Below are 60,109 nucleotides of genomic sequence, written 5' to 3' on the forward strand. Positions count from 1 at the left end.
ATAAAAGATGCCGTCGGTAAATGACTCGTGGAAAAAAGCTGAATAAAAGCAATTGCTTCGTTCATGACTTCGGACTCGTGGAAATAGCTGGATAAAAGATGCTCGTATGACTAGTGGAAAAAAGCTGTAAAAGATGCTCGTAGACTCGGGGAAATAGCTGATAAAAAAGATCTCGTATGGAATGAAATAGCTGATAAAAGATGCTCATATGACTCTCAGGCAATGTTCCTAAAAGATGCTCGTGTGACTCGTAGAAATAGCTGATAAAAGATGCTCATATGACTCTCAGGCAATGTTCCTAAAAGATGCTCGTATGACTCGTAGAAATAGCTGATAAAAGATGCTCATATGACTCGTGGAAATAGCTGATAAAAGATGCTCGTATGACTCGTGGAAATAGCTGATAAAAGATGCTCATATGACTCGTGGAAATAGCTGATAAAAGATGCTCATATGACTCGTGGAAATAGCTGATAAAAGATGCTCATATGACTCGTGGAAATAGCTGATAAAAGATGCTCGTATGACTCGTGGAAAAGCTGATAAAAGATGGTCGTATAACTCGAGGAAATAGCTGATAGAAGATGCTCGTATGACTCGTGGAAAAAGCTGATAAAAGATGCTCATATGACTCTTGGAAAAGCTGATAAAGGATGCTCATATGAATCTTGGAAAAAGCTGATAAAAGATGCTCGTACGACTGGGAAAAAGCTGATAAAAGATGCTAGTATGACGCCTGGAAAATGCTGAAAAAGATGCTCGTATGACTTATGGATAAAGCTGATAAACGATGCTCGTATGACTCGTGAAAATAGTTGATAAAAGATGCTTGTATGACGCGTGGAAAAAGCTGATAAAAAGATGCTCGTATGACTCAGAAAATGCTGCTATAAGATACTCGTACGACTCGGAGGGAAATGCTACTAAAAATGCTGCTAAAAGATGCTGGTTTGACACAGGGAAAAAATGTCATCTAACATTTATGATTTAGCTGTCTAACTAAGCACAAAGACCATAACAGAATAATAGTGGAAGCTATAGTAGATTCACATCAATCGTGCATTTGATGTCTAGTCTAATCCCGTCCCTTACGACGCTCCTGATTGGCTGTTGATAAGCCAGTCACAGGGCTGGACACTCTCAGTCTCTCTCGAGAGTTCACATAGGCAGGATATATGTTCCACTTCTCCTGGGGGATACCTCTTTTAAACATATCCCTCAGTAGAGGTGGAACATACATCCTGCCCGTGGGAATTCTCGAGAGAGACTGAGAGTTTCCAGCCCTGTGACTACCTTATCAACAGCCAATCAGGAGCGTCGTAAGGGACGGGATTAGACTAGACATCAAATGCACGGTTGATGTGAATCTACTATAGCAAGCGTCGTATGACTATGGAGAGCAAATAATTATTTCCCTCAAAAGAAAAAAAAAACAAAAAAATCTTACGAGTTGGGATGATAAGGAATATCTTCATAAAACATAACCTATCATTTTCTTAAGTCAAGATGAGCTAACTTCTCTCTCTCTCTCTCATCTCTCCTCATTCTCTCTCTCTCTCTCTCTCTCTCTCTCATGTAAAATTTCCTGAAAATAGTTTCTCTCTGCTTTGCCAGGAGCTTTGTGAAGGTATATAATACCTGCAACATGACACCACCAAGACGTCTCGCAAAAGATGAGACAAGAAAAATAACGTCACGAACTTAAAAAGAAAAAAAAATGAAAAAAAACCCTTGGACCCTTAGGTTCTAACTTTGTAAAAAGAGGCTGAAATAGCTCAGTTCAGCTTTTTAAAGCCCTTTCAATAATTGCTTTTTACCTGAGAGGTGTTTACACTCCAAGGTACTGTCTTGTTTGCATGCATTTGATACGAGTGGTGAGGTGGCAAGCCTCACCCCTCCTCCCCGACCTTCCTTTGTGCAAGGATACTCTTTAGCAATCTCTCTCTCTCTCTCAAGTCCACTGGCTATCTACGTTATGGCTATCCCTTGTTGTTTCAAGAGTGATTTGTAAAATGTCAACATTATCGAGTATTCAACTTTGTCCTCTTTCACATCCACATATTTGTTTATAATGATTATGCCCATTTTGCCTCAAGGTTTGAAGGTAATGATACACACACACACACACACACACACACACACACACACACATATATATATATATATATATATATATATATATATATATATAATCCACACATCAAAGGGTACTATAGTAGGCAGGAGAAGGGCGCAGGAACATATCACATCCATTTGATACATTTATTGTCAACGCGTTTTTCTTGACGCCCATGGTCACATCATCAGGACATCTATATAAAAAGGAATCCGAGCACACATAATTAAAACAAAGAAACATATACAAAGCATAAGAAACTTAAAATGGAAACTAAGTTAAACTAAAATACTGAATCACACTTAACTACATTTATACATTAAAACCAAGAAGTTTAAAATGATCCTTAAAAAACTAAACTCAATAAAAGAAAAAATAAAGGTAAAAACGAACTTAAAATGAAGAGCAAGGCGCACCTCTCAAAATGACAGAGACAAACGCACTAAAAGAATACACAAGAACAGAAAAAGAAGGCGGACAAATATAAACAAACAAGCCAGTTATGCTATGAACAGGGGAACAGCCGATGATTGGCAATTTAACGTAGGTACAATTCTCTTTATTAGCAGACTTTCCAAGAGAAGCAGTTCTCCAGGTTCCTTGACTTGGCCATTATTTTAAAGTTGTCATATTTGATCGATGTCTTGCAACTTCTAGCGTGCGATCTTATATTGGTAAAGTTCGGGATTAGACAGTCTGCAGCCCGTACGATAACTCACGCCCATGAGAATCGGCCCTGACCTTGAGGAGACGCCGAGTCGAACCAACGTAATTTTACCCCACCAATCAAAACTTTGCCAAGCAGTGTGCTAAAATTATTGAAAATCATATTGGTGCTCTTATATAAAATTAATTTCCAAAAAATCCTAAAACTATTGGCTCTTTGTTTCCCTTCAAGGATCGGCTCTGTCCTTTGATGACGTCGGGCGTCGTATATGAGTACAAGTGCCCCGGATGTAGTTCCGGGAATTACGTTGGTTCGACTCGGCGTCTCCTCAAGGTCAGGGCCGATTCTAACATGGGCGTGAGTTATCGTACGGGCTGCAGACTGTTCTAATCCCGAACTTTTCCAATATAAGATCGCACGCTAGAAGTTGCAAGACATCGATCAAATATGACAACTTTAAAATAATTGGCCAAGTCAAGAACCTGGAGAACTGCTTTCTCTTGGAAAGTCTGCTAATAAAGAGAATTGTACCTACGTTAAATTGCCAATCATCGGCTGTCCCCCTGTTCATAGCATAACTAGCTTGTTTGTTTATATTTGTCCGCTTCTTTTTCTGTTCTTGTGTATTCTTTTAGTGCGTTTGTCTCTGTCATTTTGAGTGCGCCTTGCTCTTCATTTTAAGTTCGTTTTGTTACCTTATTTTTTATTTTATTGAGTTTAGTTTTTTAAGGATCATTTTAAACTTTCTTGGTTTTTAATTGTGTAAATGTATTTAAGTGTGACAGTATTTAAGTTTAACTTAGTTTCCATTTTAAGTTTTCTTATGCTTTGTATATGTTTCTTTTAATTATGTGCTCGGATTCCTTTTTATATAGATGTCCTGATGATGTGACCATGGGTCAAGAAACGCGTTGACAATAAATGTATCAAATGGATGTGTATATGTTCCTGCGCCCTTCTCCTGCCTATATAATTATATATATATATATATATTATATATATATATATATATATATATATATAACTGTGTTTGCGTCTGCCAGCAAGAGTGCATATGTACATAGGTAAAAACTAATCCATGTAAACCTTACTTAGGATGAGCAACCAGAAATCATTTGCCACCCGCAAGATTATGGACAGTGGAAGGTGTTTGGGTAATCTGTCTCCATTACTTCAGCAGGTGTCATTCTATGGCCTTAGGCAGCAAAGATGCTCACCACATTGTAAGGAACTATCTATAGCCTTTAAATAAATCCTTCAAGGATTCTGCTACCAATGAATAGGCAAGATTTAGTAAATGGGCCCCCAAAGGGACCACATGCCAAATTAAGAACTTGGAATCATAAGAATCCGGAGTGTAAACTGGCAAAGGTGGTTGCAACAGGTTTGAAAACAGAATTCAGTATACATGGTTGACTGGGGTTTCCTCTTTGACAGTTTGTGGATCACGGTACAAAGGAATGGGAGAAGAGACTGGATGAGTGGAATGTATATATATTTAATAGCAAGGAGCTGGTGGAAGAGTAAGCTTGACCTAACATCAAATGCAGAAAAGGCACTGACTGACTAACCTGACAGCAGTGAGTAGTAGAGTTAAACCAGAACAGTGCAATGAGTAGGCAGTCCCCACCTTACGATGGGTTCAGCTTACAACGTTCAATAAATATTCCTCAGAAATTATTTCCAGGTTTACAACGCACGTTCCAGGGTTATGGCGCTTACAACAACAATCTTATGGAAGAAATATAAATCCAGAAACGTGACATAATCAATAATTGAAGGTTTTTTATGAAAAATGCAATAAAAATGCAGTTTACATGGTTTTTAATACACCCAAAGCATTAAAAGTAAGGTTTTCTTAGGACTTTTTACGATTTTTCGGCTTACGACGATTCTAGGTTGACGACGCGTCTCAAGGAACGGAACATCGTAACCCCATCGTTAAGCCGGGAACTGCTTGTATTAATGTCCACAAATACTAGAGGATGACTTGCAACTGGAACTTCAAAAGTGCAAGCAAAGATGCAAGGCATTACTGCTCCTTGTACCTTAATAATTAATTAAGTACATTTGTATCTAAGTATTGATTTGTTAATAGGTGAGATCTCTTCTTTCTGCATTTCCCTTTGCCTCCCCTTACTTCTTTCTAATGAACACCATATTCTTTGGAAGCTTGAATTTCAAGTCAGTGGTCCCTCTGGCTTGCTCAGTATGAATAGGGTTCATCTTCTGAATAATAATAATAATAATAATAATAATAATAATAATAATAATAATAATGTGGCGCCGTGGCAGAGTGGGTTAGGTCGTCAATGGACTGGTTAAGCAACATTGGGGCTGGTCAGTCGTTGGATGGGTGACCGCTGTCCTCGGCGTTGATTCCTTGGGAAAGGATCTTTACCATAATTTCCTCAGTCTACTTAGCTGTAAATGAGTACCTATCCCTGATGGGGTAGGGTCCAGCTATGGGTTAAATAGCAAAACTTATCAATGATGTTAAGAAATGAAGGAATAAACGACAACGACGTCAATGGAACCTCTGGCAACAGAGGAGCTTCGTCCGGCAACCAGGTATTCAACCCAATTGAAGGGGAAGACGGTCAGGTACTTGGAGGTCGTCATCCAGCAACTGACACCACCAACAACGACCAGTAAACCAACAGCCTGAGATTATTGGAGCTACAGAAGCAAACCAAAGGAAGAAAAAAATGGACAAGAGAAGAAAACAAGGAAATATGGAGATGCTACATCAGAAGCAACCCGACGGAGAGAGGATATAGAAGAAGGTTGGTCAACATCTGGAATGAGAGGAATAACACCCCCAAACAGAGCCAGAGGCTGGCAGACCAAGTAAGGAACATAAAGAAAAGAACTGGCTCTCCCCAACAGAAAGAGAAGAACTGGAAAGGGAAATGTCACACGACAACGAATTACACGAAGACGAACTGAGAGACGATGCCATAGAAGACGACAGGGATGATGAGGTATCAAACACGACACGAAGAAACACTGACGAAGTAAAACAGAGAGACGGAATGGGTAGAAAGATTAGACAATGGATGAGCCAGATACAGAGAGAACAAAGATCCCCTCCATGAAAGCCTACAAAACCAAGAAATTAAGGGAGAAAACAAGTGAGGTCAATGAAATAAGGGTGGCCATAAGGAAATAAGGAGGAGCAAGATTGGTCAAGAAATGATGGGATCTACACACCACCAGTATCACAGAAACAAATAACTTGGCATATGCAGGAGCAAGATTAGTAGCAGAACTGATGGGGATTCGAACACCAACACCAGCACAAACCAACCCAAACAGAAACCAAACAGCAACCTCCTTGGAAAAGGCGCCTGGAAAAGCAAATCATGGTGATGAGATCTGGACTGAGTAAACTGAAAGAGATGACAGAATAAAGACTAAGAAGCAAAGAAAACAAGGGAGGAACTCAACGAGAAATACAAAGTACAAGGGAGAGGACTAAACAACACAATAGAAGATGTAAAACAGAGGCTTAAGGCCAAAGCACATAAGATCCAACGGTACTGAACAGGAATAAGGGATACCAACAGAACAAACTATTCGGAACCAACCAGAAAAGACTATACAGCCAACTAAGAGGGAAGACAACCACCAAGAAATTCCTGAAGCCGAACCAAGTAAGAGGACTCTGGGAAAACATATGGAGCAATCCGGTACACACAACAAACATGCAACATGGCTCCAGGAAGTCAAGGAAGAAGAAACAGGGAGAATAAAACAAAGATTCACAGAGATCACGACAGACACAGTCAGACCACCAACTAAAAAAAGAAAATGCCAAAACTGGAAAGCCCAGGTCCCGATGAAGTCCATGGAATACTGGCTCAAAAACTTCAAGGCCCTACAACCCACGAATAGCAGAACAACTCCAGCATTGTATCTCAAAAAAAATCACCATGCACCCAAATGGATGACCACAGGAAGAACATCCCTAGTACAAAAAGGCAAGAGTAAGGGAAATATAGCCAGTAACTATAGGCCTATCAGCTGCCTACTAATAATGTGGAAGTTACTGACAGGTATCATCAGTGAAAGGCTATACACACTTACCTAGAGGAGACAAACACCATCCCCCACCAACAGAAATGCTGCAGAAGGAAGTGTAGGGGCACAAAAGACCAGCTCCTGATAGACAAAATGGTAATGAAGAACAGTAGGAGAAGGAAAACCAAAAAAACAAAACCAATAAGCATGGGCATGGATAGACTATAAGAAAGCCTTCGACATGATACCACACACATGGCTAATAGAATGCCTGAAAATATATGGGGCAGAGGAAAACACCATCAGCTTCCTCAAAAATACAATGTGCAACTGGAATACAATACTTACAAGCTCTGGAATAAGACTAACAGAGGATAATATCAGGAGAGGGATCTTCCAGGGCGACTCACTGTCCCCACTACTCTTCGTAGTAGTCATGATTCCCATGACAAAAGTAATACAGAAGATGGATGCCGGGTACCAACTCAAGAAAAGGGGCAACAGAATCAACCATCTGATGTTCATGGACATCAAGCTGTATGGTAAGAGCATCAAGAAAATACATACCCTAATCCAGACTGTAAGGATTGTATCTGGGGACATCAGGATGGAGTTTGGAATAGAAAAATGCGTCTTAGTCAACATACAAAAAGGCAAAGTAACGAGAACTGAAGGGATAAAGCTACCAGATGGGAGCAACATCAAACACATAGATGAGACAGGATACAAATTCCTGGGAATAATAGAAGGAGGGGATATAAAACACCAAGAGATGAAGGACACGATCAGGAAAGAATATATGCAGAGACTCAAGGCGATGCTCAAGTCAAAACTCAACGCCGGAAATATGATAAAAGCCACAAACACATGGGCAGTGCCAGTAATCAGATACAGAGCAGGAATAGTGGAAATGGACGAAGGCAGATAACCCGCAGCAATAGATCAGAAAACCAGGAAACATATGACAATACACAAAGCACTACACCCAAGAGCAAATACGGACAGACTATACATAACACGAAAGGAAGGAGGGAGAGGACTAATAAAAGCAGAGCACTGGGGCAATATCTGAAAACCAGTGAAGACGAGTGGCTAAAGAGTGCATGGGAAGAAGGACTAATAAAAGTAGACAAAGACCCAGAAATATACAGAGACAGTACAATGACAGACAGAACAGAGGACTGGCACAACAAACCAATGCACGGACAATACATGAGACAGACTAAAGAACTAGCCAGCGATGACACATGGCAATGGCTACAGAGGGGAGAGCTAAAGAAGGAAACTGAAGGAATGATAACAGTGGCACAAGATGAGGCCCTAAGAACCAGATATGTTCAAAGAACGGTAGACGGAAATAACATCTCTCCCATATGTAGGAAGTGCAATACGAAAAATGAAACCATAAACCACATAGCAAGCAAATGCCGGCACTTGCACAGAACCAGTACAAAAAGAGGCATGATTCAGTGGCAAAAGCCTCCACTGGAGCCTGTGCAAGAAACATCAGCTACCTTGCAGTAATAGTGGTACGAGCACCAACCTAAGGGAGTGAATAGAAAACGATCAGGGCAAAGATCCCTCTGGGACTATGGTATCAGAACGGATAGGGTGATACGTGCAAACAGACCAGACGTGACGTTGATTGACAAAGTCAAGAAGAAAGTATCACTCATTGATGTCGCAATACCATGGGACACGAGAGTTGAAGAGAAAGAGAGGGAAAAAATTGATAAGTATCAAGATCTGAAAATAGAAATAAGAAGGATATGGGATATGCCAGTGGAAATCGTACCCATAATCATAGGAGCACTAGGCACGATCCCAAGATCCCTGAAAAGGAATCTAGAAAAACTAAAGCTGAAGTAGCTACAACTCATGCACGAAGAGTGTGATCCATAGAAACCGGCGCAACATAGTAAGAAAAGTGGTGGTGGACTCCAAAGGGGAGGCAGGATGCAAGCCCGGAACCCCACACTATAAATACCACCCACAGCCGAATTGGAGGATTGTGATAGAGCAAAATAAATAAATAAATAAATAAATAAATAATAATAATAATAATAATAATAATAATAATAATAATAATAATAATAATAATAAAAGTATCTTTAAATACTGAAGTCACTGTTACACTCAAACGGAATTATAACTGATAAGTAGCCTACATCTGCTCCGACAAGGATTCGAACCGTGGCCTGTTCACAAACAACAACAAAAAAGCGGGGATTTTGACACCTGGCTATGAATAGAGAGAGCAGTATCGTGGGTTATGCACAAACGAACGGATTCCCAAAGAAATATTGAATGAATTCCATATATAGAATTGCGGAAGGTTAGTTAAAATACCTGAAAGAGACATGAGAATTGATTTTGCTGATATAAATGCAAAAGTTGGCGGGAACACTGAAGACATGTGGCATATATTACGTAAGGAAGGCCTCGAAAAGACTGCACACGAAAATGAGGAGCAATTTATCCAATTTCGTGTCGCAGATAATTCTGTAGTTGAGGATACTTTTCTTACATCTCCAGATGGCATTCATAGCAACCAACAGATGACCCAGAAAAAGAGGGAAAAAGAACACTGATGAATTATTATAATAAGAGGCATAGGTATAGCTGCTGGCAGGATATCACTACCGCCATGATAAAGCTGAAATTGAAGAGTCCTACACAAAATTTGACTGAGTATCTAGGTTCAATGCAAATTGCAATGAACCTTCTTGGCGAACATCAAATGGCTTTTGTGATTAAATGTGACATGACTGAATTTTGTGAGTAAAGAGGCATTTCAGCAGTGTACAAAATTTTAAAAAATCCCCTTCTGATGGCTTTTGTTGATTATGAGAAGAAACAGCGTGAGAAACGATACCGTGAGGAAAATTCCAAAGGTTCAAAATGTATAAATGAGATAGTGATGTATAAATGACATATCTTTTGCACAACTCCGGGAAGAATATTATGATAATGTCAGCGTGAAACATGAGAATATCAGATGAATTGGAAAACCCAGACCTACGCGGATAAGAAATATATGAGACGATGGCGGTGGTCGTATGAATCTAAATTGAGAAATAGTAAGCAGGTGATCAATTTTAACACTCCTCCATTAAAATGAACTTAAGACTACCAGTTTGCAATCTAGTATTTTATCGAGATTGCCGCTCCATCTGTAATGAAGACATTAGGCGCGATTCATTCTTATGTATAATCATAATATATCAGCTCTATTTTATAGAAGAACAGAATATACTTTATCATCTTGAATCTATATATTAACAAAGTAAGATTTAGTGCAGAATATATATATATATATATATCAAAATATCGTAATTTAGAGAAAGAGTAGGACCTGATGTCTGTGAAGAGTACGACCTAATATCTGTGAAACATCGGAAATAAACGACGCAAGCCGTATGATAAACAAACGTTGGTCTCACTCTCATGTCAAACTCATCTCTTCACCTTCTTTTAATTGTTACCGATTACCCGTTTCGCAACTGGGTCTCCCGCATATATCAAGTTTGAGATCAAGAGAGTTTTTCCGGCCATTTTAGAAGATTACAAAGCGGGAAAATGGTGAAGCTGACTCCAGAATTAATCCAGCAATCGGTGCAACACATCAACCCAGTTCGCGACCGAGAGCTCATATTGAGAGGTTAGACCACTTATTGAAGTCACTTTTCTTGCCGTCAAGACTTATAATTAGCACTTTATTCATATCCTTTTATTAAAATGGATTACTTAGATCTGCCTAGTGATGTTTCAAGTTGCCGTTAACGGGGTTAATTTAGGTAATGAAAAGACTTTCACGTTTAGCGAGAGGGTCGGCTCGTGCGATCAAATTGCTGAAGCTTTCGATTACCTAATTTTTTTACTTTAATTTCCATTGCTTTAATGTGAGTCTTAAATGTTCCTTATTTTATTATTATAATTTTTGTTACAATTTAGCAGACTAGGCAAGGTTTTATTAGAGGTAGGCTAGGCTAGTAGGTAGGTACATACTGGCCCCTCTTGAATCTTACACTAGGACTACTGTTAGTAGGCTATACCTAAGTAGGTAGTGTTTGGGTTATTTATTAAGAATTAACCATTATTTTCTGGGGGGGTCGACTGTAATTAACCCCCAGGGTCTAGGGTACAATACTGATTGGCCAGCCTCTATCACAGTATGGCTACCTTCCCAAAAATCTGAAATTATGGCCTTAATTTGTGACTTGGGAGAAAAAACTGACTTCGAGAGGAAAGTACTTAGATGTCTCGAGGTGTTGCTTCGACGGACACTGGCTCTTGACTAATGTCTGTCCTGGGTTCCGGAATGCGTTAAAAGTACTTTTTCGGGAAGGTGGTAGCACTACGGTAGAGGCCGGCCATTTGGTATTTTACCCTTGCACTGAACACGGTGAAATACAATTGCGGTAGTTTACAGATTCCTGGGCCAGTTTCCCGGGCCACTTGATGTGAAGGCTGACACGGCGGTCGGAGCTCCCGTAGTTCCGCCACGGCCTTACTGTAACCCCTGTGGCTAGCGCACGCAGCGCAACATTACCTCTTGCCAGAACATGCTGTGCTTGCCAAGAATCTTTAAATATGCGGATAAGGCGCGAAGCGCCGTTCCGCCACGGCCTTACTGACAGCACACAAAAATCAATCGTCCGCGGATATGTAGTCGCTCCCTACTTTGTTTGTTGTTGTTTTGGTATCGCCGCCATATTGGTTTTGGTGTTCTTCCGCCGATTTCGGTCGGCGGTCGAGTGGGCCCGCGAATCTGTAGGTGCTCCATACATTGGACGCCCTAATCGCTAGTGGCCTTTGTATTCGCAGGAACGTTCCTTTCAGCCCGCTCGGAGTTATTACCTACAATTACTCTAAGGTTTTTGGGCAAGGGAAAATAAAAAAAGAGTGAAATAATGTAAAATACTGAATAGCCGGCCTCTACCGTAGAGCGACCACCTTCCCGGAAAGGTACTTTAACACGTCCTGTAACCCAGGATAGACATTAGTCAAGAGCCAGCGACCGTCGAAGCAACACTTCGAGACCTCTACTTTCCTCTCGAAGTCAGTTTTTGGGTTGTTTTTAGTTTTGCGGGCCAGCTTCACGGGCCATATAACAACCAAATCCATCCGCACAGGCAAGTAGTCCCTTCGACCTGGAGGACCTACCATGACCCGCGACCATTCAAAACAGTCAACATGGCATCACCGTCTAGTCCTCATCTGTCGCACGTTGCTTTTGCCGCTGCTAACCCGGATACGCTCGCTCCTTTTTAAAAGTGGCCTTTTAGGCGATTTTAGTGGTCAATGTGAACACTGCAAAGAGGGAACAATGAGCCTCGTGAAAGAGGAAGACAGTTTTGTGCCCTAAGTCAGGTAAGTGTGGTTTGTTTGGTTAGGTTACAACCTTTGTTACCATACGGGGGTTCCAGGGGGCGATGCCCCCTGCCAGGTTAGGGGGCACAGTTTAAGTCAGATTAGGTTGGTTCATTTGGTTAGGTCACAATCATTGTTACCATACTGGGGGGTCCAGGGGGACAAAGCCCCCCCAGCCAGGTTAGGGCACGTGCTCTAAGTCAGGTTAGGTTGGTTCCTTTGGTTAGGTCACAACTATTGTTACCATACAGGGGGGGTCCAGGGGGGCAAAGCCCCTTGGCCAGGTCAGGGCACGGCACTCTAAGTCGGGTTAGGTGGGTTTGTTGGGTTAGGTCACTACCAGTATCAGTTTCCCCCTACCCAAAAACCCCAGTTCCCCAACAGGGTCCCCCCTTAACCGCTTCTATTAATCTTTTGGTGATGGACCTGGCCGACTACTCGTATCCGTTACCCCCCCACACCCACCCACCCACCCAAAAACCCCATTTTATACATTCAACTTACCTGTCAGATATATACATAGCTATTACTCCGTCGTCCCCGACAGAAATTCGAATTTCGCGGCACACACGGCAGGTAGGTCAGGTGATCTACCCCCCGCCGCTGGGTGGCGGGAATGGGAACCATACCCGTTTTCTAATTCATATTTTTTCTATCGCTTGGAATGTAAACAACGTTTGCAGTTCCTCCTGATGGATTTTCGTGTTTCATCGCCATCGATCGTCTGGGCTAACTTTTGCAGGGAAGTAATGGATCTTTGGTTCGGCATACGCTTTTGTTAACTTTTAGTAATTTTTTTGATAAAATTAACTTCGAAAATTTCGAAGATTAGTGACGTGTAACTACCGAAGTTTTCAGTAGACACTCATGCACTTTCACGAAAGTGAATTACTTATACTTTCATGAAAGGGAATTACTTATATTTATTCATTAATAAAATAAGTTTGTTCCGACACGGCATACAAACCTTCGGTCCTTTTACAATAGGAAGGTACTAGCGGCAGCTGGGTAGGTCGTTAAGCTTTCGACAAGGGGTTGCGGTAGTTAACTGCTTGTCCGACAGGCGCGCTGCGCGCGACTGGGAGGTAAAACAAACCACTTTTGCTTTCGGCCTCACAGCGAGTGACGTGTGTGTTCGACGCTCTCTGCCCGCTTCTCGTCGTTTGCTTTCCCTTGAGTATATGGTTGTGTTTGTGTTGAGTAATCATTGTAAGTACAATCATTTCCTCTCTTTTTCATCAATTGTGATTAATCTGATCAATTATGGAGTCTCCACGCCCCGCTACCCTCCGGAGATTGTGCCCGGGTACCGAAGGGCGTAAAAATGCGGTAAGTTCGCTCCTTTCCAGAAATTGATCCCCATATTTTGTGCGCCTCGGTGTCGGGGCGCGAATGTACCCGAGCCGAGCCCTGTGAAGTTTGTATGTCATGGTCGGAGGCGCAGTGGGGCTTGTACGAAGGTAGGAAGAAGCGAAGGCCTGCAAAGGAGTCGTCGGAAAGCTCTCCCGCGACTCCTTTGGTTACGGACACTTCGTCTTCTTTCCTGCCGCCCGCTCAGCTCCCACGTTTGGCGCCTTTCCCTTCGGGGGGTGTTTCTAGGTCCTCTCCTCACCCCGATCTGTCGAGTGTGGAGGAGGGCGCGAGATACCCCGACGTTGAGTTGTATTCTGGGTCCTCTATCCGTTCGTCTCCATCGCACGGACGGGTAGAGGATCCTGCTAATCACCCGACCCGACCTTTGCTTCCTCAGGTGCTGTTGCCGCGAAGGACGACCTCGGACAGGTGTGGGCATCGTTGGGTCTGCAGGGCGTGCCGAGTGTCCAGGGGCTGCTCTACCATCTCGCTGGCTCTGTGGCGGTCACGCATGCTACGGTGACGACCACTACCACGACCCTGTCAACTCCTGGCTATGCTTCACCTCCTCACCTGGTGTACACCCCGCACGCGGTCTCTGTTACACCAACTACATCGGTGCAGGGGCCAATCGCCGTACCACGGGGGAGTGTGATGCCGCCGCCTGGGTTTGCCGTGCTGCCTCGACCGGACTCGTGTGCCCGAAGAGCTCGCCCCTGGACCTCCCACCAGTACCTAGGATGTCTGTGCCGCTGGTCCGTCCACTGGTCTGCCTGTACAGCCTGCCGTACCTGTCGTACCTGCCCAGCCGCTGTTTACGGACGTGATGTTGCCGACCACTGCTGCCGTTCCTGTATCTGTTCCTGCCGTCTCCACTGCTGTTCCTGTGATGCCTGCACCTGCTGACGTTGTTCCTGTTCGTGGCGCCGCTGCTCCCGATGCCGATCTGTTCGGACAGGTGCGTCCGGGCCCTGTTGCTTCGGCAACAGCAGCCCCGGCTCCGCCCTGGATGAAGATCTGACATCGGTCCTGAGGAAGCTGACAAAGAAGAAGAGGAAGAGGAGGAAGGAAGGTGTCGTCTCTTCTTCGTCGTCTGTCGTCGTCTTCTTCGTCGTCGTCGTCGTCTGCCGCCTCTTCCCCTTCATCTTCTAAGGCTCCACAGCCTAAGAAGAAGAAGGTCGCCTCCTCCCCCCCTAAGAAGTCTCCTTCGGGAGCTTCTAAGGGCCCGTCTCGCTCCGGTGAGACGGGGGGTTGTTTCTTCCGCTGGTCCACCCTGCTCCTTCGGGGGCAGGACCCGTCTCTTCTTCCGCAAGGAAGAAGACTACGGGGACCAGAGGGGTGCCGGCTGACACCGGCACTTCCTCGCCTGCTGTTAGTGGTTCGACCACGGCAGCAGGATCCGTCTCGGCCTCTCGTTCGCGAGAGGTACCGAGTGTACGGGTCGCTACCAGCGACCGTGCAGCTAGGAACCAGACCTCTGAGCCAGCTCAGCGTCAGGTTCACGGCACGGAGCGGAAGACTGGTGACAGCCGCTCACGCGACTCTCACCAGACCAGCTCTCGCTCTCGCGGCGATCAGCTGGCTACCCGGGCTGACGTGACGGTCCACGACCGGCCACGGGCTGAGGCTGGGAAGAGGTCCCCCCGTTCGCCGGCACCAGCCCACGGCTGGTACCAGCGACGTGACGCGCCGTGAGGAATACGCACCGGTCTCACCGTGACAGTGGAGCTCGCCGGTCGCCTGACCGTCACTCTCACAGAGAGCGATCGGGTACGGCAACCAGCACCAGCTCTTCTGACACACGAGACCGGGGCCGCTGTCCTCAGTCCAGCCGTTCTCCACAGCGAGACGGCTCGACCAGGCCTGCAGCTCGATCGCCTGCAGTCCTCCAAGCCCACTGGTTCTGCCAGCGAGCGAGGAGGGAGCGTCAGGTCTGCCTCTCCCATACCTTCAACCTCCTCGGGTTACACTGGGAGGAGCGAGGTATTGAGGAGTGATCGTGAGGGGTGCGCCCCTCAGGATCCCACCACGACGTCCTACGTACCAGGCACGGTTTCTCGGACCGGCCAGGTCGTATGCACAAGTGGCTGGAGGAGACCGAGAGGGGTCTGTCGCTGTTCCCCCCTCGAGGGGGGAGGGTCTCGGGAGCTGCTCCTGTTCGAGGGACTGGATGGTCCTACTCCACAGGATGCAGTCACTCCTGAGATTCAGAGGAACTTTGCCGAGGTAATTGCGCTGATTCGTCAGCACAACGACCTCGGGGAAGGATCGCCGCTTCCACCATCCGAGCCCACGTCCCGGCTCGAGTCGTTCTGGGGCCCGAAGAGGGAACCCAGACCGACGGTGGGTTTGCCGCGTTCTGAGCTTGCCGACTCAGTGCTGGACCAGGTAGAATCTCTTGTCTCCGGGCAAGACGGTTCGCTCAAGTCTGGCAGGTCGAGCAAGCTGCTTCCACCTCCTCTGCTGCGACAGCGGCGTTTTTACGTGCCATCTGAGGACCCGATGCCGCCCAAACAGGTGAACCCGGAGTTAGCCAGGCTAACGCCGGGTGTGTCTCTGCAGCAGCTCCTGTCCGAGAACCTATGGTTCTCGCAGCAAGAGGCACTCGGCCTGGAATCCACTGCCATGGCAGCTTTCCAGGCCATCTCCTGGATAGATCTGTGGTCCCTCACAATATCTAAGCAGCCAACTCCGGGGGAATTTCTCCCGAAGATGACCTCGGCCTTTAGGAGACTTTGCCAGTCTGGGGGAAGAGCCATCTCCTTCCTTGCCCACCAGACGGTAAACCTGTGGGCCAACCTGGTTCTCCGACGTAGGGACGCTGTCCTTACTCGAGTTCCAGGGCGGCTGGGCGTGAAGCGGCATTGGGACTCCGCAACGGACCTTTACGGAGTTCCACGTCTCTCTTCCCAGGAGAGATGGTGGACGCTGCGGTGGACAGACAGCGCACTGACGACAGTGACCGTCTGGTTCACCAGGCAGTTTCGAAGGCTTCTGGGCAGCCTCGAACTGCGGCCAAGCCAAAGAGCTCGGCTAGCGCTTCCACGGTGGCTAAGACGGTAGTCGCGTCGAAGCCCCGTGGAAAGACTCTGTCTTCTTCGACTTCTGCAAAGGGGAGCCCGTAACCAGCCCTCCTCCCAGCCCTCCTTCTCCCGAGGAGGCTCTGGGAAGAAGTCGAAGAAAGGGGGGAAACGCTAGGGACGGCGTTCCCCCTCACCTGCTGCCGGAAGTGGGGGGGTGCCTGGCCAGCCATTGGGCAACTTGGCAGCGCTACGGCGCCGAGACCTGGATTGTAGATGTCCTTCGGGAGGGATATCTATTACCCTTCGAATCTCGGCCACCAACCCCTCACCTCCAACCCGGTCCAACAGCAGTCGTTACGTTCCAGGGTCATCGAAGGACGTAGCATTGAGACAGGAGATCAAGACCATGCTGAGCAAGAGAGCTGTAGAAATCGTCACGGATCAGTCACCGGGCTTTTACAGTCGACTCTTCCTGGTGGAAAAGTCTACGGGAGGCTGGCACCCGGTGATAGATCTCTCTCCCCTGAATCGGTTTGTTCGCCAGACCCGGTTCACGATGGAGACGGCACGTTCCGTGCTCGACTCCATCAGGGAGAACGATTTCATGCTTTCAGTGGACTTGAAGGATGCGTATTTCCAAATACCCATTCATCAGTCCTCCAGAAAGTACTACCGCTTCATCCTCGACGGGACGGTGTACCAATTCAGGGCACTTTTTTGTTTTCGGTCTCTCAACCGCCCCACAGGGTGTTCACGCGAGTGTTCACTCTGGTGTCTGCTTGGGCCCATTCGCACGGGATACGTCTGATGAGGTATCTCGACGATTGGTTAGTCCTGGCGAGTTCCCGCTCGCAGTTGCTACAGGACAGGGATCGACTACTCGAGTTCTGTCGCGATCTGGAGATCGTTGTGAACTTCGAGAAGTCCGATCTCGAGCCCAAGCAGAGGATGAAGTACCTGGGTATGCTGATCGACACGGTAGCAGGGCGAGTCTTCCCCGCAGACTCGCGGATCAGCAGATTCAGGGAGGCAGCCAACCAGTTCCTGTCTCGGCAGGAACAGGTAGCTCAGCGATGGCAAGTCGTGATCGGACACCTGTCGTCACTCGAGAAGTTAGCCCTAGCCCTCACGGGCGTCTTCACCTGCGGTCTCTTCAGTGGAGACTAAAGGAGAGTTGGTCACAGGCGACAGATCCCCCAAGCTTTCCAGTGTCACTGACACGAGGTGAGGCAGGACCTAGCCTGGTGGCTGGACGACAGGAACCTCTTAAGAGGAGTGCCTCTGCGCACTCCCCCCCGGACATGCAGCTGTTCTCAGATGCATCGACCGAGGGATGGGGCGCACACCTGGAGGAGTTGCTGACTTCAGGAGTGTGGGACGAGAACGACAAGCCCACCTTCACATCAATGTACTGGAACTCAAGGCAGCGTTTCTCGCTCTCCAAGAGTTCCAGGACCGCTTGATGGGACACTCAGTGGTGTTGATGTGCGACAACACCACGGTAGTGGCCTACTTGTCAACAAACAGGGGGGCCTAGTGTCTCTCCCGTTGTACCAGTTGACTCGGCAGGTGCACGAGTGGGCCGAGGCACACTCAATAGAGCTGTCGGCACGCTACATTCCAGGGAAGAGGAATGTCAGTAGCAGACACGCTCAGCCGTCGGGATCAGGTGATTTAGGGACCGAGTGGTCTCTACACCAGGACGTGGCGGAAAGGCTCTTCGACCTGTGGGGGCGACCAGTCGTGGATCTGTTCGCCACCCGGCACAACAGAAAGCTTCAGGTTTTCTTCTCAGCCGTGCCGGACCCATGGGCAGCTGCGAGGACGCTCTTCAACACCCGTGGGACAACCTCTTCGCCTATGCCTTTCCCCCGTTCAGCCTGATTCGCAAGGTGATCAGTCGAGCATGGTCACCCCGAATCTCAGGATGATCCTGGTGGCTCCCAAATGGCCACAGGCCATTTGGTATCCGGACCCTGCTGGCTCTTCTCGCAGGAGAACCGAGAGAGATTCCCCCTTGGCACAACCTTCTCGCCCAGCCACGTCGAGCGGTTACCACCAAGCAGTCCAGTCCCTACGATTCACGGCTGCTGTTATCCACCTCTCTTGCGAACGAGAGGCTTTTCTCGTAGCGCAGCAACAGAGATGGCTGGAAACGTCCGTCAGTCCTCTGCAGCTGTGACCAGGGGAAGTGGGCCGTCTTCTGTGGTTGGTGTCGTAGACGGGGTCTATCTCCTCTCAGAGCCACTCTTCAGCAGGTAGCGGATTTCCTCGTGTTTCTTCGCCGAGAGAAGCTCCTCTCAGTCCCCACAGTCAAAGGATACAGAGCCGCCCTGGCTCTCGTCCTGAAACTGAGGGGATTGGACATCTCGAACTCGTTCGAGATCTCCTTGCTTATGAGGAGCTTCAAAAGGTCTTGCCCACCCAGGGAACTCAGGCCCCCTGCGTGGGATGTGACTCTCGTCCTTAGGAGTTTGACTCGAACACCCTTCGAGCCACTCCGAGAGTCGTCAGACAGGGATCTGACCCTCAAGACCCTCTTCTTGCTGGCCCTGGCATCGGCGAAGAGAGTAGGGGAACTTCATGGTCTTTCCTATGATGTACGACACTCCAGGGGATGGGGATCTGTGACGCTTGATTTCGTCCCGAACTTCGTTGCGAAGACTCAGAAACCGTCGGTCCCTGACGACAGGTTCGAGTCTTTCACGATTCCCTCCCTAATGGACTTCACCGATAATGATGCGGATGAGATGCTGCTTTGTCCTGTGAGGGCGCTACGGCGCTATCTGAAGAAAACTCGACACCTCAGGCTGAGTGTCGACGCCTCTTCGTTAGCACCGGGGTAACCAAGAAAGAAGTATCCAAGAACACTCTTTCATTCTGGCTGCGTGAGGTCATCAGGAGGGCGTATGAGGCTGATGGTAGTGACGACATCCGTACGTCCCGTCCGAGAGCTCACGAAGTCAGAAGTAGTGGCCCCTCGTTGGCGTTTCGTAAGAACTTCTCCGTGGCGCAGGTCCTGAAGGCAGGTGTCTGGTCTAACCAGACTACCTTCACCTCCTTCTACCTTCGGGATATTGCTCAAGGTCCTTGGATACCTTTTTCCTTGGGACCCCGTGGTGGCTGCTCAACAGTTGTGTAGCTAACCCAGACCCTCGCAGGCTGAAACAGCATCGAGTCCCTGGTGTGACTGTGTGGATGGATGTGTGAGTGAGTGGAAGTGACTGGCTTCCCTCTTCCCATCTTTTCTCCTCCTATACCTGTGGGCAGAGGGCCACGGTCGTCACTACGCTGGATGAGGACGAGATGCAGGTGAGCTATATGATAGAGCCCCATCCTATCCCTTTCACTAGGGGGATAGGAGCAGAATTATCCACCACTTTCCTCCTACAAGGGGGGGGAAGTGGATGCCTCAAGAGTCAACCCATGACTTTATATTTGCTCCTGTACAGGAACAAGTTCTTACATTGCTGGTACGAAGAGATACGCTTGCCTCTCTCTTAGTACTCGGTCCAGAGGTCTGACCATTTGATCCTGCGGTGCACACCCCGATCAATCGGACAGAGGCTTGGATCCCTCCCTCGCTCTTACCACCAGGGAGACTTCCAAGGTTTGGCGCGAACACCAGTCTGTTCACAAAAGACTCAGATTCCTCCCACCAAGAAGTGAGTCTTCTATTGTAAAAGGACCGAAGGTTTGTATGCCGTGTCGGAACAAATGACAATTTGTCCAAAATTGCATTTTTCCTAACTATACAAACCTGAGGTCCTTTTACACATAGTCCCACCTCATTGCAACCCCTCACTGCAGTTTTTTGCTTGGGCCAAAAGCAAAAGTGATTTGTTTATCCTTACCCAGTCGCAGCTAGGCGCGCGCCTGTCGGGAAACAAAGCAGTTAACTACCGAACCCCTTGTTCGAAAAGCTTAACGGACCTATCCAGCTGCCGCTAGTACCTTCCTATTGTAAAAGGACCTCAGGTTTGTATAGTTAGGAAAAATGCAATTTTGGACAAATTGTCATGTTAGAGTTTGATTGAGGAAATGTATATCTTTCTTCCTAGTTGGGGAAGTCAGAAAAGTAACTATCCTTTAGAAGCTTTATTAGCTCTTGTGTTAACGAGCAATTATATTAGTAACAGTACTAGTAGTTGTTGCATCCTCATCACCTTCTTACTCCGCAGTAACAATATCATATTTGCAAATTGTAGACTTTGGATATAGTTCAAATGCGAACTCTTAGAACGTAAGAAGTGAATATAGTGTTCCCTCATTACAATGGAGGGTGCGTCTGATCGGCTCTGTCTCGCTCTCAGGTCTAGACCTCTTCCAAGCTCACAAGCCCAGAGGAGAAGGAATGTCAAAAACCGTAAGGAGGTTTTCAGAGAATCCCCACCCACCGGTCAGGCGTCCCCTCGGCAGGTTCTGTAGAGCGTCCAGACTGCAGGATAGCCATTGGAAAGGCATCCTAAAACAGTGTATCTCCCTTTTTATGCCTACTGTTCCACGATGGATAGGAGAACTTCGAATGAATGAAATTGACGAAGATCCTCGTATAATGCCTTCTGGTAGAATTATTCAAAATGAGAATGACATTAATCGATCCACCATTCGAAATCAGGCGACGATTTAGCGCCTTCTAATATTAGAGATCATTCGATAACATTTGTGATAAAGTCATTGTTCGAACATTTTTTCGCAACTAGACGAGAGCGCTATCCCATGGGGGTATGAAATTGTTATTTCAACATAAAATTCCCCATCAGTGCATTTTTAGATATAGATCTATTCTGATGAGAACGATTTAGATTATTTGTCAATCGAATGAATTATATGGATCTCGTTGAGTGATAAAACATATATGTATGACTTTTAAGCTTCTAGCTCCTACCATGCTTAGGACAAATTGCCTTAGGACTACGGTATGGCAAGGCATATACACATACCGAAATTTATGCTATAATGGTCAAGTGAAATCCTTACAAAATTTCCTAAATTAATACGGTTTACCTTAATGTAACAGTATTATAGAGGATTCTATTACGCTAGAGTATGAGTTATATGATGCTATCGTGTCTTCGAGAAGTGATCGGAGAAGCATATCTTTATTGGTGAATTGAGAGTAGGATAGAAACATTTTTCTTCGTGTTAGAAGAGGTTTCCATGAATTACCAGTACCTTCTTGGACTTTCCTAGAAGAAAATTGTTTAAAAGGATTGTTTTAGACGGACACCTATTTAGTTTCTAGACTTGTCCCGAAGTCTCGTTCGCTTAATTATGCTTATATAAAAACTTCCTGAAGTTCGATAATTTTATAAGATTCCTTTATTTAATGGAGTAACTGGCAACTCTGGAAAGGTAAGGCCAGACAGCTTTCGAAGACTGCTTTCGCTTTGAGAGTGAGAGTGAGACCAACGCAGTACCATGTTGTTCTCAGTCGTGAGCGGTCGTTTACAGCTCTCTCTCCTGCGGAATGGGATAACTAACCGTATCTCTTCCCTACAATCGTGGTCTTAGCCTCGGATTGAGGGAATACTGAAGCTATCATAAATAAAATATTGTCTGCCTTTTGTTAGGAAGCTTTCAATAAGAAAGATATTACAACCTTTCAATGCTGTTTACTGTAGGTAACATGATTAAAGGATTCTAATGCAGTAGAACATTATATTATTTAATGCACTCATACTTACGCAAAGCATGGCTTATTAGAGTACATACTAGTGAGAAAGAGAGATGTAATAGAGATTCACTTCAAGACTACGGTATGGTTAAGTCTTTCGAGAAAGGACACAACCGTATTTAGAATCGGATATTGCGCAGAAGTTGTATGAGTCGGATGGGAAACATTCTTTTAGTGGGAAATGGTTTCCCTGAATGGATTATACTACGTATATAAAATTTTTTCATAATAAGAACGGAATTAACATATGAAAGGATGTCGGGTACCATAAAGACACAGATGTTCTGGCACATAACATAAAGATAATTAGTAGGAGGCGCCAGCCCGGCGCAGAAGCGCCAGCCTGGTGCAATAAGCCAAGAGCACCATCCAAAAAATATTTCTCGTTCAGGAAAAAAGGGGGGGGGGGGGGAAGGGGGGGGGGGGAAATACGGAAGAATTAACCGAGGAAAGAATAATTCCCCTTCCGATATGAGTCGAATTAGAGGAAAATTGAGAAGAAACATCCAACTACATATGGAAGTACTGTAGAATTATAGGATTCTTACAGCACCTCTTCTTATTTTGATATCGAGATTTCCTGACCACGGTTGCTAGTAATGGGCCATAAAAGCTCCAGCCAGTCTTTAACCAGGCGATAGGCGCCAGCCAGGCGCGAAGCGCCAACCAGGCGCGGAGCACCAGCCAGGCGCGAGGCGCCAGCCAGAAGCGTGACGCCTCCCAGGAGCGAGGCGCCAGCCAGACGCGAGGCGCCAACCAGGCGCAAGACATCAGGATCTCCAATTTCTCAGTATTTAGAGATAGTCTTTCCAAGAATTTCCTCTTTGAGAACTGACACAAGATCAGTTTTTTTTCCTGACAGGGACACAAGTTGTCGCACAGGCGGCCGTTGCCCTTGTCAGGATTAACTGAAATTGCGGAAGTCTCTAACAAGAACAGACTTCTCATGTCAGGTAATATAGTGGTCGCGTGAGCGACTTCTTTCCTGGCAAGAGGAGTTGTTTTGGGAGAAACTTTCTTTGCCAGATCAACCCTCTACTGACAATTATTCTAGATATCGACAGGCGAAACGTAGTACTGTAGGATAAGTGGTTCTTCTGCTTTATAGACCTTTACATGGTGAAGAGAAAAACCCGATATCTTTAGAGGTCTCTCGCTTTCCTCATCCTTATGAGACTAGGGATAGAAAAATATCGGACTCATAAGGTTAACGGTGTGCAGGTTTAACATAACAAAGACCTTGCCAAACCCCTTTTTTATTGCACGTTTCGGCTAGTCCCTTGAACCATGCAGCTCCTCTTTCTCCTCTTTCATTGTTATTAACAGGATGTTATATTATCCTCTCCTATGTAAACATATAACAAGGGAGACCTTGTAATGTTTTGGTAATGGAAAAGACTCGTAGGAGCTCTCAGTATTGGGTGAGAGGCTCTTTCAAGTATTTGAACTGTACATTACGGCCTGATGTCCTAGGATAGGAATCTTGAATGATTCTCCTCGATCCTGGATCATTTATTAGGAGAATAGGATAATAATAATTTGTTGTTTTGCAGAATAATGATGATAGATTTTTCCATTCTCTCATTGCCCAGGCACGAGGATGGGAAGAAAGAATATAAGAGAGAGGTAGCAATATACGCCATCTTTATTTTATAGAAAGGGGAATAAAATTTAGTCTTTTTTCCCCTAGAATATAAACACTTTACAGAAATGTAAGACAATGGGCGTCAAAGAAAGAGAGGATAATACGTTATGCCTCATTTAGACTTAGAGAGGTTGGATTCACAAAGTCACATCTTCTCACAGCAGGTTTGGAGTCTTTTTCCAAGACAGTCTGAATATTCTTTCAGCATCTATTTTAAATGGACCTTAACAACCTCTCCACTCTGAGTCTGTCTGCGTGCAGACTGACCAGAAGTGGACATGAAGGAGAGGATGTTTCAAGGTAAATGACAGTAGTCATGGATAAGATATATAATTTCTGCAGATCGTGCTAGAGGGAATGAGGTAAACTGTCCCTCTCTTCCGATACCTCTGTGAACCACATAGCGGTTTTTCTTCCCTTTCAGAGGAAGAATCACCTTTGTATATATCTGCTATCAAAGAACGCAGTAAAAGGCTATACTCTGTCTCTATAAAGGGAATTGGAGATAGCAGAGCATTAAGATCTTCGGGATCTTATACAATACCTCTATACGACAAGACTAGGAGATCTTATAATTACAATGGGATCCTATTTGGGCCTCAGATTCCGTGTTCTGACAAGATGGAACTGCTCCTCATCAATGTTTCTCTTGGTACTAAACGACCAAAAGGACGAGTGAAATTTTGGGCTTGGAATCTGGAATCAAATTCTAGAAAGATCGGCAATGGGTTTCCTGCCAGCATGGTATGTTTGGCAAAAGAACTAAAAACCTTTTATTCCTGGATCAACGCTTTCAGATAAAGGATTCGTTGTCCAGGCAATGTATTTACGTTTGTCATCTACAAAAGAAGATAAGGTTTAAACGTTTGCTGACATAGTCTTTGGAATACGACGAGGGCTCAAAACTACTTCCAGAAGGTTCGAAGAGATATTTGTTCCGACACGGCATACAAACCTTCGGTCCTTTTACAATAGGAAGATACTAGCGGCAGCTGGATATGGTCGTAATCTTTCGAACAAGGGGTTCGGTAGTTAACTGCTTGTCCGACAGGCGCGCGCAGCGCGACTGGGAGGTAAAACAAATCACTTTTGCTTTCGGCCTCACAGTGGATGGACGTGTGTGTTCGCTCTCTGCCCGCTGCTCGTCGTTTGCTTTCTAGTTTGTTTGTAATTGTGTATGAAAGAGCTTGTAAGTACAGTTATTCTCTCTTATCATATTAATTACGCTGCAATTGATTTATGATGGAATCTCCCCGCCTCGCTACCCCAAGGAGACTTTGCCCGGGTACCGAACGGGCGCAAATTGCGGGGAAGTTCAGAATCATTCCCCGAGATTGACCCTCATGTTTTGTGTGCTCGGTGCCGGGGGCGCGAATGCACCCGGGCCGAGCCCTGTGATGTTTGTATTGACTGGTCGGAGGCGCAGTGGACATTGTATGAGGGCAGGAAGAAGCGAAGGCCTGCAAAGGAGTCGTCGGAAAGCTCTCCCGCGACTCCTTTGGTGACGGACACTTCGTCTTCTTTCCTGCCGCCCGTCGCTCAACTTCCACGTCTCGCGCCTTCCCCTTCGGGGGCGGTGTCTAGGTCCTTCTCCTCTCCCGATGTGTCGAGTGTGGAGGAGGGCGCTAGATACCCCACCGACGTAGAGTTGTACTCTGGGTCCTCTATCCGCTCGTCTTCGCGCGAGCGGGTAGAGGATCCCCTCCTAAATCACCCGACTTTTGCCTCCTCAGGTGCGGTTGCCGTGAAGGATGACCTCGGACGGAGGTGTGGGCATCGTTGGACTGCAGGGCGTGCCGAGTGTCCAGGGGCTGCTCTATCATCTCGCTGGCTCCGTGGCGGTTACGCATGCTACGGTCACAACCACCACCACGACCCTGACAACACCTGGCTACGCGTCACCTCCTCACTGGTACACCCAGCAGCGCGGTCTCTGTGACACCCACAACATCGGTGCAGGGGCCAGTCGCCGTAACTCGGGGGAGTGTGATGCCGCCACCTGGGTTTGCCGTGCTGCCGCGACCGGACTTCATGTGCCCGAAGAGCTCGCCCCTGGACCTCCCACCGGTACCGATGACGTCTGTGCCGTTGGTTCGACCAGCTGTATCTGCCGTACCTGCCGTGACCACCGCTGCGGTTCCTGTTCCTGATCCTGCCGTGTCTGCTGCCGTTCCTGTGATGCTCGCACCTGCTGATGTTGTTCCCGTTCCTGGCGCCGCTGCTCCCGATGCTGGTCTGTTCGGACAGGTACGTCCGGGCCCTGTTGCTTCGGCAACAGCAGCCCCGGCTCCGTCCTGGATGACAGACCTGACGTCGGTCCTGAGGAGGTTGACGAAGAAGAAGAAGAAGAGAGGAAGTGTCGTCGTCGTCTTTCATCGTCTTCTTCGTCGTCGTTCGTCCTGCCGCCTCTTCCCCTTCTTCTTCTAAGGCTCCCCCGCCTAAGAAGAAGGAAGGTCGCCTCCCCCCCCCCCTCCCCAAGAAGTCTCCTTCGGGAGCTTCTAAGGGCCCGTCTCGCTCTGGTGAGACGGGGGGTTCTTCCGCTGGTCGCCCTGCTCCTCGGGAGCAGGACCCGTCTCTTCTCCGCAAGGAAGAAGACTACGGGGACCAGAGGGGTGCCGGCTAACACCGGCACTTCCTCACCTGCTGTCAGTGGTTCGGCCACAGCAGCAGGATCCAGCTCGGCCGCTCGTTCGCGAGATGGTACCGAGTGTACGGTCGCCTACCAGCGACCGTGCAGCCAGGAACCAGACCTCTGAGTCCGCTCAGCGTCAGGTTCACGGCACGGAGCGGAAGACTGGTGACAGCCGCTCACGCGACTCTCACCCAGACCAGTCTCGCTCTCGCGGCGAGCAGCTGGCTACCCGGGCGGACGTGACGGTCCATGACCGGCCACGGGCTGAGGCTGGGAAGAGGTCCCCCCGTCGCCGGCACCAGCCACGGCTGGTACCAGCGAACTGACGCACCGTGAGGACACGCACGCCGGTCTCACCGTGACAGTGGAGCTCGCCGGTCGCCTGGACCGTCGCTTCTCACAGAGAGCGATCGGGTACGGTAACCGCACCAGCTCCTCTGACACACGAGACCGGGGCCGCTGTTCTCGGTCCAGCCGTTTCTCCACACGAGACGGCTCGACTAGGTCTGCAGCTCGATCGCCACCGCGGGTTGACGATCGCCTGCAGTCCTCCAAGCCCGCTGGTTCTGCCAGTGAGCGAGGAGAGAGCGTCAGGTCTGCCTCCCTCCCATACCTTCAACTCCTCGGGTTACACCGGGAGGGGCGAGGTATTGAGGAGTGATCGTGAAGGGTGCGCCCTTCAGGATCCCGCCACGTCGTCGTAACGTACCAGGCTCGGTTCTCGGACCAGCCAGGTCTTACGCACAGGTGGTTGGAGGAGACCGAGAGGGGGCTGTCGCTGCTCCTCTCCTTGAGGGAAGGAGGGTCTCGGGAGGTGCTCCTGTTTGAGGGACTGGACGGTCCGACTCCACAGGATGCAGTCACTCTGAGATCCAGAGGAACTTTGCCGAGGTTATTGCGCTGATTCGTCAGCACAACGACCTCGGGGAAAGGATCGCCGCTCCCACCATCCGAGCCCACGTCCCGGCTCGAGTCGTTCTGGGGCCCGAAGAGGGAACCCAGACGACGGTGGGTTTGCCGCGGTCAGAGCTGGCTGGACTCAGTGCTGGCCACCAAGTTTGAATCGCTTGTCTCTGGACAGGACGGTTCACTGAAGCTGGCAGGTCTAGCAAGCTACTTCCACCTCCTCTGCTACGACAGCGGCGGTTTTACGTGCCATCTGAAGATCCCGATGCCGCCCAAACAGGTGAAACCCGGAGTTAGCGAGGCTGACTCCGGGTGTGTCTCTGCAAACAGCTCCTGTCCGAGAACCTGTGGTTCTCGCAGCAAGAGGCACTAGGCCTGGAATCTACCGCCATGGCAGCTTTCCAGCGTCTCCTGGCTAGATCTGTGGTCCCTCACAGTATCTAAGGTCGCAGCCAACTCTGGGGAATTTCTCCCGAAGATGACTCGGCCTTCAGGAGACTTTGCCAGTCTGGGGGAAGAGCCATCTCTTTCCTTGCCCACCAGACGGTGAACCTGTGGGCCAACCTGGTTCTCCGACGAAGGGACGCTGTCCTTACTCGGGTTTCCAGGGCGGCCGGGCGTGAAGCGGCATTGGGGACTTCGAAACGGACCTTTACGGAGTTCCACGTCTCTCTTCCCAGGAGAGATGGTGGACGCTGCGGTGGACAGACGGCGCACTGAGGACAGTGACCGTCTGGTTCACCAGGCAGTCTCGAAGGCTTCTGGGCAGCCCTCGGACTGCGGCCAAGTCTAAGAGCATCGGCTAGCGTTCTTCCTTTCGGCTGCTAAGACGGTTGCTGCGTCGAAGCCCCGAGGAATGACTCTGTCTTCTTCGACTTCTGGCAAGGGGGGCCGTAACCAGCCCTCCTCCAGCCCTCCTCATCCCGTGGAGGGCTCTGGGAAGAAGTCGAAGAAAGGGGGGAAACGCTAGGGACGGCGTTCCCCTCACCTGCTGCCGGAAGTGGGGGGGTGCCTGGCCAGCCATTGGGCAACTTGGCAGCGCTACGGCGCCGAGACCTGGATTGTAGATGTCCTTCGGGAGGGATATCTATTACCCTTCGAATCTCGGCCACCCCTCACCTCCAACCCGGTCCAACAGCAGTCGTACGTCCCCGGGTCACCGAAGGACGTAGCACTCAGACAGGAGATCAAGACCATGCTGAGCAAGAGAGCTGTAGAGATCGTCACGGATCAGTCACCGGGCTTTTACAGTCGACTCTTCCTGGTGGAAAGTCTACGGGAGGCTGGCGCCCGGTGATAGATCTCTCTCCCCTGAACCGGTTTGTTCGCCAGACCCGGTTCACAATGGAGACGGCACGCTCAGTGCCTCGACTCCATCAGGGAGAACGATTTCATGCTTTCAGGGTGGACTGAAGGATGCGTATTTCCAAATACCCATTCATCAGTCCTCCAGAAAGTACCTCCGCTTCATCCTCGACGGGACGGTGTTACCAGTTCAGGGCACTGTGCTTCGGTCTCTCAACCGCCCCACAGGTGTTCACGCGAGTGTTCACTCTGGTGTCTGCTTGGGCCCATTCGCACGGGATACGTCTGATGAGGTATCTCGACGATTGTTAGTCCTGGCGAGCTCTCCCGCTCGCAGTTGCTACAGGACAGGGATCGACCTGCTCGAGTTCTGTCGCGATCTGGGGATCGTTGTGAACTTCGAGAAGTCCGATCTCGAGCCCAAGCAGAGGATGACGTACCTGGGTATGCTGATCGACACGGTAGCAGGGGCGAGTCTTCCCCGCAGACTCGCGGGATCAGCAGATTCAGAGAGGCAGCCAACCAGTTCCTGTCTCGGCAGGAACAGGTAGCTCAGCGATGGCAAGTCGTGGATCGGACACCTTGTCGTCACTCGAGAGTTAGTCCCTCACGGGCGTCTTCACCTGCGGTTCTCTTCAATGGAGACTAAAGGAGAGTTGGTTCACAGGCGACGGATCCCCAAGCTTTCCAGTGTCACTGACACAGGAGGTGAGGCAGGACCTAGCCTGGTGGCTCGACGACAGGAACCTCTTAAGAGGAGTGCCTCTGCGCACTCCCCCCCGGACATGCAGCTGTTCTCAGACGCATCGACCGAGGGATGGGGCGCACACCTGGAGGAGTTGCTGACTTCAGGAGTGTGGGACGAGAACGACAAGCACCTTCACATCAATGTACTGGAACTCAAGGCAGCGTTCCTCGCTCCTCCAAGAGTTTCAGGACCGCTTGATGGGACACTCAGTGGTGTTGATGTGCGACAACACCACGGTGGTGGCTTACGTCAACAAAACAGGGGGGCCTAGTGTCTCTCCCGTTGTACCAGTTGACTCGGCAGGTGCACGAGTGGGCTCAGGCACACTCCAATAGAGCTGTCGGCACGCTACATTCCAGGGAAGAGGAATGTAGTAGCAGACACGCTCAGCCGTCGGGATCAGGTGATAGGGACCGAATGGTCTCTACACCAGGACGTGGCGGAAAGGCTCTTCGACCTGTGGGGGCGACCAGTCGTGGATCTGTTCGCCACCCGGCACAACAGGAAGCTCCAGGTGTTCTTCGGCTCGGCCGTGCCGGACCCATGGGCAGCTGCAGAGGACGCTCTTCAACACCCGTGGGACAACCTCTTCGCCATGCCTTTCCCCGTTCGTTAGCCTGATTCGCAAGGTGATCAGTCGAGCGCTGGTCACCCCGAATCTCAGGATGATCCTGGTGGCTCCCAAATGGCCACAGGCCATTTGGTATCCGGACCTGCTGGCTCTTCTCGCAGAGAAACCGAGAGAGATTCCCCCTTGGCACAACCTTCTCGCCCAAGCCACACGTCGAGCGGTACCACCGAGCAGTCCAGTCCCTACGTCTTCACGGCTGGCTGTTATCCACCATCTCTTGCGAAACGAGAGGCTTTTGTTCTCGTAGCGCAGCAACAGAGATGGCTGGAAACCCCGTCCGTCAGTCCTCTGCAGCTGTGTAACCAGGGGAAGTGGGCCGTCTTCTGTGGTTGGTGTCGTAGACGGGGGTCTATCCTTCTCCTCTCAGAGCCACTCTTCAGCAGGTAGCGGATTTCCTCGTGTTTCTTCGCCGAGAGAGAAGCTCCTTTCAGTCCCCACAGTTAAAGGATACAGAGCCGCCTTGGCGCTCGTCCTGAAACTGAGGGGGTTGACATCTCGAACTCGTTCGAGATCTCTTGCTGATGAGGAGCTTCGAGAGGTCTTGCCCACCCAGGGAACTCAGGCCCCCTGCGTGGGACGTGACTCTCGTCCTTAGGAGTCTGACTCGAACACCGTTCGAGCCACTCCGAGAGTCTCAGACAGGGATCTGACCCTCAAGACCCTCTTCTTGCTGGCCCTGGCATCGGCGAAGAGAGTAGGGGAACTTCATGTCTTTCCTATGATGTACGACACTCCAGGGGATGGGGATCCGTGACGCTCGATTTCGTCCCGAACTTCGTTGCGAAGACTCGAAACCGTCAGTCATGATGACAGGTTCGAGTCATTCACGATTCCCTCCCTATTGGACTCACCGATAATGATGCGGATGAGATGCTGCTTTGTCCTGTGAGGGCGCTACGGCGCTATCTGAAGAGAACTCGACACCTCCAGGCCTGAGTGTTCGACGCCTCTTCGTTAGCACCGGGGTCACCAAGGAAAGAAGTATCCAGACACTCTTCATTCTGGCTGCGTGAGGTCATCAGGAGGGCGTATGAGGCTGGGATGGTAGTGACGACATCCGTACGTCCGTCCGAGAGCTCACGAAGTCAGAAGTAGTTTATTGGCCCCCTCGTTGGCGTTTCGCAAGAACTTCTCCGTGGCGCAGGTCCTCCTGAAGGCAGGGGTCTGGTCTAACCAGATACCTTTACGTCCTTCTACCTTCGGGATATTGCCCACAGGTCTTGGATACCTTTTCCTTGGGACCCGTGGTGGCTGCTCAACAAGTTGTGTAGCTAACCAGACCTCGCAGGCTGAACAGCATCGAGTCCTGGTGTGACTGTGTGGTGGGATGCTGTGTAGTGAGTGAGTGACTGGCTCTCTCTTCCCATCTTTTTCCTTCCCCTCTACCTGTGGGCAGAGGGCCATGGTCGTCACTACGCTGGATGAGGACGAGATGCAGGTGAGCTATATGACAGAGCCCCATCCTATCCCTTTCACTAGGGATAGGAGCAGAATATCCACCACTTCCTTCTACAAGGGGGGGAAGTGGATGCCTACAAGAGTCAAACCCATGACTTTATATTTGCTCCTGTACAGGAACAAGTTCTTGCATTGCTGGTACTAAGAGATGCGCATGCCCCTCTTCTTAGTACTCGGTCCAGAGGTCTGACCATGATCCTGCGGTGCACACCCCGATCAATCGGACAGAGGCTTGGATCCCTCCCTCGCTCTTACGACCAGGGAGGCTTCCAAGGTAGGGCGAACACCAGTCTGTTCACAAAAGACTCAGATTCACCCACCAAGGAAGTGAGTCTTCCTATTGTAAAAGGACCGAAGGTTGTATGCCGTGTCGGAACAATGACAATTTGTCCAAAATTGCATTTTTCCTAACTATACAAACCTGAGTCCTTTTACACATAGCCCCACCTCATGCCACCCCTCACTCTGCAGTTTTTGCTTGGGCCAAAGCAAAAGTGATTGTTTACCTCCCAGTCGCGCGCGCGCGCCTGTCGGACAAGCAGTTAACTACCGAACCCCTTGTTCGAAAGCTAGTATCTTCCTATTGTAAAAGGACCTCAGGTTTGTATAGTTAGGAAAAATGCAATTTTGGACAAATTGTCATATTTTAAAGAGCTAGAAATCAGGAATCCTCCCAATTTCAGCTCAGAGTCTCCTTAGACTTCCAGGCTCTTTCCCTGCCTTCGTGCAAGGATAGGGAAGATTTTGCAACGAGAGAACTCATCAACATGTAGGAAGAGTGCTCGTTAGCAACGGAAGTATCAAGTATGATCCTCCTCGGAGGAAGACTGGTCTCTCGGACTATTAGATTTCCTATCGTCTACTGGATGTAGCTGACTAAAATTACCTCCCCTTGTTGCAGAGGCCATAAGCTCAAAGTGAAAGAATTTCTTCCACCCTTTTCCATTCTCCTGATAACGATTGTGGATGTTCAGACTTTCGGACAATGTAGCGTCAATCAGGCGCCAAATGCCAAACAGGCGTAAAGACGCCAGAGCAAGACAGTCCAAATAAACACTGTCATTGTCTGATGAGGAGAAGGAGTAGGCCTCCAATCTGGCGCAGATGCGCTAGAGGCGAATAAATCGGGCAAACTAAAGTTGTCCGAGGTGGACATCGCCAGTTTTCATCGAGACTCTTAACAAGCTCGAATCTCCAGCAAGTGGGGAGAAGTCAGCCAGGCGCGAGGAGCCAGCCAGGCGCGAGAGCCAGCCAGGCGCGAGGCGCCAGGCAAGCGAAGCGCCAGCCAGGCGCGAGTGAGGCGCCAGGCGCCAGCCAGGGGCGAGGCGCCAGGCGCCAGGCAGGCGCGAAGCTCCAGCCAGGCGCAAGCCAGGCTCTGGGCTTCATCCAGAAGAGATCTATTTCAAAGAAAGCCCTGGTCTTCTTTGGAACAGTGGAATCTCTAAAGCACTTCTTGAGTAACTTGATGATTCCTTCAAACAGCTAAGAATTTAAAGCGCTTGAAGTGCGAGCTTTTAACAGTTCTTGTTCTTTCCATAACAATATGTCGTGAGAGACATATTAGCTGTAATAACGGGAGATGCAACTCTGTGTTGACTTCTCTTTGCATGAAGGAGATCAAGTGGGCCTATGAGAGATCCTTCTCTCTTTGTTATACGTGTCCACGGATGCGTTGCTGGGATAGGGAGCTGACACTGATCCTTAACTAGTGAATTAAAAAAAAAAATTTTTTTTAACATAAGTGTATTATTTTCTGGGGTTATTTGAAATGAGTTTGGGGATAGCTTTTTCAAATTAAGCACAAACCCTCGTAGATAGGAAATCAGGTGATCGGGATCGGTGTTGTGCTCCTTAAATTATGCCAATAGGCATTGGTGTATTGTCATGTAAGTGGATAAGACCCCATTGACAAATGACCTCTAGATTCTGTCAAGTAAGTGGATAAGACCCCATTGACAGATCTACAAGAACTCTTAGCCTTAGGTCACATCCTCGCTGAGGCTCTTGAGACGAAGCAGACTAACTAGAAATACTAGGAAGTCGACCCTTCGTCCTAACACATAGGAACCAAGGTTTTATTTATTTATTACCTACAACGTATGTTGTTTACCTGTCTATTCAGTAATAGCTGTCTTTGACCCTCCACCAATGGTGTGAATCAGCTATGTATATCTCTGACAGGTAAGTTTGAATGTATAAAAAGGTGATATTGTTATGATACAATAAAGTTTTATACATACTTACCTGGCAGATATATACAATTAAATGGCCCACCCAGCCTCCCCTCAGGAGACAGCTGGAAGAAAAAATATGAATTAGAAAACGGGTATGGTTCCTATTCCCGCCACCCAGCGGCGGGGGGTAGATCACCTGACCTACCTGCCGCGTGTGCCGCGAAATTCAAATTTCTGTCGGGGACGACAGAGTAATAGCTATGTACTATATATCTGCCAGGTAAGTATGTATAAAACTTTATTGTATCATAACAATATCATGTTTCCCAAGAGGGTCCCCCTTTATCGTTTCTATTAAGCTTTTGCCGCTACATTGTTTGTTGTTGTTTTGGTTTCGCCATTTTGGTTGTGAGTTCTTCCGCCAATTTTCTTGTCTGAACTTACCTCCATCTAGTGGTAGGTTTGGACAAGAAAATTGGTCGGAGGTAAGATTGGCCCACGAAACTGTAGCCGCTCCCAGTTTTTTCTCCCAGGAAGGTGGTCACGCTATGGCAGAGGCCAGCCATTTGGTATTTTACCCTACAATATTATATTCTAACCTGTCCATGATACTTATGCAGATTCTGAATGTAATTAAGGTAAAGGTTTATTGAAAACTTTCAAAGTATCATCATGCACTAGGTAAGTAAGGACCCGGTAACCTGGATTGTTTAGTGGTTGGTCAGGTGAGGACTTGGAGTAAGTTAGGTTAAGTGGGATTCCAGGGAGCAAAGGCCCCCCAGCACCCCCAGCTAGGTAAGGCTCCCAGTACCCTAGTTTAGGTAGGTCACCACCCTATTTATTATTTTTATTTGCTGTGCCCTAAGTTTGGTTAGCTAGGAGGTCCAGAGGGGTTAGGAAACTCATACACACACCCTGTTATGCCTTATGTTAGGTATTTGTTAATTACTGGTTGGGCTTACCCCTGAGGTCCCCCTCTGTTATATTAGGTGGCATTGTATAAAGAAATGAGTCACATATATGAGTACAGGCAGTCCCCGAGTTACAACGGGTTTGGCTTACGACGTTCCGTGGTTAAGGCACTTTTCAAGTATATTCATCAGAAATTATTTCCAGGGTTACAGCACCTACAACGCTGATGTGGCAGAAGAAATATGACACCAAGAATGCAAATTAATCAATATTTGAAGGGTTTTTTTTATGAAAATGCAATAAGAATGCAGTTTACATAGTTTTTAATGCACCCAAAGCACTGTATATATTTCCGTTATATCATTGAGTATGCAAAAATAACTGGATTAAATTTTAAAAATTTGTAGGAATACCATTTGAAGGTTAGGAATGTTATTGAATGTTATTACCCAAATGGTGAAATGCTTCAACTGTATACATTAGAAGTGCTATTTACAACCTCTGAATTTTCTTTAGTTGAGAACCCAAAAGGAAAGTAAGATATAAATGCTTTTATTTACTACGTAGTATGTCTCCTTTGGAACTGCTTTTTTATCCTGCCCCCTTTTTTTTCTTGTTAAGTTCAGGCCTGAAATAAAGTAAAGTAATAATTGAGAGGCTCAAAGATTTGCAGGTTTAAGAGAAAGATATTTACTTTATTAATAATTACTTCAACTGAGCCTTAGGCCAGGCATGACATTCCGGGCAAGGATTCGACACCGTACAAAAATTAGCTCTGCACCTACTGCAAGTGTATGCGGATCTGTAGCCATAGAAGCCAAAAATCTTGAGCATGGCAACCCTCGAATGCCCGGGCACATACGCTGGCAAGGATGTGGAGACTCGGAGGAAGCCATAACCCAATAACAAACACACACAACACACTGAAAGAACAGAACACAGGCAGTGAAAAACAACCGGCTTGGAAGGAGAGCAAAGCGTAAGTGTCTACTTTCCAAGGCGGTTAGGAAAAGACTGAGCATCATAGGGTTATTGTGCGGTCACTGACCAACTTTCACCTCGTATGCGCAGGCATTGCCAGATCTCACTGATTCCTTGCTTACAATCTTTGATTGTAGTAACCAGTTACCAGCTGCACTTGGAAAAATATCCTATTGTTAAGACAAGGTTTGTTAGCTCTGAAAAATACAAATTGATTGAAAAATGTCATATTTTTAAAACTTTTTAGTAAGCATTAGACCTCATAACTAGTACTAACTAGATAGACATAGTAGACCTGATAACTAGTACTGAGTAGATAGACATTGTTTAGTTAATACGGATATTGTATTACCATGCCTAGTTAATTACATCGATCATTGGTATTATGGTATTAGCAGGGATATGTACCACAACCCTCACGAATAGGTAAAATCTGCAAATACTAAAAATCCTGCGAAAATCACTTGTAAATGCCAATTTTGATGGTTCAAACAACAACAAAAAAATGCTTATACCGGAGTATTTTAGTTTTATCACAAAAAATGCATTTAGTTTACAAAAATATGAAAATACAGTAATTAGTGAATATCTCTATGAAAAATAATGCAAAGGCAAATTTTCCGCAAATGATGGGTATATGTGTTCCATAGAAAAATCTGCGAATAGGTGAGCTTGCGAATCCAGAACTGCAAATAGGTGGGGGTCAACTATATACTAATAAATAGGCAATCTTATTATTTTGTACATGAACTTTCCTGTCAGATATATACTTAGCTTACGTCTCTGACGTCACAACAGAATTCAAAACTCGCGGCACACGCGACAGGTAGGTCAGGTGATCTACCTTACCCGCAGCTGGGTGGCGGGTGTATGAACCAATCCCACTTTCTAGTCAGATTTTCTCTGTCGCCGGTCCTGACAACACCTGTTGTTAGGTCCTCACGATAGTTTGATTCGTTTCTCGTTGCCTGGATTCTTTTGGACTGACTTTTTGGTGAAGTACCCTATCTTTTTGGCTTGGCATACGCGATTGTGGACTGTTTGTTGATTTTTCTCTGGATTTTTCTTGTGATGGCTGATTCTGAGGTTGAGAAATCAGCCATGTTTAGAGTGTGCTCTGTGGGTGAATGTAAGGTGAGGCTACCGAAGCTTCGGTAGATCCTCACAATGTATGTAGGGGATGTAGAGGAAATGAATGTTCTTTCATTAACCCGTGTAAGGAGTGTGAAGGGTTGAATGAGGATGAATGGAAGTCTCTTTCTTCCTACTTGAGGAAGCTGGAGAAAGATAGGGTTCGGAAGGCTTCTTCAAGAAGCTCCAGTAGATCTTGCATTAGCGAACTTGATGTAGAGAACCCTGTTGTAGAGTTAGAACCTTCTCTTGTTTCAGCCCCTGCTCCCTGCATCGAGCCTGAGGATACGTCTTCAGAGGTGGCCGCCATGAGGGCCATGATTCGTAGCATGGAGAGCAAAATTCGCTCATTAGAAGGTAAGAGTGATAGTGCCAGTGATTTGTGTAGTGCCCCCAGTGCAGTGGAGGGTGCGTCTGACCGGCTCACTAATGCTTCCAGGCCTAGACCTCTTCCAGACTCCCAGACCCAGTGGAGGAGGAAAGTCAACAGCCGCAGGAAGGTTAGGGAGAACCCCCACCGGTCAGGCGTCCCCTCGGCAGATCCTGAAGTTCGTTCCCAGGCTGCATTGGAATAGGCCAAGAAAGAAGTCTTACGCCAGTGCTTCTCTTCTTCGTCTTCGCCCTCTCCTAAGCGCGGATGGAGCGCCTCGGAAGCCTCGCGCCCTCTCAAGAGAGCCTGGAAGGCGCCTTGCGCCCTTCCCTCCAGCCCTGAACGCTTCTCAGAAGGACCTGAGGTAGAAGTTAAGAGACCCAGGAGATCGTAGGAGCCCTCCTCTCCTTGTCGCCCTCGAGCCTTGTCCCCAGTAGAGGCTTTCGAGAGATCTCTTGCTCGTATCTTAGCCGGTTTGCAGGAGCAGATTTCGGCTCTGGCTGACTCCTTGGCAGGGAGTTCTCACTGCAGGAAGGACGTCTCTCTCCCAGTGAAAAAGTCTAAGGCGCTCTTCGGTTGTTCTTGAGCCTGTTAGGAGCTACTCCCTGAGCAGGCGCCAAGAGCCTGGAGAACGGCTCTCTCCTGGCAGGCGCTCTTCTCCTGATTGCCGCTCTTCCAGAGTCAGACACCTGGAACAGGACAGGCTCTTCTCCGCTAACAGGCGCTCTTCGCCAGGCTTCCACTCTCCTCCTGGCAAGCGTATAGAGCCTGGCAGGCGCCAGGACACTGGTAGACACCAGGAACCTGGTAGGCGCCGCTCTCCTAGCAGGCGCTCTTCTCCAGGCAGCCGCTCTCCTCTGGACAGGGGCTTTGAGCCTGGTAGGCGCTTATCTCCTGGCAGGCGCTCTTCGCTAGAGAACCTCTCTCCGTCTAGCAGGCACCGAGAGCCTGGCAGGTGCCAGGAGCCATGTAGGCGCCAAGAGCCTAGTGGGAGCCTAGATCCCAGTAAGCGCCAAGAGCCTAGTAGGCGCCCATCCCTGAGCAGACGCTCTTCTCCAGGAAGCCGCTCTCCCCTGGACAGACACCTGGATCCTGGTAGGCGCTACTCTAATAGTAGGCGCTCTTCACCTGAGAGCCTCTCTCCTCGTGGCAGACGCCAAGAGCCTGGCAGGCGACAAGAGCCTAGCAGGCGCTCTACTCCTTGCGGGCGTTCCCCATTGGGCAAGGACTTCGAGCACGATAAGCGCGGCTCTACTAGTAAGCGCTCTTCTTCGGAGAAGTTGGCCTTCCCTTCCAAGGAGGTTCGTGGTTCTTCTGTGGAAGAGGATCAAGAGGCAACAGATGAAGAGATGGCTAAGGACTCTTTGGTCTCTTCCTACAAGAGGCTTACAGACCTCCTGCTTCAAGAGTTTGGAGACGACCTTACTCCTGTTGCTCCTCCTTCACCGCTTTCGTTGTTTTCAACTTCTAGAGCAACGAAGACTTCTTCATACGTAAAGATGCCTCCCACCATCTCAATGAAGAAGGCCCTTAGAGGATTTGGGGATTGGCTTGTCTCCAAAGAAGAGAAAGGAAAGACTGTTTTCTCTTTCCCGCCTTCCAAACTTACAGGGAAGATGGGCTTTTGGTTCGAGTCGGGAGAACCTCTGGGCTTGGTTCTTCCCTCCGCCGCGGACTCGGACTTCTCTTCATTGGTGGACTCCTCTCGTCGCTCAGCTTTGCTTTCAGCTAAGACGACGTGGGGAATGAGTGAGCTCGACCACCTGCTGAAGGGAATGCTCCGAGTCCTAGAAGTATTTAACTTCTTGGATTGGTCCCTGGGAGTTTTAGCGAAGAAGACTCAATCCCAGGAGGCCCTTTCGCCTGATGATCTCCATTGTGTCCTCTCTTGTATGGACAAGGCTGTGAGAGACGGTTCCTGCGAGGTGGCTTCTCTCTTCGGAGCAGGAGTCATTAAGAAGAGGGCTGTTTACTGCTCTTTTCTGACTAAAGCAGTTTCTCACGCTCAGAGAGCCTCTCTTTTATACTCACAGCTCTCCCCTCAGCTTTTCCCTAAAAAGATCATTCAGGACATCGCGAGTGCCCTCTCTGCGAAGGCCACGCAAGATATGCTTGCGCATTCAGCTAGGATGCCTCGAACTTCCTTCCAGACGAAACCAAAGAAGGAGAGAACCTCAAGGCAGGAACCCTTTCAAGGGGGTCCTCCCTCCCGATCCTCCTCCTCTAGAGGAACTAGACCTCTCAAGAGAGGTATGACCTTTTCTCGATCTATTAGATCGAGGAAATAGCACCCAAGTCCTCCAGACTACAGTAGGTGCCAGACTTCTGAGATTCTCAGACGTCTGGGCCCAGAAAGGGGCGGACAACTGGTCCCTCTCGATCGTCAGAAAGGGGTTCCTCATTCCCTTCATATCAAGACCACCCTTGACTACAACCCCAAGGGAGTTGGTGGCCAAGTACAAGGACCCTCTCTTGAACCAAGCCCTTGCTCTAGCAGTAGAGCTAATGCTGGAGAAGGAAGCTATAGAGCTAGTGAAAGAGCCTCGTTCTGCGGGTTTTTACAACCGACTCTTCCTAGTTCCCAAAACCTCAGGAGGATGGAGACCGGTTCTGGATGTAAGCGCCCTGAACGTCTTTGTGAAGAAGAGAAAGTTCGCCATGGAGACGACGTCTTCAGTGTTAGCGGCTCTTCGCCCTGGGGACTGGATGATGTCCCTAGATCTTCAGGACGCTTACTTCCACGTGCCCATCCATCCTTCTTCAAGGAAATTTCTAAGGTTCATGTGGAAAGGCAAGATTTTCCAGTTCAGGGCCTTGTGCTTCGGCCTATCAACAGCCCCCCAAGTGTTTACGGGGCTCATGAAAAACATAGCAGAATGGCTACATTTGGAGGGAGTGAGGGTTTCCCTCTATCTGGACGACTGGCTAATCAGAGCAAAGTCGAAAGAAGAATGTCTGGAGGACCTACACAAGACTTTAACCCTAGCAAGTTCTCTGGGACTGCTAGTGAACACCGAGAAATCTCAGTTGATCCCCAGCCAAGAACGGATTTATCTGGGGATTCGGATGGTTTCTCGGGATTTTCGGGCGTATCCTTCTCCAGAAAGGATAGCTCGAGGTTCCGAGAAGGTCACAGCCTTTCTAGAGAAAGATGTATGCACAGCGAGGGAGTGGATGAGTCTGTTGGGGACTCTCCTCGCTGGAGCAATTCGTTTCTCTGGGAAGGTTGCACCTGAGGCCGCTCCAGTTCTTTTTGAACCAGAACTGGAACCGCCTCTCTCAAAATCTAGAGTTCCCCTTCAAAATCTCGAAGGAGATAAAGAAGGACCTTCTCTGGTGGGCAAACCCTCTTCGCTTCAGGGAAGGTCTTTCCCTACACATGCCGAACCCCAACCTAGTGTTGTTTTACGACGCGTCGGACACAGGTTGGGGAGCGACTCTTGGATCAAGGGAAGTGTCAGGCACCTGGGAGGGGGAACAGGTGTCCTGGCACATCAACAAAAAGGAGTTGATGGCGGTATGGCTAACCTTAAAAGCATTCGAGTCCCATGTCCAGGATGCAGCAGTTCAGATCAATTCGGACAACACTACAGCCCTGGCATACATCAGGAAGCAAGGCGGGACACACTCTTTCTCCCTGTACGAAACAGCAAAGGAACTTCTGCTGTGGTCGGAGGAAAGGAGGATAAGACTCCTCACCAGATTCGTTCAGGGAGAAAGGAACGTCAGAGCCGACCTTCTGAGCAGGAAGAATCAGGTTCTGCCCTCAGAGTGGACTCTTCACTCAGACGTGTGCCAGGAGCTGTGGAAGATGTGGGGCAGACCTCACATGGATCTATTCGCAACCTCCAAGAACGCGAGGATAGACCTCTACTGCTCCCCAATCTCAGACCCGAGGGCAGTAGCGATAGATGCGTTTCTTATGGACTGGAAGCATCTAGATCTTTATGCGTTCCCTCCCTTCAAGATACTGGGAGAGACGCTAAGGATGATATTGATAGCGTCGTTCTGGCCCGCCCAAGACTGGTTCACAGAGGTACTGGAATGGTTGGTAGACATTCCAAGATCTCTACCACTAAGGATAGATTTGCTCAAACAGCCCCACTTCGACAGGTATCACAAGAACCTCCCCGCTCTCAGTCTGACTGGATTCAGACTGTCAAGAGTCTCGTCAGAGCAAAGGGTTTTTCGGCAAAGACTGCAAAGGCTATTGCCACTGCAAGAAGACCGTCTACCATCAGAGTCTACCAGTCGAAGTGGGATGTGTTTCGCCGTTGGTGCAGGAACCAGAAGCTTTCCTCCTCCAGTACCTCTGTAACCCAAATAGCAGACTTCCTCTTTTTCCTGAGAGAAAAATGCGGCTTGGCTGTCTCAACCATAAAAGGCTATAGAAGCATGCTAGCCTCAGTGTTCAGACACAGGGGCATGATCATCTCGGAAAATAAAGATCTCCATGATCTAATAAGATCTTTTGAGACATCTAAGAAGGTTTCTAATTTAGCTCCAAGCTGGAATCTCGATGTAGTCTTGCTTTTCCTGAGGTCTTCAAGATTTGAACCACCTCAGTCAGCTTCATTTAGAGACCTGACAATGAAGTCCCTGTTTCTCATGGCTTTGGCTTCTACTAAAAGAGTGAGCGAGTTGCAAGCCTTAGAAGGAAGTGTAGGATTCAAAGGAGAATCCGTAGTTTGTTCCTTCCTTCCTTCTTTCCTAGCCAAGAACGAAAACCCCTCCACTCCTTGGCCCAGGAGTTTTGAGGTGAAAGGCTTATCCACCCTTGTGGGAGTTGAAACAGAGAGGACTCTTTGCCCTATCAGAAGCCTGAAGTTTTATCTCCATAGGAAGGAAAAACTTAAGGGCAATATGGGCAACCTCTGGTGTTCTGTAAGAGATCCCAGTAGGCCTTTGTCAAAAAATGCTGTGGCATTCTTTATTAGAAGCCTAATAAAGGAAGCTCATGTGGCATGCGATATAGACCATTATAAGCTCCTGAAAGTCAAGGCTCATGAAGTGAGGGCCATCGCCACGTCCCTGGCTTTCAAGAAGAATATGTCGCTTCAGAACCTCATGAAAGCGACTTTTTGGAGGTGCGACTCGGTCTTCGCCAACCACTACCTTAGAGACGTGAAGATTACGTATGATAAGTGCTTCGCGTTAGGCCCATACATATCAGCGGATTCAGTGCTGGGGCAGGGAGCTGAAGCATATCCTTTTTATTTTTTCCCCCCTTTTTTGGTTTTGTGTTTTTATGGTTGTATGAAAGAGGATGCAGGTAGGCATCTCTTTCAGTTCAGAGTCCTAACATTTAGTAGTGTGGTTAGGTGATCGGGATGGTGTTTGAGCTCCTTGCATTGGTAGTGGACAGGTTCTGTCATATAAGTGGGCAGATCCCCTTTGACAAGATCCTAACTGGATTCTACCAAGTAAGCGGATAACAGATCCCATTGGTAGACCCAAAGAGTCTTTTCAGCTGTAGGTCACGCCCTCGCTGTAGCTCTTCAGGCAACGCAGACTAATAGACAGTAACTATGAAGTCTTCTGCCTAAAACAGGTAAGAACCTAGGTTTTCATACAATCAACTTACCTGTCAGATATATACATAGCTAAGACTCCGTCGTCCCCGACAGAAATTCAAATTTCGCGCCACTCGCTACAGGTAGGTCAGGTGATCTACCGGCCTGCCCTGGGTGGCAGGACTAGGAACCATCCCCGTTTTCTATCATATTTTCTCTGTCGCCGGTGGTATCAACATGTTGTTATTACCTCCTGACTTAGATTCATTTTTCAACATTTGATCAACGTTCGGCTTTTTGGTGACGTATTTGGATCGTGTTTTGGCATTCGCTACTGTGGACTGTTTTGGAATAACTCTTTTGGATTTTTCTCAGTATGTCTGATTCTAATGTGAGTGTGAGAATGTGTGTGAATGTAGGCTGCAGGGTGAGGATACCGAAAGCTTCGGTTGATCCTCACACTGTATGCCGTAAATGTAGGGGGGTTCAGTGTTCTGCTATTAACACTTGTAAGGAATGCGAGGGTTTGAATGCAGAAGAGTGGAAGACTTTGACTTCTTATTTGAAGAAGTTAGAGAGGGATAGAGTTAGACGACTGAAAGGTGTGAGTTCAAGGCCTATTGAGCCTTTCACGGATAATTCTAACCCTACTACTGTAGATTCTCCCTATAGATCTCATTCTCAGAGGTGTCTTTTTCGGATTCGGCATCGGAAATCGCCAATCTGAAAGCGACTATAGAGACATGAAGTCCAAGATGGCGGACTCGAAAGGTAAGGCTAGTGATAGTGAACATTTTAGTGAAGTGAGTCCTATCAGTGTTGTGGAAGGGGGCGTTTGCTCTGGATTTTCCATCCTGCGGCGCTCCCAGGCCTAGACCTCTTCCAAGCTCCCATGCCCAGAGGAGAAGGAAAGTCGAGCCAAGGTTAAGGAGGTCGTGGGGAATCCCCACAACGTCAGACGTCCCTTCAGCTAGCTCTGCTTCATGGCAGCCAGCTCAAGGGCGCTATAGAAAAAGCGTCCTTCGCGAGTGTTTCTCGTCCTCTCCCTCTCCCTCACCTAAACGAGGGTGGAAGGAGTCGAACTTATCGAGACCGCTTGAAGCGTCATATGAAGCAAGACATGATTCTAGCCCCAAGAGCGCTTCTCCGGATGACGCCCCGTTCGCTATTAGAAGGCGAAGGTGGTGTCAGCGTCACCTGACGCTTATGAGGAAGTACCCCATCATGCTTCTTCCCGAGTGATGACGAGAGGCGTCATGCACTAGACGTAGGAGAAGCGTCAAGAAAGAATAATTATGGCGGTTCAGGAACAACTGTCATCTCTTTGTGGGAGTTTTAGCGCCCCGTCGGAAGGACGTGACGCTTCCAATTAAGAAGTCTCGTCTCTTCGCACCCTGCTCGAAGAACGGGGGCTGACGAGAGTGTTGTAAGACAAGAGAATCGAAAGACGTCTTTTAGAAGTGAAGCGTCATTTCAAGCGGATCTTAGACGTGACGCTCCGTCCAAGATTGTGACGCCGAGTAGGAAGCCCTTAGAGAGCGAAGCGTCTTCCAGACGCGAAGCGTCATCAAGACGTCAACAAGAGACGTCAATATATGACGCTCGGAGAGCGGGAAGCGTCATACAAGACGTCTTCTAAAGCGCAACGAGAGCCGCAGGTTGTGACGCCTTCCAAGTCGTTCAAAACGGGAAAAAGGAAAGACTTTCATTCCCTTAGCCCCTCTCCGATCAGGAGTTTGTCTCCTCCAGAAGAGGAAAGTTCTGAGAGGAGAACGGAAACTCAGAATTATCACGAGTTGGAGCAAAACTCGGATGATGACGATCATGGAAGAGAGGGCTTGTCCAACTATAAGGTGTTGACTACCCTGCTTCTGGAGGAATACGGAGACGAGTTGACTCCGGCTGCTCCTCCTTCTCCGCGCTCGCTCTTTTCGAGTGCGAAGGCGAAGAAGCCTTCGTCTTTTCTGAAGATGAAGCCCACCATCTCGATGAAGCGGGCTTTACACTCCTTAGACTCCTGGATGAAGTCGAAGAAAGACTTAGTCAGGACAGTATTTTGCATGCCTCCAGCAAGGTTAGCTGGGAAAAGAGGCATATGGTACAAGACGGGGGAGGATATGGGTATCGCTCTCCCTTCTACAACGGAGGCAGACTTTTCGACGTTAGTTGACGCTTCAAGGCGTCCAAGTCTTAATTCTGCTCGTATTACATGGAGTATTTCAGAACTGGATCATCTCCTCAAGGGACTTTTCCATGTATTGGAAGTCTTCAACTTCTTAGATTGGTCCCTTGGGGTGATGTCCAAGAAAGCTCACGATTCACAGGGAATCGAACCTGAAGCCCTGTTATGCATTTTGTCTTGCATCGACAAAGCAGTACAGGATGGATCTTTGGAAGTCTCTTCATTATTTGGAGCAGGTCTTTTGAAGAAAAGGACGGTGTATGGCGCCTTCTTAACAAAGGCAGTTCTGCATGCTCAGAGGGCAGCTCTACTGTATGCACCTCTGTCTGACTATTGTTCCCCCTCAGTTAGTGAAGGACGTGGCTCACTCTTTAACTGAGAAGGCGACGCAGGATCTTCTGACGCAGTCAGCTAGGAAGAAGAAACCTGCTTTAGTTTCTGACAAGAAAGAACCTAGCATTTCTATGCAGCCCTTTCGAGGTGGTCCGATCTCCAGACCTCCCGCAAGAAGGAAGGCTCCAGAGAAGAGAGGGTAGGTCCGCCTTTCGTCCCTTTCTTTAAAAAGGGAAAATGAAACATTTCTCCTCCAAGCACCAGTAGGTGCCAGGCTCCTGGGATTCGTGGAGGCCTGGACACTGATAGACGCAGACGCGTCTTCACTGAATATCATAAGGAAGGGATATCGTATCCCTTTCCTGAATACTCCGCCCCTAACGTCAATACCAAGGGAACTATCAGCCAAGTACAAGGACCCTGTGCTGAGGGATACTCTTCGATCGATGGTGGAACAAATGTGGGACAAGAGTGCAATAGAACTAGTACTGGATCAAAACTCCCGGGGTTTTACAATCGCCTTTTTATAGTGGCGAAAGCCTCGGGAGGCTGGAGACCAGTACTAGACGTCAGCTCTCTGAACAAATTTGTTCAGAAGGAGAAGTTCTCCATGGAGACTTCTGCTTCAGTCCTAGCGTCATTACGACAAGGAGATTGGATGGTGTCTCTAGATCTCCAGGACGCCTACTTTCACGTCCCGATCCACCCTTCATCGAAGAAGTACCTCCGTTTCATGACGGGGGGAAGGATCTTTCAGTTCAGAGCCTTGTGTTTCGGCCTGTCCACAGCTCCTCAGGTCTTCACAAGCCTGATGAGGAATGTGGCGAGATTTCTTCATCTCAAAGGAGTGAATGTCTCTATGTACCTAGACGACTGGCTCATCAGGGCCAGATCGGAGAGACAGTGTTTGGAGGACCTAAAGTTAACTCTGGATTTGACCAAGGCGTTGGGATTGCTTGTGAACCTCGAGAAGTCTCAGGGACCCCCAGACAAGACCTAGTCTATCTGGGGATTCGGATGGATTCTCGGGGTTTTCTTTCGAGTTTTTGTTTTCCTTCGCAAGAGAGAACCGCAAAAGGTTGAGGATAATCTCTCTCTTCTTAGAGAAGCAACAAACGTCAGCGAGGGTAATGGTTGAGCCTTCTGGGGACGCTTTCCTCGCTGGAACAATTCTTCCCTCTCGGAAGACTTCATATCCGTCCACTTCAATTCTTCCTCAAGAAGTCTTGGAGCTGGAAAAACGGACAACTGTCGGACGTTTTTCCCATTCCAGTGGAGATAAAGGCACACCTACAGTGGTGGTTGCTACCTCTGGAAGAGAACAAAGGGATCTCTCTAAGAACACAGAACCCAGACCTAGTGTTGTTCTCCGACGCGTCGGAGACGGGTTGGGGAGCGACATTAGGCTCAGAGGAAGTGTCAGGCACCTGGGAACCAGCACAGGTGTCCTGGCACATAAACTGCAAAGAGCTCTTCGCCGTACACCTGGCCTTGAAGAGCCTAGAACCTCGGGTGAGAGACAAGGTAGTGCAAGTAAACGTGGACAACACCACCGCACTTGCCTACATTCGGAAACAGGGAGGGACACACTCCTCGTTCCTTTACGAACTCACGAGGGACCTATTACTTGGACGTCTCACAGGAACATCTCCCTGCTGACAAGGTTCGTACAGGGAGTAAGGAATGTGAGGGCGGACAGGCTCAGCAGGAGGAACCAGGTCCTTCATACAGAATGGACTCTGCACGAGGAAGTGTGTCTCGATCTCTGGTCTCTGTGGGGACTCCTCATGTGGAATCTCTTCGCAACATACATTTCAAAAAGGCTCCCAGTGTTTTGCTCGGTCGTGGAAGACCCAAGAGCAATTATGGTAGACGCCTTCCTGCTAAACTGGTCTCGAGTGGACGTTTACGCTTTTCCCCCATTCAAAATCCTGGGGTTAGTAATGAAAAAGTTTGTGGCGTCAAAAGAGACGAGGATGACTTTTAATAGCCCCCTTTTGGCCGGCCAGGAATGGTTCACGGAGGTGGTAGAGTGGATCGTAGACTTTCCAAGATCCCTACCAGAAAGGACGGATCTTCTCAAACAACCACACTTCAAGAGGTACCATCAAAACCTCCCCGCTCTCGCTCTGACTGCCTTTCGACTATCGAAAGACTTGTCAGAGCGAGAGGCTTTTCTCGCGAAGTGGCAAGCGCGATCGCGAGAGCTCGCAGAACCTCCACTACGAAAGTATACCAGTCGAATGTGGGAGGTCTTTAGAAGGTGGTGTAGAGCCAAGAAGTTGTCCTCCTCCTCTACCTATAGCGGAAATTGCTGATTTCTTGCTATTCCTGAGAGTAAAATCTCATCTAGCCGTATCCACAATAAAGGGATACAGAAGTATGCTCTCGGCTGTATTCAGGAACAGAGGTTTAGATCTGGCAAATAACAAAGATCTCCACGATCTCATAAGATCTTTTGAGACTTCAAAGTCTAAGGAACCAGTACCTCCGAACTGGAACTTGGACGTAGTCCTCAAATATCTGTCTTCGGATAGATTCGAGCCTCCGCATCTGGCATCATTTAGAGACATAACTAGAAAATGCCTATTTCTTTTATCGTTAGCGACGGCAAAAAGAATTAGTGAGTTACAAGCTCTGCAGGATAAAGTAGGATTCAAGGGAGACTCGGCTATTTGCTCGTTTAAGACCCTGTTTTTAGCGAAAAACGAGAATCCCACGAATCCCTGGCCTAGGTCATTCGAAGTCAAAGGAATGTCTAGTCTCGTAGGCAGAGAAGCAGAGAGGTCTCTATGCCCTGTTAGAGCTCTGAAGTTCTATCTTCAGAGGAAGCGTCAGTTGGGAGGCTCTAGACAAGGTCTTTGGTGCGCGGTAAAAGACCCCACCAAGACTGATGTCCAAGAATGCTCTAGCGTTCTTTGTAAGAAACGTCATTACGGACGCTCATAAGGTTCTGTCCTGACGAACAATTACAACTACTGAGGGTAAAAGCTCATGAAGTAAGAGCGGTTGCGACGTCTCTCTCGTTTTATAAGAATATGTCGCTTAAAAACATTATAGATACGACATATTGGAGATGCAACTCAGTATTTGCATCTCATTACTTGAAAGACGTGCGTGTGTGACGTATGAGAAGTGCTTTTCTCTAGGTCCTATCGTATCGGCAGATACGATTCTGGGTACGGGAGCCGACACCAATCCTTAAAATGTATATACTGTTCTTCTGTTTGGATATGGTCGGGAATCTCTTCGAACAATGGAGGATTCAGGCTCGCACGGGCGGCCGTCTATGTTGTTCATAAGAGAATTCTCGTCATATCCAATTAGTTGAGTATAATTTTTTTTTGAAAAATTATGTATGTGTGCGTAGTGGTTTTTGAGTTACGGTTGTTGTGACGAGTTCGGGGATAACTCGTAACAATCCTTAGTTCTAACACATGGTTAGGATCAGGTGGTCGGGATTGGTTGTGTGCTCCTTCATAAGGTGTATTGTCATATAAGTGGATCAGCACCCATTGACAAAGTCCTTTTAGGCTCTGCTGAGTAAGTGGGTAAGACCCCATCGGCAGACCCACAAGAACTCTTGGCCATAGATCACATATCTCGCTAAAGTTTCTTGAGGTGATGCAGACTACTGGGCAAACACCCACCAAGTCTCTACCACCTATCAGGTAGGAAACCAAGGTTTTATTTATACCTACAACATATGTTGTTTACCTGTCTATTCCATATAGTAGCGTCTCTTACCCTCCACCGAAGGGTGCCAATCAGCTATGTATATATCTGACAGGTAAGTTGATTGTATGAAAATGATATTATGTTACAATAAAGTTTCATACATACTTACCTGGCAGATATATACAATTAAAGGCCCACCCAGCCTCCCGCAGGAGACAGGTGGAAGAGAGAAAATATGATAGAAAACGGGGATGGTTCCTAGTCCTGCCACCCAGGGCAGGCCGGTAGATCACCTGACCTACCTGTAGCGAGTGGCGCGAAATTTGAATTTCTGTCGGGGACGACGGAGTCTTAGCTATGTATATATCTGCCAGGTAAGTATGTATGAAACTTTATTGTAACATAACAATATCATTTTGTTATATATCCTACAACATGTGTTGTTTCCCCTTTCTATGTACTTGAGTTGTCTCTTACCCTCCACCAATGGTGTCAATCAGCTAAGTATATATCTGACAGGAAAGTTCATGTACAAAAATGATATTGTTAGTATACAATAAAGTTTTGTACATACTTACCTGGCAGATATATACGATTGATGGCCCGCCCAGCCTCCCCTCAGGAGACAGGTGGAAGAGACAATCTGACTAGAAAGTGGGTTTGGTTCATACACCCGCCACCCAGTGGCGGGTAAGGTAGATCACCTGACCTACCTGTTGCATGTGCCGCGAGTTTTGAATTCTGTCGTGACATCAGAGACGTAAGCTAAGTATATATCTGCCAGGTAAGTATGTACAAAACTTTATTGTATACTAACAATATCATTTTGTTGAGCTTAGCCTTGTTAAATTACTTTTTGAGTCTATTGATTATATGCCATAATATTACTGCTTTTTTTCAGGATACAAGATTCCCGTTATTGAAAACTTGGGAGCCACACTTGACCAATTCGATTCTTTTGACCTAAGCGACAATGACATAAGAAAGCTTGATGGTTTCCCCCTTTTGAGGAGGCTTAAAACTTTACATCTCAACAACAACAGAATTGTGTGAGTATAATTTTGTGACAGCATCTACAGAATTCAAGTGGTTATTTCTTAATGATTATAAAACAAGCTGATTAATCCTCTTAACACACTTATCGATATGTATACCATTATTGAAGAAATGGACGTTTTGCTCAGTAATGTACGTAATCCTATTCAAAAAGAATGATAAACCGTCAGTCAAATCCCAAGTACTAAATGTGCAGTGATGGCTTAGGACTTTTTACTGGTTTTTATCTAAAACTTTGTTGAATGAACATTTCAGTAACAAAGAATACAAAGAGCCTCTCAGTTTGACGCAGGGATAGGTTCCAGATCCTACCACAAAAATACAAAATCTGCGGAAATGCAAAAATCGCCACTGCAAAAACTTATAATTGGCTTATAATGGCCAAATACCTGTACCCTTTAAACTGAAATGCTTATAGCTACCTATTTTAATGATTTACTGCTTAATTTCATGGTTAAAAAAAAAATTATACCTTAAATTCTCTTACTAAAACAATTTAATATTTCAAACAAAAATACAATCTAAACCATCATCCCAAAACACCCAAAGTGAAGTGCAAAAAATTAGGGTAGCACTGTATTATCAGCTAAGCTGCAACCTTTGTTGGACAAGCTACAAGTCCATGAATTCCCATAGTTAAAACAGCCCACTGCAGAAAATGAAATAAGAGTATACAAGAGAATTAAAGAAAAAGAATTAATTATCCAAGACTTAACAGAAAAAAATAAGAATGAACTATACAAGGAAAATAAAAATAAATGAAATCAGAGCAGTAAAACTGAATTGAATTGTAAAGATTGTCATACCTCTGTTATTGTGGATTCATTGAAATTATTACTGCTATGGGATGTTTGAATCAGGTGTTAGTAGTTGAGTTTTATGACAGTTTTACTATTGTACGAGATGCTTTACAAAATGTTTGGTAACATTTTACAGTTCATTGTAATTTCAGTTTGCACACACACACAGAGGAGAGCTCGCTCTCTCTTTAATGTGACATTTGATTTATTTTAGCACTAGGAAATAAGTTAATTGGAGAGCTCCATCCATATTTTGAATTTTCACTTGCTTCTATACTAAATTTGTTATGGATTCTAGATATTTTTTTAAACATCTGTTGCAAAATAAATCTTTGCCCGTATTTTTTCATAATCTGAATGTCATCAGGGGTTGTACTTTTTAAATGTAACTTTCTTCCGGCTAGTGATAATGTAACATTTGGACATATTGTTGTATTTCATCCTGTTAAAGCTTTACATATTTTGTTTTCTCTCTGTGTCGTAGTGTATGATATGTAACATTTTATTTCTGTAAACCTGAACATAGCTTTTTGCATTTCAGGCGTATCTCAGATACACTGGCGGAGTCAATTCCTAATTTGCAGTTTCTGTACCTTACAAATAATTTAATCCAAGAGTTGGCTGATTTGGATAACTTAGCATCTCTGAAAAAATTAGAGTATGTTTCGCTGTTGGGAAACCCTGTTACAACCAGGGATCATTATCGCTTGTATGTTATCAACAAGCTTCCTCAGGTAAGTATTGCTTAAAGAGTTTTGTGTGGTATGTTTTCAACCTAGTTTGTTCTTACAGGGATACAAACCTTTGTGCTCCAGTTTCTTACAGGGATACAAACCTTTATGCTCCAGTGCATCTTATGCTTGGCTGTTCCTGACTAAAAATCAAAAGCCTATTAGGTAGATTTGATTCCACTTTGTAATTTTCACCATGGTAGCACATAGTCATTGGATAAATTTGAGTTATTTTTTATTTTAATGATGAACTGATACAGTATATGAAATTTGGATAAATGAATAAAATATAAAAACTTTGAGAGATGTTAACTTTTTTAGATTCTGGTATCAGTTGGTGTTGACAAATTGCTAGCCTTTCAGTTTCTGGCGGTGTCACTGGTAAAAAATTGTTTTTGTAACGTAGCTTTTATGAAGAATCATTTGTATGACATCTGAAGGATGTTTGGGATGGCTCAGTTTCTTCAAAGTAGGCAGAACTAGATACCAGAGAGTGCAGCCTATATTTGTGCTTTCTCCTCCAGTGGTCACTTTAACTCTTGGACAGGTTATTCTGACCACACCTGCCTTGTTTCCAGTCAGCTTCTTTGTACCTCCAGTATTGTTACCTCGACTTTTGCCAACCTCCAGCCCCCAGTATCGCCAACAAAAATAATTCTAAGGCTTATACTTTTCTGTCTTGCTTGTAGCATAAGGTGTATTCTGCTTAATATAGAATGCACCTTCATGCTAGAATGTTATTGGCTCGTTGCTGAAGAAGTTATACCCTTTCAAGAATTCTTTCCCTCTCCTGTGGATTTTCATAGTAATAAACCTTCGGCTGAAGCCAACACTGTTGAAACATTACCACCACCTTCACCCATGGCCTCCTGCATTACTCTATCAGCCCCAGAATCTGTTGCCATGCCATAGCTTGAGACATTCCTATCCCTGTTCTTCCAGCTCCTACAATGGTGGTTACTGTTGCTGAGGTTCTTGCCCATCTGAATCATGAGATTTTAAAATTGTCATGCAGGACACACTTCTTTCTCTTCAAAGACTAATAGTAATTGTGAAAGGCATGACACCATTATTTTCATTGTATAGTAGGGATCAAATTTTTTCTTAGATTCATGGCTATTACAAAGACCTGTCCACAAAAGATTGCATTGGATTTTGTGAATTGCTTTATCCTAGTTTCCTTTGTGACAAATGAAGGGGAATGATTCAAAATACCATTGAGTTGACATCATAGGGATTCTTCTCAGTTCAGTGCCTTGTTTGGACCTGCATGGCTGTCCCCAATCTGCTAAATCTAAGACCAGATCTCTCCTTGTAGATCAAGCAGGTGAACTGTCACAAAAGCCTGTACTCGTGTCCTTTACATCATCTTTGAATGACTACATCTGCTTTGAAAAAAAATGTTCTGTGCCTGTCATCTGTTCAACCCCACCTACCTTGGATCACTTTTTGGTAGCGGAACAATGATCCCCTCTGGGATTTTACCACCCACTCCTATCTGTTACTCAAGACCATCAAGCACTATTGGTAATCTTTTGCATGGCTTGTAATTGAAATGGAACAGTTGACACACCATTTTGGGTGTGGTATTTGCAACTTTTAATGCTCTTGTCAGACTCATAAAGAAATTTCAGTAGCAGAATTGTATCAGGATGATGAGTCAGTGACTTGTGGATTTGATCTCCTAAAGAGTTAATCTCAATCATTCACTCACTCTGGGTAGAAATCTAAGAATGAATAGGGCTTATGATTGTCCCAGGTGGAGGACCTCATGTTCTTGCCAGAAGAATGCCTGCTCCAGTGATTATCCCTTCCCATGAACAAGCATCCAGAGGTCTGCAGAGACAACTGTATTCATCTCTTTTTCAACCAGTTCCCTTACTGATGACTATTCTTATTGCAGTGATCATATATGCCCCAGAGACGTTTAATGTTACGGAACATGCACTCACAGTTAGTCATTGAGCCACTAAAGTAGTATATAAGCTGTGATTGATCTTGATGATTGCATTCTCCAGTAACCTCCGGTGCACCAGTGACCAAGCTGATCATTTTTCAAGGTTATGGTTTTTAATACTCCTCTGGAAGGCAGTCACTGGCAATTGTGGGCATGCCCTTAGTCTTCATCAGTAGTGGCATCATATTTTCACGTTTGGTTAGAGCCCAGCTGTAATTACAGTAATTTTGTTTTGAAGTGGTGTAATCTGTAATTTTTTATTTTTTTATTTGTTATTTATGTATTATGCCATGTTTCATGATAAAGACTTTGATTCCATGGTCATACTTCACTTTCCTTCCTCCCTTTGATTTTCCTACCAAATATAAACTCCCCCAACCTCTTTTAACGCTTGCCCAAAAAACATTTCTAGCTGTCCTGTAGTTATTTAAAGTCTCCTGTTTAGTAGCCCCTTTTTTAAGGTCTCACATTTATTCTGCTGTTTGTCCATGGTGCAGTTGAATCTCTTACAATCCTCTATTGCCTCCTTAGACAAAATTTTAGTGTTTTAATACATGAACGAATATTTTCCTTGATGACATTGAGGCTGCACCACTAAACGATTGTATTTTTCAGGTCAGAGTTCTTGACTTCCGGAGAGTAAGAGAGCGAGAGAGGGAGATGGCAAAGAAATTGTTTAAGAGCAAACTTGGAAAAGAAATACAGAAAGAAGCCAAAAAGGCCAGAACTTTTGTTCCTGGTGCTGGAGGCATGATGGATACTCGACCTGCTTTGGGTATGATGAATTTAACTTGTTTAAGTCTGTCTTTGTGAACATTTTAATGATTTTTTTTTCATGTTCATATAATTTACAATTAATCTTTGTTAGGTGGTTCCACGTATGTAGAACTGCCTGGGCATGGCATACTGAGCAAGTAGTTTGAAATATTTTACATTATGAGAAGGGCTTGAATTGTCCCAATTTGTGCTGTGTAAGGTACATTGAGAAATTATTTCCTTCAGAAAATTGACCTTCATTAGGTGAGGTAAACCTGTAGTAGATTAAAGCATTATAGTATGGCTTATTATCCCTTTCGTGTCCTGTACTTTACCAACAACTTGATGCTCAGTGTTTTTTTAGCCCCCCAGTTGTTGACTTTTTATGGTGAAAATTATGACTTGTGTTGCCATATAGTACACTAGTCAAGAGGCTTTCAAGTTTAGTAAGAGGATACCCTGCAGAATAGTTTTAAGGTTTCATCAATTTGTTCATCTTTTACATGCAGTGCCTTTATCCCACACCTCCAGTTGGTACACAAGGGCAGATTGCAGTGTCTTCCTGCTGTTATTTATTTTTCAAAACAGTTTGGTACAGTACTATTATTTTTCAAATCAGTATGGTACAGTACTATTATATCATTACCAAGCTTTATGTTGTACATGTCCAAACCTTCGCAGTCCTTACTCCAGTGCATAGAGATACACCAGGCTTCCATTTCCTCATTCATAATGCAGTCTTCCCACCATACTCAGGCCATGCATCCTAACATTCTGTGGTCACACATTTTCCTTGTCAGTACATACTCGTGTTTCTTCCGCATTGAGTAGTGAAGGCCTTATGTACCATTCTTCAAATTTGCTCTCTACTAATGGGAATTTTTATTTACCAGTGGTCCAGCTATTCTCCATTTCTTTCATGTTACAGCTACTCTTTTCCTTACTGCACTCACGACTTCTCTTTCAGAGTCCAGTGTGCCCCCAATGTAGCAGAAATTCCCTACTTTTAAGAGTTGTTTATCTATCAGAGCAAGGATCTCGTTATGCCTCTTCCCCATTTGTTCGTATACAATTCAGGCATTGAAAATCTCCCTAACTTCATGTATACTTTGTAATCCTTGTCACTCTTTTACTTCACATATATTTTGTAATCCTGAGCACCTCCTGTAATATCATCATATACCTTGTTTACATGGCCACATTTTGTATTGTACTTTTTCTTTGCTTCAATTCCAGTCACCATAAGCTTTGTTTTGCTGATGATTTCCTCATCTCTTCATTCCACTCATACACCTTTTAAACATTGCCAACTCCTCTTCCTCTGCTTCTACCACGAACAAGTCCTCTAAGTATAGTAGTTACCGAGGTCCTTTTTTCTGCTGGACTTCTTTACAATTTCATTCATTACACTGATAATATAAATGAACAGGAAGGGGCTTGGCGCTGATTATTGATGGAATCATTGTCGATTTCAGATTTGTCTGATGTACCTTTTTAAACACTTTTGGCCTTAGTTATTTACCAAGTTACATCTCTGGTCATATCTCTTGCTCTTCATGAATTTTGCCTTTTCCTCATTAAACAAATTAACTATATTTACCTTTCACCTCCGGTAAGTAATTTATCTCATACCTTTCCTCTTTGTACATGAATATGATTTCTAAATGATGACTTGTAATGCATAAGGGAACAATATGTCAAGAGACTTTTAGGGAAAAAGTTAATAGTGCATGTTTTAAGAGAACAAAATTTTTTTTTTCCTAAAGATATCTGATCGTTATTACTTGTGTTTCAAGTTATGATTAAATATTGATTTAGACTGGAAAGTGACAAAGTGTACTTATTTGGTATACTAATATATTTTCATTCTCCAGCTCAAATGAGTGCCGAAGATCAAGCAGCCATTCGACAGGCAATCTCTAATGCAAGGTCAATGGAAGAAGTGGAAAGGTTACAGCACATGCTCCGTACAGGCAATATTCCTGGTCGAACACAGGCAGTAAAGCATAGTAAGTGACAGATTTCTGTTTTTAAGTATTTTGGTGTGTTGGGGTCAGGATTATTTTCATGAAACTAGCTGAAGATAGCAAGTCTTTGTCTCATTGTAGATTGAACCAAGGGAGTTATCTGAAAATTTGTTAGAATTGCTGCTTATAGATTACCCATATATTGCGAGCGCCTCAGTGACATGATCGGTATGGTACTAGCCTGCCATCTTGGTGGCCACAAGTTTGATTCTCGGGCATTCCATTGAGGAGTTGGAGATGTGTATTTCTGGTGATAGAAGCTTACTCTCGATGTGATTCGGAAGTCACGTAAAGCCATTGGTCCCATTGCTGAATAACCACTGGTTCCATGCAATGTAAAAACACCATACAAACATAATATATTACCTCTTGAAGAATTATAGTAAACTTACTATATTTGTAACCCTTGGTATTCCTTTCACATTGTGAAGAGTGATGAAACTCTTGAAATTGATTATTTACATAATTCTCTCACCTGAATTCCTCTTAGTATGCATTTGATTTATATTAACTTAGTTTTTTTTTTTTTTAGGCAACAATAGATTTACTTCTGTTGACCCTGAACATGCAGTTTCCACCAAAGTATATGTCTTTTGATTTACTGTAAAACAACAGTTCACAAAAACTGACATAGAATTAAATGTGTTACATTCGAGTTTGTACAACAATTACACTGGCTGTTACACAAGTAGATGTGAATCTTTGACAGAATGCTAAGCAGACGTGTTTCAGCTACTTTAGTTTGGCAACTACTTGGTAACTTGTATATTGTAACTACTGTTTCTCTGTTCCCAATCGAACATTCTATTTCTGCTGATGTCTCAGCACATTATGGAACTGTGGATCTGACTTGAGTTTGGGGTTTGTGTCCAAGCTGTGGTCTTGGCACGTTATAGTACAACCTAAATGTCTGTGTTGGTAACTGACACTGGACAACCATGCTGTGAACTTACACTTCTGAGTATGTGTCACAGTGAAATATATCTAGCGCTTGGCATTCCTGCTGTATTAGTCCTGGGAACTTGTGTCAAGGGCTTATCAACATCTTTTGAAAGTTTTATCACTTCTTTCTTAGTCTCAGAATCACTCATTTGCAAGCACCCATTAGTTTGTCTCTGGTCTACGAACAAAAGGAGGGTGGAGAAACAGTTTATCATGTTTGGTTCTTAGCACTATGAACTGAAAAATATCTCTTATGATTTCCAAGGAAATTGATGTGCTAAGGACTTCGTCAAGTTTTTAAGTCTATATTTTCAGAACTGGAAGAGTCAAAGCTACTTGATTACATTTGGATTATGAGAAAGTAAAATACACAATTATTGTCATTGATGTATAATATTTATTGGTAAAAAGCTAATGCACTATAGGTAAAGCTAGTTTCCATGACTAGAGAATTAAGTTATAATTCAAGGCACATGATATATTATCAAGATGCATAGGCAATGCATTGCAAAATGCTACATATAATGTCTTTGCACAGAAATGGTGGAGAAGTTAAAAAAGATACTAAATGTAGAAACAATTGTTAATATACACATATAGATTATTATTAATATATTCACCAGACTGTTCTTTGTGCAATGCTCCCTGTAGAGTTATCACTTAAGTGTGCTGTGTTTGGCACACATTAGATGGCACAATAGGGTTTATGCAGTGTCCCCGTTAGCTCCAACTGTTTCTCTTTTTCTTTTTTTTAACTGCCTCTTTGTTCTAATATGTGATTTAGAAGCATCTAAGCGAGGAGAAGAAAACCCTTCGCTAGAAGGAAGAGTTGAAACTCTGTGATGCTCCTTCTTACTATAAAATAGCTTCCACTGCGATCTAGCCCACGTACGACATTCCGGGTAGGGAATCGTCACAGTACAGAAATTAGAACGACACCTACTGCAAGTCGAGTGGGAGTCTGTAGCAGATGAAGCCAGGAAAAGAGAACACGGGAAACCTTGAACACCCGGGCGCATACGCTGATGAGGCCGTGAAGACGCAGAGGAAGCCATACTGACACACACACGCAGCAGACAACAAATAAGAGCGAAACACGGGCAAAACAACCAGCTTGGACGGAGAGTAAGCATCTGTATCTCTCCCCAAGGCAGTTAAGAAAAAGACTTAACGTTGCGCGGTCTTTGAACAGCTTTCACCCAATATGAGCACACGTTGCCAGATTTCACAGATTCCTTGCTTTACAATCTCTGATTGTTTAACCGGTTCCAGCTAGGCACTTGAAAATTATCCTATTGTTAAGACCGAAGGTTTGTTTCACGTATGAACATATGTGATTTAAGGACATTATTTCAGGTGAGCTGCAAGTCTAGAAATACTATCTAGTGGTTTTGTAAAACATTAATACCAACATTGTATAAACACCAAGATCATTGTATGAACACCTATGAATTGTCTTTTTTTTTAAATTCTGTTCTGTAATAACAGTTATACTTTGTCCCAATGCTTATACTAAGCCCTACACTTTTGTACTTGAGTGAACACTAATCATACTTATGCCCATTCTTTTCATTTCAGAATTGGATGAGGAAGAAAGATAACCCACTTGTTTGAGAATCAAATCTTTCAGTTGCTTTCTTTGATGAACATGTGGTAAGTCTAAAGTTTTTGTAATGAAAATAAATGAGGTACTGCAATATGGGTACAGCCTTGATAACCTTACCTTTTGGTAAGAACAGATACTATTACACAATTCTCTCCAGATGTTCACCTCTAAATGTTGTGAGGATGACATTTTGTATTATTCTGTTTATGGAATAAGAAACATACATTTAATGCCAATTATATCTTGAGCTACAAAAGAAAATTTTGGAAATAAATTTATTCTAAAACAGCCATTGGGTCGAGAAGTAATGTAATCTAATTTCACAATTATTTTATGAATTATATAAAAAAGCAAAGTAAAAGTTTCTTGTAATTATTTTTGGTTTGAATGCCCCAATCAATTAAACCAAAGCAGTCACCTGGATTTGATTTCACACCATGAAGGACAATGTATTGAACTATGAAAACTAATAGGACAGAAAGCCAAAATGAAAAGCATAAACCACACTGAATAATCATCTCTGAAATACACACAGTTTAAGCAATTCCCAGAAATATTAATACTACATAATTAAAGGTTGGTCATTGACTCAGTCTCATCTTAAGTTAACCTGCAGGGTGCAAGGAAGAATTTGGCTAGGGTTTTTAGGTAATTTTCTAATTGGCAATTCCAGCCATATTTTAGGTTAGTTTAGATTATCAAGACAAAAACTGGGCTTCTGTTGATACTCTACCCTTTTTTCTTTTCTGGGTCTCTGATGTATCAGAGCTAGGGAGACACACGTGTCAAACCTTGCTGGATAGGAGACTGTCTACGACAAAATTCCTGTAGGGGGTTAGCGGCGTCAGTGGACCTCATGCGGTGCACTGTAGGGATTACTTAAGGTTCTTTGCAGCATGCCTTCGGCCCCTAGCTGCAACCACTTCCGTGCCTTTTACTGTACCTCCTTTCATATTCCCTTTCTTCATCTTACTTTCCACCCTTTCCTAACACTTGATTCATAGTTTGACTGCGAGGTTTTCCTCCTGTTACACCTTTCAAACCCTTCACTGTCAATTTCCATTTCAGAGCTGAATGACCTCATATGTCCCAGTGCTGTATTCGAAATCAATGAATCTACGACAAATGACTTACTGTACAATGCACACCAAATTTCACTTTAAGGTTACAAACAGGCACCTCACAAATAAAGTTAAAAATCCAGTACAGTATAAATGTTACCATATCAAAAGAATACCAACTAAGGAAAGAATATTGGCCTTAGAGCAGTAAAGCCTTTACCTGCTATGGAGGAATTCCAACCCCCCATATTTGATAACTGAAACTTACTTGTAGAAATGGGGTGAAAACCAATTTAAATGATACTGGTTGTGAACCAAATCACAGGTGGTCTTTGCATACTT

General features: G+C 46.1%; 1 protein-coding gene across 1 annotated transcript; it reads left to right on the forward strand.

Annotated features, from left to right (window-relative positions):
• The first annotated feature begins 10,192 nt into the window (after nucleotides 1–10,192).
• LOC135197725 (U2 small nuclear ribonucleoprotein A'-like) lies at nucleotides 10,193–59,123 on the forward strand. The gene is made up of 6 exons (XM_064224771.1): nucleotides 10,193–10,467; nucleotides 49,733–49,880; nucleotides 51,229–51,421; nucleotides 53,991–54,150; nucleotides 56,006–56,140; nucleotides 58,679–59,123. The coding sequence occupies exons 1-6, from the start codon at nucleotides 10,386–10,388 to the stop codon at nucleotides 58,699–58,701; spliced, it is 741 nt and encodes a 246-aa protein (XP_064080841.1). The 5' UTR covers nucleotides 10,193–10,385; the 3' UTR covers nucleotides 58,702–59,123.
• Nucleotides 59,124–60,109: the final 986 nt, after the last annotated feature.

Source organism: Macrobrachium nipponense, chromosome 21 (genome assembly GCF_015104395.2).
Source record: "Macrobrachium nipponense isolate FS-2020 chromosome 21, ASM1510439v2, whole genome shotgun sequence".
NCBI lineage: Eukaryota > Metazoa > Arthropoda > Malacostraca > Decapoda > Palaemonidae > Macrobrachium > Macrobrachium nipponense.

What these genes read in the sequence shown, in the direction of transcription:
- LOC135197725 (XM_064224771.1), top strand. Translation starts at nt 10,386, where the DNA reads ATGGTGAAGCTGACTCCAGAATTAATCCAGCAATCGGTGCAACACATC. An exon ending in CCGAGAGCTCATATTGAGAG is followed by an intron (nt 10,468 to 49,732) that starts GTTAGACCACTT and finishes GCTTTTTTTCAG; the next exon opens with GATACAAGATTCCCGTTATT. An exon ending in TTATCAACAAGCTTCCTCAG is followed by an intron (nt 51,422 to 53,990) that starts GTAAGTATTGCT and finishes TGTATTTTTCAG; the next exon opens with GTCAGAGTTCTTGACTTCCG.